The sequence below is a fragment of the Lissotriton vulgaris genome, chromosome 3_1 (genome assembly GCF_964263255.1).
Source record: "Lissotriton vulgaris chromosome 3_1, aLisVul1.2, whole genome shotgun sequence".
Lineage (NCBI taxonomy): Eukaryota > Metazoa > Chordata > Amphibia > Caudata > Salamandridae > Lissotriton > Lissotriton vulgaris.
This window is the reverse complement of record NC_141689.1, coordinates 1388362858-1388434946: the sequence shown is the minus strand read 5'-3', so window position 1 is coordinate 1388434946 and position 72089 is coordinate 1388362858.

The following is a 72089-nucleotide window of genomic DNA, read 5'->3' as shown; positions in this document are numbered from 1 at the left end:
TTCATCCAGCCATTGGCTCTCTTATTCACAAAGATCAATGTATCATCATCATCATCATCAATAAATCTTTATTCAGCTGTAAGTCAACCATAAAAGATTACATAATAAAACACATTTCGTACAATTAAAAAAATAAAGTTTATGTAAAAAATATCATGTTGAGCAATATAAAATAATTTACCAACCATGTTCCGAAGCCGAACCACAGTGGAGCTGTATTTATAAATGATTAAACAAATAAACTCATCTTTTAAGAGAAGCAAATATTGTAGCGCAGCCCTGCACTTTCTTAAATTAAAAAATCTTAACATTAGTTTTAAAAAGACGCATCTAAGAGTGGTATAGAGCCTACAAAAAAAAACATAACAAGTAAAGTGCTCTGTGCTGATTCTGAGTCACAGGGATACAAATCCAGTTTTGCATCACAATGTGCGTCACACAGATAGGAAAGCAATAAATGAGCGATACCCATTCTGAATCTTATAAGATAGAACATCTTACGGTGATTAAAATAAAAAGAAAGATATGGTTAAGTGCCTAAAGAACAAACCAACAGTGATCAATGTATCAATATGCCATGGACCTGGCAAGTTAATTCACTAAGCACTTCATTACCATTGGCAGTTTACACATTATATGTGGCTAAAACCTTTAACCCATATAAATTTGATCTTTTAAAATGTCACATCAGATTGCTTTGAGCATCGAAGTTAATTTATATTTGAAGTACAAGTAGTTTTTTGGCCCACAGTAGCCAGGGGTTTGAGTGATAAAAGATTAGTCTCAGGAGTTAATGTTGGGCATGATACTGATAGAGCGCGCAGGTCACCGACTATAAATTTACCATACCCACCTGGGCCAATAATCAATTACTCATAATTTAATCAGGTAACCTTTTCTAGGTTCTATACCATTGATTTACCAATACTTGTCTCTGGTACCTGTAAACCTATTTGATCAGGGTGTTAGATTGAAGATAGATAGAGACAAAATAACGTTTGCACTCATATAATAATCACAGACTCAGGAAGTTTTAAAATCTTTATCTAAGTTTCTTAAATGGTCAAGATCGAAAAATTAAACATCAAAAGACTCTCAATAATGAAAGTTAATACCAGAATATAACTATGCAAAAGATGTATTAAACAGATTTCAACCATTTAGCAATAGGGAGGGTAAGAAAAGAATCACAATATGCGATCAAATGATTTTGAGCGTTTATCAAAGGGAGGGTAAGAGAAGGGAACATAATATGAAATCGAAACTTTAACGGTAGGAAGGGTAAAGAGAAAAGGAACAAACAATGACGACCCCACACAAATTTATATTTACCTAGAATGGTGTGAAGACCAACCCTGGCCACAGATCAGTTTTAAAGGACAGAACCCCGAAAGCTGCAGTTGCCATTAGGCTAGCAGGTGCAGATTAGAAACAGGACAGGGAAAGCCAGTCAGTCAGTCAAACAAAACTTTATTTGATTTGTTAAAACCTTAAAAGTACATTCCACATTCCGTGATAAGAGAAAGGACAACAGCAAAACATGGTAATATTCAACAGGAAAAAGAGCAGCAGCATAACAAGATAATATTAAAACCACAATTACACCTCAAGATACTTAAAAATTAACTTCTCTTGTTCCTTTTAAAACGGAGTATTATAACATTTATTTGTTAAAATCGCTAAAATTTCCTATATATACCTTCTTCAAAATGCAGTTTTTACTACTATTATCCCTTAGTATCTCTACCTTTATTCAGGGATAAGGACTACACTATACATGTTCTTCTGCGCATTTGAGGAACCACCTAACTTTGTTCATATATTTCCCCAACGCGCAGGCTATATCTAAAGTCTCCATTTCCACCAAAAGAGTGGCAGCTTGCATTCTGTGCGTAATCTTATATTTTTTAAAAATCGGACATAAAAACTCCTTTCGAAAGTCTAAAAATCTCGTACAATCTAATAAAATATGTAACATATCACAGGTAGTTCCTAAAGTGCAAGTGCATTTCCCATTACTTCCTATCATTAAATTTCGAACCCCGTTATTTGCACTGGGAAAGCCAAAATGGATCACGAAAGGACCACCAAAGGTTAAGACCGGCACCCGCAGTTCAGTTGCAACGCCTGCAATGCTCCCTCTCTGCAACTAACAGCCAGAACCCCGATTGGGTTATAGAGTTCACCGACAAAGTGCTTCGCAAGCTTCAGCTTCCTGTGAACCCCGATTGAGTTATCGAATCTCCTGACAGAGTGCTGACAGAGTGCTCCGCAGCTCTCTGCTCTTGGTCACCTATTGAGTGCGTTGGGTCAATGACAGGTCAGCTATTCGGACAAGTCGGACAAATTAACTAACTAAGCCTAGCCTAGTTATACTATTTTCCATGTCAGTGTACCACCCCCCAATGTTGCAAGTGCAAGGATCCCAAATTTTGTTTGGGCAAGGATTGAGGAGAGGTCATCTCACCATACCAAAATATAACTTTTACCAAGGAATATTATAATATTGTTCCTGTCAATCAAATTATTTTACCACATATGTTTTATTCCACCCGACAATGAATGTTCTTTTAAAAAATACATTGTTATAACATATTAACAAGTTCTCTTCCGTTTAAGTTCAAAAGTTCGCTTTCTCATGCACATCTTCCAGTGCGCGGTAGCTTGGCATTCCTTCAAGGTTAGATGACTTCAGTTCTCTTTAGAGTCAGACACGCGCAATGTGAGTTTTCAAGATGGATTAATAGCACCTCTCAGGCCCAAAGATTACGATACATGAAAAGCAGAAAAGAAACAGTTTTAGAACACAGAATAAATGAATGCACTGTATACCACTTATCTTTACTCTATTCCCATTACTTTATTTATAACTATTGAGTTAAGGTTAAGCAGAACAAACAGCTTAGCAAAAGCAGCAGTGCAAGCTTCATGCATGCGGTTACACAGAGCAGCCATCTTAATTCTAGTGCGCAGAAGCGAAAGTTTCCCCCAAGCAACAGATATGTCATGTCACGTGAGTATGCCAGACGCATGCGCGGTAGGAAATCCCGCGTAGCAGCAGCCATTTCATTTGCAAGCGTATTAACATTAGTAAAAGCACATATGCAAGGTTCCCTCGGATGTCGTGTGATGTGATAATAATAAAACAAACATGTTGATTAGTATATTAACGTTATGTCGAGAGGACTGAGTACAAGCAAGTCGCGTTACGTGCGTTTCCTTGCTCCAACAATCCCCTCTTTGATGATATTTTATATCATCACAAATTTATGAAACAGATGCCAACTTTTCACAATTCACCCAACTCAATCTCTTCAAATTTTCTATTTTGTTTCTTTTCATTGTTTGTGTGAAAATGTTTCACTTTCTTGTATATATTTCCATTTAACTCTTCTAGTTCTAGTTCATCAATATTTCTCTTTTTCCCTCTCTTATTTACTGTATATGCCTTTTTGTGCTTCCGACATTTGCAACAAATTATTATCTCTAAAATCAGTAAACCTATTCCCGCCATTGGCAGTATTCTTCCTACAAAACTTTTCCCTACATTAGAAAGTCAACTACCTATTGAGGAGAGACCATCAGTAAGTCTCTTCCATGCACTTCATTGTTTCCAGTGATTTTACTTACATGATATATCTTTGGGAAAACTATTCCAAAATAACAGCTCCCATACCAGTGATCTGGCAATTTGTAATAAGCCTTGATTCCGCACATAAAATAGATTCCAGGAAACACAGGTTCAGTTCCATCTTTGAAATCCCAACCCCCAATTACTTTATAGTTGTGTTCACATTCACTGGAACCAATGAATACACTGTTATAATAATTTGTTCTTTCTCTATGGACACAGAGTTTCCCTTTCTTTTCGAAATCCAGCAACATAGCAGCATGAGTTTTGCCACTTGGGGTGAACCCTATATTTTCAGTCCATTTAGGAATTTAATGATTCTTATCATTTGCCTTTCTTTGGGAATTCTCTCTCCTTTTCTCAACCATATTCAAAAATATTTTCTCTTTTTCTTGTAATAAGCATGTTAGATTATTCTTGTGTGCTTCAGCTATATGTATTGTACCTATTGTTAGAAAATATTCACCCATATAACGTGTTACATCACTCTTAGTATGTACAGGATTCAGGTTACGGTATAGGGAGTTCAGAAAATATCACATCTAAATTAGAATAGTAATATTGCAAAGGTCCTTTCTTATAGAATAAACTGGCTAAAACACTACATGAAATACCATATGTTAGTGGTAAATGGTGGTAAGTCACACCTCAGCTACTGAAGCAGGTAACTTCATAGAAACATAGCAATCTTCTATTTCCATAGCTTCTACATAGTGTACTAATAGATTTGCAAATACATTTAAGTGAGTTCTATCTTTAATTCTAGTATAATGTAGTCCTTCCTCATCTGATGCTTCTAAATCTACCTTCTGTTGTTTAATACTAAGTGCCTTTTCTTGTATATCTATTTTTCTAGGTTTATCTGTTGTTTGTAGCTCATTAGTATCATTCTCCATGTCTCTACTCATTATGTAAGGAATAGCTATTGTCAGTCCTAACCATACTATGAGTACTATTGCTATACTACATGTGCATATCCTATAGCATGTTTTTAAACAATTTGTTTTCGGTCTTCCATTAACAGTATGATCAGCCATGTTTGACCCAGGAGATTTAACCCCTCTTTATAGCTTTTACAGAGTCTTTAACCCTGTGAAATTTCAAGTGGGTCTCACTTCTCCGTCAGTCTGATCAGCAATCAATTGGTCGTCACTTATTTCTAGGTTTTCGAAATCTTCAAGAACGATGTAAGTCCATTCAGGGCCTCTGAATTTATTATTCAGACTTTTCAGTCATCGACTTCTCCTTCTTGGTTGTATTACAGACTGTTCAGCTTGACTAGTTATTTCATTAACTTGTTCTGGTTCCTCACTTATTCTCTTTAGACAAAGTCTCAATCTTTTGACAAACCTAGGCCACTTATCTCCTTTTCTGAGCCTTGTAGCTGGCACTGTAATTTGGTCTTCTTCAAATGCTCTTTTATTTTCATTCAGTTGTGGCACATCTATTTCAATGCTGTCTTCTGTATCCCTCTCTATCTGACTAGGTCCAGGTCTTATTTCTGTTTCTTCTGCCTGGTTACTAATCTGGCCTTGTTCAGGTATTTGCTGAATTTGACTTTGATTTGATAAACCGTCTTCTTCCTGAACACATTTTCCTACCCCTATCTGGTCCTGCTTGAGCTCTTCGAACCCTTGATTTTCTTTTGCTCGAGCTTCAGCCCTTTTTCCTATCTTTCCCTCCTCAGACTCTGGAGCTGTGACAGGTATTTGGAATGTCTGAGTATTTTGATTTTCCCTTATCTGATCCTCCTAAAGATTACCATTGACTTGAATTTCTGTAATCCGAGTCTGTTCTTCTAGACCTATCTCATCCTCACTATCACTCTGACTGTCTAGATAGGTTTGACTTCTGGTTCTCATGTATTCTGCAGGTATCTCAACTACTGGAATCCACTCATCTTGACTGGTGCTTGGTTGTTCCTCTTCAGCTACTTCAGGATCGATATCTGCACAACTTTCAGCTTCAGTTTCATCAGGCTCAGTCACTCTTTTTGTATGACTGGCATGGATCCAGTGTGGAACTCCTTCGCACTTTACAGCTGTGGTGGTAACCAAAATTACTTGACGTGGTGTTCCCCACCTCGGTGCAAGGCAAGATTTTTGAATATGTTTCTTTAGCACTACCCAATCACTTGGGTTCAGATCATGTGCTGGTGTTGCTTGTCTGGCGACAGCGTCTTCCCCAACCTGGTGAGAGATAAAACGCACTTGGTCAGCCAGTTATTTGCAGTACTCCAGTACTAAATCATCAGATATATTTATTAATTTGTGTCCTGGCACCCATGCTTGCCTCATTGCTCTTCCCATCAACAACTCATGAGGACTCAAGCCTGTGTTCCGGTCTGGAATACTTCTGAGTCCCATCAGAACAAGAGGTAAAGCATCTGGCCACTCTAGTCGGGTAGACTCATACATCTTTCCCAATCTTGACTTGATCGTGCCATTCAGTTGTTCTACCACTCCTCCAGAAGCCTCTGGGTGGTATGCACAGTGCAGCTTTTGTTTAACATTGAATGCTTCACAGATTAGACTAATTATTTCACTCTTAAAGTGTTTTCCTCGGTCTGATTCAATTTTTACTGGAAAACCGAACCTCTAGATGAGGTATCTGAGTAGGAGTTTAGCTACAGTGATGCTGTCATTCCTACGTGTGGGGTAAGCTTCCACCCATTTTGAAAACAGGCAGACAATGACAAGAATGTATTTCAGTCCTCAACAGGGGGGTAACTGAATGAAATCAATCTGTAATCGTATGAAGGGGCCCTCTGCCTTCCCAATCTTTCCTGGTAAAACTACCGTTTTCATTACAGGATTCATTTGTTGACAAATTAAACATCTTTGGCAAAGTGCTTCTGCTATGTTCCTGAATTTCGCATTGAACCAACTCTGTATGAACAACCTAATCATGGCATCTCTTCCCAAGTGGGTATCTCCGTGGAATATCCTAGCCATAGGAGCAAGCAAACAGTGTGGTAATACAGGCCTACCATTGAGGTAAACAATGACACCATCCTCAACCCTTCTCTGACAGCCTATCTTTCTCCATTCTTCCTTTTCTTTTGGTTCTGCTTCATTTTGTAAATCTCTCACTTCTTCCCGCATTCTCACACCTTCAAGCAACATAAGTTGGCAGCTGTTTTCACCTACTTCAACTTTCTTGTTTAGAGCCATTCTGAATTTGGCACAATGTTGGGCTAACTGGTCAGCATATCGGTTACCAGCTGTCACTTTGTCATTTCCAGTACTTTTTCTAATGAAATCTCACGTACCACTTGTGGAATCAAAGGTGGTTTCAGAAACGGAGCATTCGGATTAACACTGCTCGGTTCTTCATTATAAGGCGGTGGATTTTTCAATAACAAATCCTCCAAATATTCATCATCTGACTCAGCACTAGTCATTAAATGTTTCGTTTTCTCATTCTTTTTCCTTTCAGTAGGCTCTTCTAAAGTTAATACAGGATATAGTCCTTCCACTAACATAGATTGTCTCCATTGTTTCATTTGTTTGACTCTTGTCTCTTTTGGAAATCTGGGATAACACTTACTCCAATTCCTGTTACTTCTGGGTCTATCTCTCTCAAAAGCCTCAGTTTTCCCTTCCTCTATTGCCTCATACTGCGTTAATCTAGGCCTGGGATCTAATTCATTCATGCAAATTCTCAAATTGTACAAAACTCTGCCATTAAAAGTACCATTTTCTGGAAATGCTAAAACACCATCATCTTTTGTATACTCCATCCAATTTTCTATCCACACACAAGTATTATAGCCCCTTTCGAGCATCATGAATGATGCAGGCATATTTGGTGTTGGAATAATAATTTCTTCTCTTGTTTTAATTACTTATTCTTTCTTGAAATAATTTTTAATTCTTTTAATGAATGACATTTTTCTTTTCTCTCCGTGCATTATATAAGGTCTTCCTCTTATAGACTGTTCTTGCGCAAACCCTAGATATTTCCTATCGGGTCTACCTCTTACAATCAGACCTATATGCCACATATAATTTAAACGCAAATCGTTGAGCTGACTCTCAATTTGTTTACAAAAGTACTCCAATACCAACGCGTCTTTTATTTGTCAGCGACCAAACAGATTTTAGAATTCAAATAATTCTGACCAATAGTTGCGCGACTTCTCTCGTGAGACCAGTTCCCACGCTCCTGTACTCACCCCTCCTTTACAATTATGACCTCAGCTACACACCCGCTGTCTCAACCAATACCAGCGCGGCTCCAAGTGACATCAGCCAAGCTCCGCGACTGACTCCCTCCTTTGCAAGGTAATACGAAACTTAATTTCTTTTCCTTCTAGAGCAGATTTTTATTATTTAACAACGTAAAAACATTCACCACTGTACCTGAGCGGCTAATTCAAAGGAAAGTTAAATTTCACTTACTACGAGTAAATCCCTTCTGCTTACTCTTCATATACTACGAGTAGATCCCTTCCGTCTACCCTTCACGCAAGCATTTGAGACCCTGCTACTCCTTCAGACTCATCCACTTAGATATACTAAGGACAAAGGATCACCAGCGAACCCCTTTGCGATCAATCAAGCTCGACGAACCTGCTAGTCCTTCCGTGTGACCCTTTCTAGGTGATGTCACACAAAAAAGTTTGTCTGCTATCATTTATTCACACATTCATACAGAAAAATCCCTAAATAGTGCTTCCGGTTTTACCTAACCATGCACATATTTCCTCTAGGTAAGTGACCTCACTGCAGTGTGGCTTCCATTTACCACCTGCTATTCTGCCCCCGGGGATTCCAGACAAATTACATAACAGGTACAAACAATTTTGGTTAATACATAAATTCAATACAGCATCAATATAATAACGCAAAATCAGATTTGATAGATCAATAATCAATAATCAATACATAACTATTACTACCTATCTTAACTAAACCCTAACCGTACCTCTGCTACCAAAAGAATATACTGATAGAGCGCGCAGGTCACCCGACTATAAATTTACCGACCTTACCTGGGCCCATAATTAATTACTCATAATTTAATCAGGTAACCTTTGCTCTACTCCCAGTTATTTCACTTTTCTAGGTTCTGTACCATTGACTTACCAATACTTATCTCTGGTACCTGTAAACCTATTGGATCAGGGTGTTAGACTGAAGATAGATAGAGACAAAATAACATTTGCACTCATATAACAATCACAGACTCAGAAAGTTTTAAAATCTTTATCTAAGTTTCTTAACTGGTCATGATCCAAAGATTAAACTTCAAAAGACTCTCAATAATGAAAATTAATACCAGAATATAACTATGCAAAAGATGTATTAAACAGATTTCAACCATTCAGCAATAGGGAGGGTAAGAAAAGGAACACAATATGCGATCAAATGATTTTGAGTGTTTATCAAAGGGAGGGTAAGAGAAGGGAACATAATATGCAATCAAAACTTTAACGGTAGGAAGGGTAAACAGAAAAGGAACAAACATTGACGCACCCACACAAATTTATATTTACCTAGAATGGTGTGAAGACCAACTCTGGCCACAGGTCAGTTTTAAAGGACAGAACCCCGAAAGTTGTATTTGCCAGTAGGCTAGCAGGTGCAGATCAGAATCAGGACAGGTAAAGCCAAAATGGATCAGGACAGGACCATCAAAGGTTAAGACCGGCACCTGCAGTTCAGTAGCAACGCCTCTGCTATTCCCTCTCTGCAGCTAACAGCCAGAACCCCGATTGCGTTATCGATTTCACCGACAAAGTGCTTCGCCAGCACTTCAGCTTCCCGTGAACCCCTATTGGGTTATCAAATCGTCTGACAGAGTGCTCCGCCCCCAATGTTGCAAGTGTAAGGATCCCCAATTTTGATTGGGCAAGGAATGAGGAGAGGTCATCACACCATACCAAAATGTAACTTTTACCAAGGAATATTATAATATTGTTCCCACCCATCAAAATATTTTCCCACGTATGTTTTATTCGACCCCACAATGAATGTTCCTCTAACAAATACATTGTTATAACATATTAACAAGTTCTCTTCCGTTTAAGTTCAAAAGTTCCCTTTCTCATGCACATCTTCCAGTGCGCGGTAGCTTGGCATTGCTTCAAGGTTAGATGACTTCAGTTCTCTTTAGAGTCAGACATGCACGATGTGAGTTTTCAAGATGGAGTAATAGCACCTCTCGGGCCCAAAGATTACGATACATGAAAAGCAGAAAATAAACAGTTTTAGAATACAGAACAAATGAATGCACAGTATACCACTTATCTCTACTCTATTCTCATTACTTTATTTTTAACTATTGCGTTAAGGTTAAGCAGAACGAACAGCTTAGCAAAAGCAGCAGTACAAGCTTCATGCATGCGGTTACACAGAGCAGCCATCTTAATTCTAGTGCGTAGAAGCAAAAGTTTACCCCAAGCAAAAGATACGTCATGTCACGTGAGTATGACAGATGCATGAGCAGTAGGAAATCCCGCGTAGCAGTAGCAATTTTATTTGCATGCGTATTAACATTAGTAAAAGCACATATGCAAGCTTCCCTCGGATGTCGTGTGATGTGATATTAATAAAACAAACATGTTGATTAGTATATTAACGTTATGTCGAGAGGACTGAGTACAAGCAAGTTGCGTTACGTGCGATACCTTGCTCCATCAATACCAAACAGTGTTACACACTATCTCAGATTCTTCCTGACTTCCGTATAGGATAGTTGGCACTGTGTCTGTGAAATATGAGGTGAATGTAATCTTTCTGCATAAGGTATATGGTACTAACATTTATTTGTATGCAGATGTCTGCATTATTTACATGACTGATTTTGAAATATCTATTCCTTTCGTTGAGGCTATCATTGAGAAATGTTGGGAAAATTCTAGATATGCAATTATCAAGTTATAATTGAAGATTATCGCTTGGTATACAGAGTATGATTCTCCCAGCTCCATACTAGTGGTGTTCCAATATAATATTCTTTCTAAAATAGCACAAAGCACAAATATTGTGTTGCAAATATCATGATGTGAAGAATATTGTGGTAAAAATATTGTTTTTCTAGTATTTTTTTATTTAATTTTACTTAATATTGTTGTGATGTATATAAATGGTTATATTTTTTTATGTGTCATTTTAAAAAATATTTTTTGCTGTTTAAAAAAAATGTATGTTAGTTTTGTAATATACTTTTAGGAGTGGGATGTTAGGTTTTTATGAGAACAGGGTGGGGATTACATTTTAAAATTCAGGTCCTTAATCACGAAGGACCATCGCACTCAAGGTGGAGGCCACTCAGTCATGGGGGAGAATCCGCACTCAGGGCGGAATCTCTACAATGAAAAAACTCATTGCTGAGATTCCACCCCATGTGCTGAGAATCCCCCATGACTGCGGCGCCTCCTCTATGAGTGTGGAGGCTTTTTGTGAATCAGGCACTATGTTTTTACATATTTGTTTTTTTAAAGTTTTTGTTGTGATATTCAAGTTTAATTTTTTTAATCTTTTTTCTTTTTCAAAACTGGTTAAAATAAAATATAATTTATTTTCCAATTTATTGAGAAAAACATATACATTTTATATTACAATGTTTTTCATTTTTTTATGGATTTGCGTTTTGTTTACATTTTTGTTATTCATTGACTTAAATTGATTGATAATTTATTTAAAATGCTGCCTAGTGCTTAAATGTTAAATAGTAGTGCTCTGTACATCTTTACATTAGCCAAACTTTATTTTTTGATTTTTTTCCTAAATTTAAATTATTTTTCATATTAAACTGCCTCCCAGTTCATATTGTTTTCACTAATTCATTGGCAGGTTTTTGTATCAAATCTTGGCATTGATTCAAATTTTGTTACTAAACTTTGTGTTACTTTTTTCATATTCAAGCTTTTATTTCTTTCACAAATATTTTTTTGTTATGATTTTTAATGTTGTTATTATTATATTATTAATTGTATTATTTCTAATTTGTTTTATTTTTTTAAGACCTTTTTTGATGATAGCCCACATAATAAAGCATTTCTTTAATGGGAATGACGTTGGAAGTATGAATAGTAAATTACATTCCTTCACAGTTCAACACTTGCCTAAATGTGGTTCAGTTTGGAGTGTGAATAATACATTTTACCTCCCCCCCAAAGTCCAACTCTTTCCCCAGTGTGGTAGAGGTGGGTGTGGTAATAGTCGGTCTGTTCCAAATCTTTACCCAATGTCGTTATGTTTGAAGGCTGAATAGTAAGTCAGCTCCCCTCAAGGTCCAATACTTTCCCCAGCATGGTTAAGTATGGAGTGGGAATAATAATTGTTACCCCTTCCCATGGCCATCAGTTTATCCAATTTGGTTAGGTTTGGAGTGAGAATAGTTAACCTACCCCCATTTACCTCCAACAAAGTCCAACATTTTTCCCATTGCGGGTAAGTTTTGAGTGAGAATATTAAACTGTACCTCATACCAAAGTCCAACATTTTGCCCAATGTTCCTATATTTGGAGTGGGAATAATAAATCTGATAGCCCAATATTTAACACTTTCTCCAATGCTGTTACGGTTGGAGTCAGAATATGAAATATGATGTCTCCAAAGTGCAAAACATTTTTAAGTCTTAAGTGTTGTTAAATTTGGAGTGGGAATAGTCAATCTAGCCCCCCCAAAGACTAACACTTTACTCAATGTGGATGTATTTGGATTAGAATAGTAAATGTGACCCTCTCCAAGTCTAAAACTTTCTCCAATGTGGTTAAGTTGGGAGCATGAATAGTAAACGTACTCTTCTCAAAGTCCAACAGTTCACCTAATGTGGTTAGATTTAGAATGAAAATAGTTATTTGGATTCCACCCAGAGTCCAACACCTTCACCAAATAATTAAAGTGGGAATAGTAAATCTGACCCTACCACTTCCAAAACATTCCCTAATGTGGTTACATTTAGAGCAGGAAAAATTGTGTTTATCCTCTCAATGTCTGATACCTTTCCCGATATTTTGAAATTAGGCGTGGAAATAGTGAAAGCTGACTCCCCCCTACACACACAAAGTCCTATACTTAAGTTTGAGGTATGAATATTAACTTTGCCCCCTCCTGAAAATCTAACACTTTTCCCAATTTTACATTTGGAATGGGGAGAGTATGTCTGATCCCTCTCACAGTATAGTACTTTCAACTATGTGATTAGGTTTGAAGTGGGCATAATAAATGTGATCTTCATAACGTGTTAGCACTTCTTTTTAGTTTAGTTTGGTAAATGAATTAGTCATAGTAATTTATAGCATAAAGTGTTTGTTTCTCAATACATTTTTTTCTTAAGTATATTTAAAACTGTTCTTTTGCTATAAACATGTCATTATTATACACAATTTTTGCATTACATAATTTTTGGTTAATTGCAAATTGTCTGTATTTTTGTTATTGAGACAAACTTCTTCAACAGTTTACATATGGCATAGTTGCAGTGTACATACATTTTTATTTATAGTTATGGATGTTTTGTAGTGTAGTCATTTTTTCACATTATTTTAGTTTTTATACATTATAATATGTTAGAAAGTACTCCAAAAAATTGTTAGAACTAATTATGTTTTTATTTTTTCAAGTATTTTGTATATATATTTAGCTATTTATTTTAACAATGTCAGTCCATGCTCATGGTTTCAGGGTGGCGGCACTGAAGATTAGAAGAATACACTTAGAATCTTTCAGATCATGACATATTTTTTATAAATTGTATTTCAAAGACAATTAAATATATACACTCATGTGGCCTATGTGTTTTTTTGCACAATGCCTCCACTGGGCAAACAAAATCACAACATGCAGAAATCTATATAAGCCTTTTCTTGCTTTTTAGTGAACAACCAGGCTATCATCTGCACTACTACAAGAGGAAGTCACAGTCATTTTTTACAGTTGGTGGCAATAGTAGTCCGTATTTGATCACATTTGATATTTCAGAAATATCGAGTCCAATTTCCTTTATGGCTGCACCTGTTACATTTCTTTAGTGATCACCAATAGTAAAGATGAAATATAGTCTCCTAAAGAGGAATTTATAGAATTAATAGATTTGCATGTTTCTGTGATATCCAACTGTATTGTACAAACATATTACATAATTTAGTTTATCAAAAACAATATTGACAATGTGTCTCCCAAGACATAAGAGATTAGAAAAATGCAAGCACTGAAATTAGTTTTTCAGAAGGATTGTTTCACTTAAAGTGCCAATGTGTCCAAGATCTTCTCTCTAGTGGAAATATTAAAGGGCCATGTGTCTTTTCAATATGTATTGAGAAATATCTTAGCTATAGCAATAAAAATACTGAACATGCCTAAGTGAGAGCTGTCCTGCATCTAGTTATCACAAAAAATGATCAATGAAGTTTCAATTTTTATAAGGTGTCCTTTCTAGTGCAATCAATAAGCCCACACATTGTATTGCATATACCCAACAAATAAGACCATGTATTCATATTTTGCATAGGGATAGAATGTAAAGTTGTTATGTATGTGCAAAATGCAAAACACCAGCACAAATATTAAAATGACATGCTCTATATCTTGTGAAAGTATGATTAAAAGCTGTAAACTTTGCAGAAGGCCATGGATATTAAACATACTCTGATAAAACAATGTCCTGACAAATCTTCACATACAGTTAATTGTTAATGTGTGTGAAATTTACCTTTTCAGTCTCAAATGTAACATGACTTCTGCTTTGTTTCCATGCAATATGAATACGGCAGCTGTTAATCGTAATCTTTATGTACTAGTTTACCAAAGGTAATTCTGTAAGGGTTGTGGGAATGCTCAAAATGTTTCATTTTCAAATCGGGAATGTGTGAAATGTCATCATTTACTTATTCATATAATCATCATCAGACAAAAAGCTAAAATTGCTATGTATAGGCCAACCTACTATCTTCAGGTGGGAGACCAGAGGTGTGCCAAGCTGACAAATATTATATATTTAACAAATACACAATATCATCTGTTTGTGTGGGAATATCATGATTTCAGTTCATAATATTCTAGACATTAATGAAATACCAGTGTGGTATTCATCCTTCTTGTTAAAGTGTTAAAACTTCAATTCAAGTAACAAATACAAGGGCATATCACTTCTTGGGGTACTATTATGATCTCATCAGGAAAGCAGTCCTACAGAATCGGTTCCAGAATACTTTCTGAACTACTCAACCCGAGATTCCCAAACAACGGATTAGGATGCATTGTATGTTAAACTCCTACCGAGTCGGTAGGAAAGCAATCCGAATGACTAAATTGTCCGAAAACAACCCTGATGCACCTGGCACGTATGGAAATGCTGAAGAATAGCATTCCTGTCACAAATCAGACTCGGTTCATATAGCGAACAGATGACGATTCATCTGGCGCCGTTTCTGAACCGTGTCAGGTGGTGTAACAAATGCCAAATGGAAACTAACAAAAACAGTGAAAACGAGCATTGGCACTGCCAAAATATCCCCCAAAAAGTTCAAATATTAGCCACACCCACCAATCCACCTATATAAAGGGCCAAAAACATAACCATCATCCTTTGCTCTAACGGAACTGCTGATAGGACACAGGACTTGCCACACATTCTATGCTCTCTGCCTCATACACTCACACTTCACCCACCACACAACTTGCACACATTTATTTAAACAATTCTTACAAAAAGCACTCTTTTTCATAATCACACTCACCCTAACCTTCACATTCACCCTCACCATGCCCCCAAGAAAGCAGCCACAGTTAACAGAGAAGGAATCGGAAGTGGTTGTAGATGAAATAGTTAGAGTAGAACCTAGTCCAACAGACCCCCCCTTTCCCAGAGAAATAGGATAGTCAACAGGGTGAATGCTGAACCACCTGTCCTGCGCACAATGGATGATATCAGGAACAGGTACTATGATGTGCGAAGGAGGGTCAAAAACTATTGACCAGAGAACACACACAGAGACAGCAGAGTGGTGGTGGCCATCCTGCACAACCTGTGCACTTCACTCCCTGGGAGAAGAAGGTGCGTGCCATCCTTCCGCTGGAAAGCGTCTGTGGACTACCAGAAGCACCAGAGTCTGGTAAGTATCTACTCCACAGTGAAGCAAAGTTACCAAATACACATCCATAGACATCACGGTAAAGGACACAGTGATACAAATGACTGTTTTGAAAAGAAAAACAAACAAGAGTAAATTAGCATGTGATGTGTTTGTCATAGTGATAAACAGCATACCTGCAATGAAAATTAAAAGGCATAACATCTCTACCATAAACATACTTCTTACAAACTCAGAGCAAGGCTTTGTGCTCCAAACACCAGTCATCAGTGTCAGTCATCTTGCCAGCACATTTTCCCTTACTCTCAGGAAAGCTGAGTCACAGGTAGGCAGTTTAGGATGGCTGGGAAAGTGGGTGTGAGCCTACACCTGATAGGAGTTGTAGTGACAGCACACACTCCTCCTCCCACACAGCCCAACAGCCCCACCTGGAACTATGTGATCCCTGATAGTGAGTGGAAATGTACTGGCAAGATGGATGACATTGGGCCATGATGGGAGTTGTGGTCAACTCAGACACCAGGCCCAAGTGTCAGACATCTTGAGAGTACACTACCTAGTGTGCTGTTTGAACTGTGTGAGAAGGTGTGTTTGGTCCCAGGCCTCATGGGAGTTGAAGTGACAGGAAAGACTCCTCCTCCCACCCAACTCAACTAGCTTATCTGGGCCTATGGGTAGCTGACAGTAGGGGGAAGTGTACTATCAAGATGTCTGACACTGGCGTCATGTCCTTTAGGCTAGTTCTGTCATGTATGCCCCCTTTTTACTAGGGGTTGGCAGAATTTGCGAAATTTCCTTTTGCAAAATATCGCGAAACGGCAAAAAATCTCCGTGAACAGGCAGAATTTGGCTTGCTCGTGGAGATTTCGGGAGTGGGGCTTCTTTGCGAGTTCACATGCCTCTCTTGTGTTTATAAAAGGTCAGAGACTGATCAGGGTAGCAGATGAGGAGAAAGAAGCTCCTGGTCACAGGAACTGCACAGGGATTGCGCTTGTGAAAGTCACGGATGCAAATGACTCCATCAAGCATCACAGCTAATTTTCGAGGGTATATATGGGGAAAAAGCACACCTGCCCAGCCTCGACAAAGCTCACAATTTTTTTGATCTGTTTAATAATGATTTACTGAATTTGAGCTTAAACTCCGGCACCTATTTACTTATATCTGTAAGTGCTTCCTGTTCAGGTTTAATTTTTGTGACAGGAGCATCGTTCCAGAATGAATCCTGCCCTGAAAATTTATCCACTATGATGCCACCGTTTGTGCAATACAATTCCGTTCCGTGGCAGATTGCGGAAGTTTTGACATTTTCGCGTTCCGCGCGGAACGTGAAAATGGAAAAAATTATGCAAGTTCCGCGAGCGGAAAGGAATTTTCCGCCCACTCCTAGTTTACTCCCAAGTGTCCTTAATCTTTAAAATTGTAACTTGCTTTTCCTCCATAGAAGTCAATGGTGATTCGCGGCTGTGTTTAGACACTGCACGCGTCCCCCGTGGGTCTCCTACATCCCTACCTTGGGTGGTTCCTGGTTGCCCCAGCAGTTCTACAGGCCCTAGGCCTCACTTCTATCCCTCACGTGGTTCTTATAACACTATTTTAGTATATGGTTTGTGAGGTCCCTAGGGCAAAACTTATTCTATGCTATTCACTGTGTGCTATTTAAAGTCCTTGTATTGTACTTTTTTCTCTAGCCTCATAAAGAGACTAGAAGGGTTGCGTTTAGAATAAATATATATATATATATATGTGATTGTTATCTTTTTTAGGACTAGTAATTCGATGGTGATAATTTAAATACCTTGACAATCAAAATGTTTACATATGGATTTTATGTTTACATTTTCGCTTTATATTGCACATATACAAAAATCTTTAGCAATTTATAGGGAAAAATATTGTAGATATTTATATATGTATGAATTAATTTTAACATATATTTATATCCCCGCTAAAGCCTTTATTTAATCGTCATGTTTTAAAGTATGTACTGCTTTTTTACGATGACATTATATGTATTTTACTAGTCTTTTGTCTATGTCCAACCCATGTGACGTATTTGAAATGTGGCACTAGCACTTTAAAAGGAAATTAGCACTACCTTCACGTTGTCATGTGATCAAGGCTCGTTGTGAGCAGAAACGTTATGGCGACAGCACTGAAATAAACCGGTATCTACTATCTTGTGGTCCGTGTCTGTTCTTGCCCCACGTCTGGGGAAGCTGCAGCGTGTGGGGAACGGAGTTCGCGCACATATATATATATATATATATTCACTGAAAAAACCATAGGTTATAGACCATATATAGTTAGGAATTTGCATTTACAAAACCTTGAAAATCCACTGAAAAAACCATTGGTTATAGACCATATATAGTTAGGGATTAGCATTTTCAAAACCTTAATTTACTCGCACAAAACCATAGAAATTTGCATATATAGTTAGTTGCAATAACTATATATCGCGCACCCGCAATCCACTGCTGATGATGTCACATATTACATCATTCATGACATGGTCAGTGACATCACTGATGACATCACTGATGACATCTCAAATGACATCACTGATGACATCTCAAATGACATCACTGATGACATCACTGATGACAACATCCAGTGACTGTATGTTTCTGTAAAGTTAAAATATGTCTTACATATTGAAGAATGAGTGGATGTATAAGTGTCTGGATGAAGGATTTAGTAGGTGCATGACTGACTGTATGAGAGAATGATTAAATGTGTCTCACTGAGTGCATGGGTTAGTGACTAAACTGTCTTAATTTGTGCATCATTATATCTGTTGTTCTGTAAACTGCTGCATGTGTTGATCAGTAGTTATATGAGTAACTATATGGGTTATTGATTGGTTGCCCAAGTATTTGTATGGGAGAGTGAGTGTGTGTGTGGGGGTGGCTGGGAGGTGTGTGACTCTGTGCATAGATGTGTGAGCAGTTGATTCACTAGATGTATGGGTTCAAAAGTGCATGTGGAAACAGCTGTATGGGCGGTTGACTGTCTCCATGAGTGTATTGGTGAGTGATTGGATTTCTCAGTGCTACATGTCAAAGTAAGTACATATGTAAAACACAGTACATGTAAGAGTTGACATATATAAATAACTGTGAATAAGAGCCAGTGAATGTGTGAGTGGCTGTATGGATCATTGTGAACTTGTATCAGTGATTGTATAAGAGAGTAAATATGTGTTAGTATATGTTTGATTAAGTAAGGTGTGTATAACTGTATAGTTGAGGAAATGGAGGTGTGATTGATTCTTTGCATGACTGACTAGGTGTGTGAGTAACTCCATGGATGAGTGACAGTCTGTGAGTGTCTGTTTACACTGATTGTATCTAAGGTTATATTAGAGTCTGAAGAGGTTTATCGTATTATCAAATGAATGATATCATCAGTGATGTGATCAGTAATGTCAAATGAGATGTTATCAGTGATTTCATCAGTGATGTCATTTGAGATGTCATCAGTGATGTCATCAGTGATGTCATTTGAGATGTCATCAGTGATGTCATTTGAGATGTCATCAGTGATGTCATCAGTGATGTCACTGACCATTTCATGAATGATGTAATATGTGACATCATCAGCAGTGGATTGCGGGTGCGCGATATATAGTTATTGCAACTAACTATATATGCGAATTTCTATGGTTTTGTGCGAGTAAATTAAGGTTTTGAAAATGCTAATCCCTAACTATATATGGTCTATAACCAATGGTTTTTTCAGTGAATTTTCAAGGTTTTGTAAATGCAAATTCCTAACTATATATGGTCTATAACCTATGGTTTTTTCAGTGAATTTCATTGGTTTTTTAAAAGCTAATATCTATAGCTGTAAAATATATTCTTTATTACGTGACGTTTCACGTAGCCACGTGAGACGCCTCATGACGCGTCACATAAACGGGACGTATCGTCTCTGCAGCGCAAACAAAACCCGTAACGTAAGCGCGCCAGAGCACGCTTACAGATATATATATATTTTTTTAACCTTAATTAGACAAAATCCACACGTGCACATATCTTGAGGCCTTGCAAAGGCACATCAAACAAACAGTCCCTACAATTTTGCCAAGTTTGGTGGAAATCTATTCCTTTAAATTTTATTTTACTGTTTCTCTTGGTTTTCCCCTTGTTACGCTTACCGGAACGCTACCCGGTACGCAAACCGGACGCTCCAAAAACACAAGATGTCGGACTCCCGTTACGCTACCGTTTAGCTGCCCGGTTGGCGTACCGGGAAGCGCCTCTACCGCGAAAAATCGCAATTTTTTTTCTTTTTTCCTTTTGCCCTGCGGGGCACTTTAATATCCCCCTCATCAATCCTAGGGGGTCAGGAGGGGTCTACCCTGCCCCCTTTCCTTCATTTCCCCCTTCGTTTTTCACCACCTCTTGTCTCTCGATCCTACCGAGAGACAAGATGGCGGCCGCTCCGGACTGTTTACAAAGTTGACAGCCAATCAGCTTCTCCTCAGACTCCCGTTACGCTTCCGGTTAGCTGCCCAGTTAGCTGCCCGGTTCGCGTACCGGGACGCGCCTCTACGGCAAAAAATCGCAATTTTTTTTTTTTTTTTTTGCCCCGCGGGGCACTTTAATATCCCCCTCATCAATCCTAGGGGGTCAGGAGGGGTCTACCTTGCCCCCTTTCCTTCATTTCCCCCTTCGTTTTGGCCTCCTCTTGTCTCTCGATCCTACCGAGAGACAAGATGGTGGCCGCTCCGGACTGCTTAGAATGTTGACAGACACCGGAGAGCCAATCAGCTTCGCTTCGCAAAGCTCCGTTACGCGAAAAGTACGCGAACCGGTTCGCTATCCGGGACGCTGTCACAGATATATCTGTTTTTTTAAACGTTAATTTCTCAAAATCCACTGGAGCACATATATTGAGACCCAGCAAAGGCACATCGGGCTGACAGTCCCTACAATTTTGCCAAGTTTCGTGCAAATCCATACAGCCGTTCGAGCTAAAAGTGAGGCCAAACGCCCTATGGAAAAATGAATGGGAAAAACGCGTTTTGGGACCCCCCTTTTTTCTCGGCCCCCCCTTGACGGAACCCCCCCAAATTTTCAGGGGCTGCTCAGAAACAAAATGTGCCATTTTTCCAAAAATTTCAGCCGATTCCGTCTACAAACGCCAAAGTTATTAGACATAGAATTTTCAAAAGTTCCATAGCGAAAAAATCCTAACTATATATACCTACTGGCGACCGCCAGTAGGTAATATATATATATATATATATATATATATATATCAGTTTCAGTTTCAGTTTTTAACGTCTTTATTTCGAAATTTCTTCATAAAAGACAAAATATTTACATGCAATTAAGGTAACATAGTCATAAATATTTATAATTAGACAAAAGAATAAAGAAAAAGAATAAAGAAAAAGAGTGAAAAAATTAGTTAAAAGCCACAATTAAATATGCAAATAAAGACGACTGAGAAAGAATATTTTTCTTACATTTGATTATAAACACAACGACAATACTGGTCAAGAGATGATAAATTAACATACTCTTTGGATTTTTCAGGTTGAAGTTAAAGTTAGAGTACTGCGAACTGACTTAATCCTTATTAACCAGGCCCATCCAAGGAATTTTGCTAGTCCAATGGATAGCCATTCGGAGGTGTTAGTTTTTAGGATAAATAAAGCTTCCTTGCTCACCCTGGTCTTTAATCTATTACAGATGGGCTTTAACCACTTATGGCGTGGTTCATAGTAAGCAGTACATACGAACAAAAAGTGACCTATTGTTTCTTTATGTCCAATACAGCAGGGACAGAAGGATGACTCCGATTTCAACCAGCCACTAGTGAAATCCCTTAGTGGCAGTGTACCTAGACGAAACTGGTGGTAGAGTTTCCTGTCTAAGGTTTTAGGAATTACATCCCAATAGGTCTCAGTATGAGGAACTGCTTTATAAAGCAGAAACAGGCCAGTCAGATTCGGTTTCTCCGAAAGAGCAACGTGTTCTTCTTTCACCATGGACCAAAAGAGTAGTTTAAAATCTTTCTTTGAGGGAAAGATATGGGAGCCCGGATCTGACCATAACAGGGGAAGGCCCATTCCGATGAGAGTGTTTCTGATTAACTTAAACCATGATATTTCAGCTGCCCCTGGTTGCTTTCTAACGTCCTGTAATTCTTGAGCAAACATGGCAAGATCCGGGGTAGACCAAATGCGTCTCCATAACGCCACCATCCTGTACTGAGCTTGGTGTTTTATAGAATAAAAGCCCATGTCCATCAGGAGTGGTAATGCAGGTGTTGAGGAAGGAAGATTAACTAAATTACGGAGAAATTTGTTCTGGATCCTGTCAAGGACAGCCAAGTCCACACATCCCCAGATATCAGCCCCATATAAAATTGCAGATCTGATTTTTGCACTGTAGATTTTAAGTGCGGGCAGAACTCTTTTAGTCAAAGAACACCGCTGCTCCTTCACTAAACAGCCGGACAAACGAGCAAATTTCAGACTAAGCGCCGCTATTTGCTCTTTCCAGCGTAGCCTGTAATCCATTGTTACACCAAGGTATGTCATTACTTCAACCTGGTCCAAACTAGACCCGTTCATCGTAACATGGCCCCTCAATGGTTTTTTCTTTGTCAACACCATGAACTTGGTCTTATTAATATTAATTTCTAAATCATTCTCGTTACAGAAGTCCACAAATTTATTTATTGCTGCCTGTAGTCCCTTCTGTGTTTTGGCCAGTATGAGTGTGTCGTCAGCGAAAATTAAAAGGGGAAATTTGGTCCCACCCAGTGATGGGGCGTCAGTAGGGATAGCTGACAGGAACTTAACCACCTGATTAATAAAGAGTATAAAAAGAGTGGGGGCCAGGACACAGCCCTGTCTCACTCCACGAGTTACGGGGAAGGATTCAGTAACCTGGCCCTGACGACCCCATCTCACTCTAGCGAAGTTCCCCTCGTGCAATCTGATAGTAAGTTCAAGTAGCGCAGGTGGAACACCCATCCTTCTCAGAGCAGCCCACATCTTCCCTCTGGGGACCAAATCAAACGCTGATTTGAGATCTACAAATGCAGCGAATATCGTGCCACCCCCCAGTAGCACAGTTTTCCAATAAATCATCACAAATCTTAATATTTGGTCTACAGTGCTAATGTTTGCCCTAAAGCCAGCCTGCATTGGAGACAAGATGTCAGCTCCTGTCATCCATGATTCAATTTTCCCTAGTAGCATTCTGGCCACTACCTTTTGTAAGGCGTCGATAAGACTGATGGGACGATAGTTTCCCGCATCAGTTTTATCCCCTTTTTTGTACACGGGCAAGATCTCTGCCCCTTTCCACGACTTTGGGATGCTGGTTCCTCTTGCTATTGCATTTGCTAGGGTAGTTATGTATAGGACCCAGTGCACTTGATCGTACTTAAAAAGGTCTGCTGGGACACAGTCCATGCCGGGGGCTTTGCCATTCTGAACTTGTTTTAAAGCGGCAACGGCTTCTATTTCAGTGAAGACAATGTGATCAGGCAAAAGCTCTGCAGTCTGCACACTGGCATCTTCCCTAGATAGGGAGATCCGTTCCGTGGTACTAAACTGCGTCGCATAGTGCTTGACCCATTGTTCGGCAGGCACGTGGTTAACAGGAACTTTCTGGTCCCCAGATCCTCCCCATCTCACAACCTCCCAGAATTTTTGTTGATTAGAAGAGGTGCTTGCTTGGTATAAATCCAACCAGCGCTGTTCGTCCCAGTTTATTTTGGCTTCTCTGAGAACTTTCTTATAATTAACCCTAGCTAATCTTATGTCCGTGACAGACTTAGATTTAATTGCATCTAACAAGGAACTATGGGCAGTGCGACAGGCTTTATTATACCATTTATTCCTTTGAGCTGGGCCATTATTTCTCCCCTTTACTGGTTTATTAAAAAAAGTTTTGATTTTATTAAAAAGGGAGTCATGAATCAACCCTATTTGTTCTAATGAAGTGCCATCATTAAGTATGGGTACCATCAAGTCAGTGGCAGCTAAGACCTCCGCTGCAACCTTGTCTATGGTGGTAGGGTTGTCTAAAAACCTAGCCCATCGTACCCTTCTGCAATCATTAGTAAGAATGGCCTCAGCTGTGGCAATAGATGTTGATGAGTCCGTATTTAATCCCTCATTCAAAAATAATTTTATTGCCAGTGGATTATGGTCACTTTCTGGTCTTGTAACTACTTCCATATCCTCTAGGTTTTTCCAGAACTCTATACTGATTAGAAAATAGTCGATACGGCTTGAGTGCAAAGAATTATCAAAAGTGACCTTGCCCATCAAGTCAGATTTAGTTCTGCCATTGGCAGCTCGCAGATCCCATTCAAGGCAAAGGCCTAACCACTGCATAGCGGCCTCTGTAACTTTTTTAATTGGGGGAATGGATAGATGTGGAATGTTCCAAATTGTATCAATTTCCCCATACCCATCATTGTCAAGACTGGGAAATGGTTCGAAAGAACAATTAAAATCGCCTGCCACCATGACACACTTTTCTCTGCTAATTTCGTTCAATAGGGAATCTAAGTCACTGACCGCTCTCATGGGCTTCCCACCAGGTTGCCCTCTTGCATATATATTAATCAGAAAAAGATCCGGGTTGTTTTTTCCAGAAAGTTTTAAGGCCAAGATATCGTTACTGGAAGTGGGAATAGTTGTAATTGTAATTGCCAAAGATTGTCTAATCCAGATGACAAGACCACCTGAAGGACGTCCTTTAGGACCTTTGCTTGCTGGTTTATAATAATTAAGGTAACCAGCCCGATGTATGGCTTCAGTGGTCCAACTTTCCTGCAAAATAATTACATCATAGGTATCCACAAATGAGCCCCAATCATCCCCAGACATTTTCCCTTTTAGTCCCGCTATATTCCATGACAAAACATCAAGAGAATGAGTGGGATCCATTAGCAGATTAATAGAAGATTTCACTGACTTCCCACAGGTCGGGAGTCTTGTAGTTAGATTTTGGGATATTTCCCTTCCTACCTCCCCATGAGAGTTTCTGCAGGTCCCTGAAGTTATCTCTACCCTGGGAGATAGAGAATAGTTAGTAGGGCAGTTCCCTACTTCCTCAGTCAACCCCAAAGCCGATGGTTCTTTATTGAGTCAGTCCACGCCCTCCAGACCGGACAGTGGAGCAAACCGATTTGTGAGACGTGGATGAAACAATGGGTAAATAGGAGTATCAAAAGGAAATCTCCCTCTTTGCCTGTCTCTTCTGGGATAATGAAACGGAGTTTGGGGTCTAGTTGAATATAGGGCAGGGTAGAAATAATTCAACAATAAGGTTTGCACATCCCCCACTCTTCCGAATCTTGGTTCCCTACTAATGAGTTCTGCCACCCATGGCTCTCTAAAACTTATTACCACACAATCCCCCTCAAGATCTTTCTTACTAAAGCCAACCCAGTCCACCCTCCTTACATTAAGGATTTCCGGCTTTACGTTGGGTGGGAGTGGGCGATTTTTATTAAGCCAAAAAATAACCTTGTTATATAGGTCCATGTGTGTTTGTCTCTTGCCATCGTCAAGAGGAGCCACGCCAGTTAAGATGATGGTGTAAGGCTGCGACTCTGGTGGAAGGTTCACACATTGTCTCCTAGGGATAGGTTTAGATTTTGGCCCGGAGCTTTGGTTTTGATTACTAGGGGGAATGGGGTTTTTTTTGGCCTGGGGTAGTTTAACAGCCTTACACTTGGGAACATCCTCAGTAGTAGCTATTTTCTTAGAAGCAGATACAGTAGTTTTCTGCTGAACTTTAGACACAGAGGGCCCCTCTTTTGTACTAATACCCCCTATTTTATTATTCACCAGATTAACCTTTGAAAGGGGCAGAGCAGGGGGAATCAATCCTTTAGAAGTTAAGCTAGCAAGGATTCTATTTGAGGTAGCTATATTGTCTTTCACCATCATTTCTAGGGAGTCCATTTTAGTATTTAAGAGTCTTGTTCTTTCAAATAGCGGTAAAAGTAGGGACTTAAGTAACAGCTCTATCTTAGCCAGAAATACTCCTTCTACTATGCTAATTACGGTATTGTGATCTTCTGGTTGGATAACCTCGTTTGCATTAACCAACTGTATAGGGGAATCAGGAACATTTCCTATACCCTCATTGTGTTCCTCTAGATCAGGAGAATCTATCCTTTTGCGTTTCCCGGGATTCTGCGAGGGTAAACATTGTAAACCAGAAGAGGGATCCAATGGCTCCTTACTTATATTGAGATTTGGAGAGTCCGAGAGGCCTGATTTCTCTTCGGACTGGTCTAGGGAAATAGTCCCACCATTTAGCAGATTATCATGTGCAGTATTAAATCGACTTTCTTGACCAGACTCTACTAACTCTACAGTTTGGATCTCAGGAATAGTTACAAATCCTAAATCAGCATTAACATCATCGCTATCTATATCTAACACAGAGAGTGGGACAGGAGAGACAGCCTCGTTAATTCTCCCAAGAGAGGATCGCTTGCCTGTAATTATGTCCAGCGAAAGCCGTTTTTCTGCTAAAGCGATCTCCTTCTCCAATATGGCTGTAGAACGTTTAAAAAACTGATCGATTGTCCCAGAGAAGGTACCATTAGAGGTGGAAACCTGAACTTGTCTTTCTTTACCTGATCTTAAAGTCATTTTTAAATCTAAAAGAGAGACAATTAACACCAACCTCAGTAATATACGGTCAATAATGTAAGAATATGCCAAATATGTTCTGGCTAATGCAAAAACACAACCCGTACTAAATTCAGGCACTTTAGTTAATTAAGAAGCAAAGAGATAAAATATCAGTTAAATAGTGCTATACAGTACAATAGTAAAAGGGAAGTAAATGTTGGGGGTATGGCCCAGCCCGGCCCCAGTCGGCCCCTGACGGCCACAGACGGTCCCGCCCTTGTCCCGGGCTTCTCCCGGCACCCTCCCGCGCGCTCCCGCGCCGCGGGAGAACTGGCCGCAAAATATAGTAATCACTGGGTAAGAGGGGGAGTGGTCGGGGAGAGCAGCCCAGGTGATCTCAATCCGGGCAGGCGGGTGCTCCTGGGAATCAGAGTCCCAGCACCCGCGCTCGCAGCCCCGCCTCACACAGTCCTCTCTGCTTGTCCCTCAGCAGTGGCCCCCAGCGATGGTCCGATTCCCCTCACGAAGCGGGACCCGCGGAGCGGGTACCGCGAGGAGTGGGAGTAGAAGTAAAAGGGTAAGAGGCAGCAAAATCCTCAATGCAGCGTCTGTTCTGCAAGGCGTCCCACTGATCTGTCCAGCAACAGAACTTTAAAATGGCTCAAGGGCGGGGGGGAGGGGTCGGGGAGAGCAGCCCAGGTGATCTCAATCCGGGCAGGCGGGTGCTCCTGGGAATCAGAGTACCAGCACCCGCGCTCGCAGCCCCGCCTCACACAGTCCTCTCTACTTGTCCCTCAGCAGTGGCCCCCAGCGATGGTCCGATTCCCCTCACGAAGCGGGACCCGCGGAGCGGGTACCGCGAGGAGTGGGAGTAGAAGTAAAAGGGTAAGAGGCAGCAAAATCCTCAATGCAGCGTCCGTTCTGCAAGGCGTCCAACTGATCTGTCCAGCAACAGAACTTTAAAATGGCTCAAGGGCGGGGGGGAGGGGTCGGGGAGAGCAGCCCAGGTGATCTCAATCCGGGCAGGCGGGTGCTCCTGGGAATCAGAGTCCCAGCACCCGCGCTCGCAGCCCCGCCTCACACAGTCCTCTCTGCTTGTCCCTCAGCAGTGGCCCCCAGCGATGGTCCGACTCCCCTCACGAAGCGGGACCCGCGGAGCGGGTACCGCGAGGAGTGGGAGTAGAAGTAAAAGGGTAAGAGGCAGCAAAATCCTCAATGCAGCGTCCGTTCTGCAAGGCGTCCCACTGATCTGTCCAGCAACAGAACTTTAAAATGGCTCAAGGGCGGGGGGGAGGGGTCGGGGAGAGCAGCCCAGGTGATCTCAATCCGGGCAGGCGGGTGCTCCTGGGAATCAGAGTCCCAGCACCCGCGCTCGCAGCCCCGCCTCAAACAGTCCTCTCTACTTGTCCCTCAGCAGTGGCCCCCAGCGATGGTCCGATTCCCCTCACGAAGCGGGACCCGCGGAGCGGGTACCGCGAGGAGTGGGAGTAGAAGTAAAAGGGTAAGAGGCAGCAAAATCCTCAATGCAGCGTCCGTTCTGCAAGGCGTCCCACTGATCTGTCCAGCAACAGAACTTTAAAATGGCTCAAGGGCGGGGGGGAGGGGTCGGGGAGAGTAGCCCAGGTGATCTCAATCCGGGCAGGCGGGTGCTCCTGGGAATCAGAGTCCCAGCACCCGCGCTCGCAGCCCCGCCTCACACAGTCCTCTCTACTTGTCCCTCAGCAGTGGCCCCCAGCGATGGTCCGATTCCCCTCACGAAGCGGGACCCGCAGAGCGGGTACCGCGAGGAGTGGGAGTAGAAGTAAAAGGGTAAGAGGCAGCAAAATCCTCAATGCAGCGTCCGTTCTGCAAGGCGTCCCACTGATCTGTCCAGCAACAGAACTTTAAAATGGCTCAAGGGCGGGGGGGAGGGGTCGGGGAGAGCAGCCCAGGTGATCTCAATCCGGGCAGGCGGGTGCTCCTGGGAATCAGAGTCCCAGCACCCGCGCTCGCAGCCCCGCCTCACACAGTCCTCTCTGCTTGTCCCTCAGCAGTGGCCCCCAGTGATGGTCCGATTCCCCTCACGAAGCGGGACCCGCGGAGCGGGTACCGCGAGGAGTGGGAGTAGAAGTAAAAGGGTAAGAGGCAGCAAAATCCTCAATGCAGCGTCCGTTCTGCAAGGCGTCCCTATATATATATATATTACCTACTGGCGGTCGCCAGTAGGTATATATAGTTAGGATTTTTTCTCTATGGGATTTTTGAAAATTCTATGTCTAATAACTTTGGCGTTTGTGGACGGAATTGGCTGAAATTTTCAGGAAAATTGAACATTTTGTTTCTGAGCAGCCCCTGACAATTTGGGGGGGGTTTCATCAAGGGGGGGACGAGAAAAAAGGGGGGTCCCAAAACGCGTTTTTCCCATGTTAATTTCCATAGGGCGGTTGGCCTCACTTTTAGCTCGAACGGCTGAATGGATTTGCACGAAACTTGGCAAAATTGTAGGGACTGTTAGCCCGATGTGCCTTTGCTAGGTCTCAATATATGTGCTCCAGTGGATTTTGAGTAATTTAGGTTCAAAAAAAGATATATATCTGGGCGGAGCCTAACCACACATCTGATCTGATTGGCTGTCAGCACTTCATCCAAGAAGTGTTGGCAGCCATCTTGGGACCAATATACATGATAGCACCTCATTAAAAAGCATTGTAGTTAATAGAGGGTTTTAGGACTTTAGTTACATTATAAATCATTTGTTGATGGTACCATACTCGTTTTAGGAATTGTGGTGGGTTCTAAGGTGATTTTACCATGTGAAAAAACCTTCTGCTGTGATATCATGAATATTGTTTGAAAGAAAACTAATATCTCATGATTTTCCCACAGTGGTTTGGAAGGGGATCTATAAGCTAAACTGAAAGCATATTTTCTGTAAATTCACATTATCTTTCTCAGTCATGTGAAAATGAAGTCTGACATTCTCAGTAAAACATGTACATCCAACAAGGACAGAGACTGTCAGTTGATTCCTTTGTGTTCTACTGCAGCCTCCTAGAGTGTTCTAAAGAACAACTAGAGCGCTAACAGTCCTACTTATTACAAAGGTATGGCACACCTGAAGCCATCTTGATTGGAATAAAGTGGTAACTCTTAAAACATTTAATTTAAAAAGAAACAACATGAGGGGGTATATTTTGCCATAGAAAGTATGATTAGTGCTGCAGAATGAAAAATTAGGGCACATTTTGAGTGACTTCTCAAATCCTTTTCTATTTCATTAAAACATTCTGACATGCAGTCTCCCAAAATGGCCACCAGAGACAAAAGAGCCCAAATGTAGCCCAAATATCACCCAGATGTAGCCCAAGTATAGCCCAATGACAGAATGTCCCAGAGTGTTCTAAAGAACAACTAGAGCGCTAACAGTCCTACTTATTACAAAGGTATAGCACACCTGGAGCCATCGTGATGGGAATAAAGTGGTAACTCTTAAAACATTTAATTTAAAAAGGAACAAAATGAGGGGGTATATTATGCAATAGAAGGTATTATTAGTGCTGCAGAAAGAAAAATTAGGGCACATTTTGAGTGACTTTTCAAATCCTATTCTATTTCATTAAAAAATTCTGACATGCAGTCTCCCAAAATGGCCACCAGAGACAAAAGAGCCCAAATGTAGCCTAAATATCACCCAGATGTAGCCCAAGTATAGCCCAATGACAGAATGTCCCAGAGTGTTCTAAAGAACAACTAGAGCGCTAACAGTCCGACTTATTACAAAGGTATGGCACACCTGAAGCCATCTTAATTGGAATAAAGTGGTAACTCTTAAAACATTTAATTTAAAAAGAAACAACATGAGGGGGTATATTTTGCCATAGAAAGTATGATTAGTGCTGCAGAATGAAAAATTAGGGCACATTTTGAGTGACTTCTCAAATCCTTTTCTATTTCATTAAAACATTCTGACATGCAGTCTCCCAAAATGGCCACCAGAGACAAAAGAGCCCAAATGTAGCCCAAATATCACCCAGATGTAGCCCAAGTATAGCCCAATGACAGAATGTCCCAGAGTGTTCTAAAGAACAACTAGAGCGCTAACAGTCCTACTTATTACAAAGGTATAGCACACCTGGAGCCATCGTGATGGGAATAAAGTGGTAACTCTTAAAACATTTAATTTAAAAAGGAACAAAATGAGGGGGTATATTATGCAATAGAAGGTATTATTAGTGCTGCAGAAAGAAAAATTAGGGCACATTTTGAGTGACTTTTCAAATCCTATTCTATTTCATTAAAAAATTCTGACATGCAGTCTCCCAAAATGGCCACCAGAGACAAAAGAGCCCAAATGTAGCCTAAATATCACCCAGATGTAGCCCAAGTATAGCCCAATGACAGAATGTCCCAGAGTGTTCTAAAGAACAACTAGAGCGCTAACAGTCCTACTTATTACAAAGGTATGGCACACCTGAAGCCATCTTGATTGGAATAAAGTGGTAACTCTTAAAACATTTAATTTAAAAAGGAACAAAATGAGGGGGTATATTTTGCCATATGAATTATGATTAGTGCTGCAGAAAAAAAAATTAGGGCACATTTTGAGTGACTTCTCAAACCCTCTTCAATTTCATTAAAAAATTCTGACATACAGTCTCCCAAGATGGCCACCAGAGACAAAAGAGCCTAAATGTAGCCCAAATATCACCCAGATGTACCCCAAGTATAGCCCAATGACAGAATGTCCCAGAGTGATCTAAAGAACAACTAGAGCGCTAACAGTCTTACTTATGACAAAAGTATGGCACACCAGAAGCCATCTTGATTGGAATGAAGTGGTAAGTCTGAAAACACTCAATTTAAAAAGGAACAACATGAGGGGGTTAATTTTGCCATAGAAAGTATGATTAGTGCTTCAGAAAGAAAAATTAGGGATCATTTTGAGTGACTTCTCAAATCCTCTTCTATTTCATTAAAAAAATTCTGACATGCAGACTGAAACATGCACTTTGAATACCAGCAGCAGACGTCCCTAGTGAGCAGTAGCTTTACTACAGTGATCTAATGTGCAACTAGAGTGCTAACATTCAGAATTTATGGCAAATGTGTGACACATCTGAATGCCTTCTTGATGGAACCAAAGTAAACAAGCATTGAAAATGCAATAGATCTCGCCCTCGTTTAAGTTAAAGCCATTCTGTTTGTAATGAGGTGGCTTTTTAGCTTTGCTTTTATTAGTGTTTTTTCAACTTTCATGTAAATAACATGCATCTGTATGCATATAAGTATATGTATGCATGCATTTATGTTTGTATTTATATAGATATACAGATGATATATGTTTATATATGTATGTATATATATATATTCACTGAAAAAACCATAGGCTATAGACCATATATAGTTAGGAATTAGCATTTACAAAACCTTGAAAATTCACTGAAAAAACCATAGGTTATAGACCATATATAGTTAGGAATTAGCATTTACAAAACCTTGAAAATTCACTGAAAAAACCATAGGATATAGACCATATATAGTTAGGAATTCGCATTTACAAAACCTTATTTTACTCACACAAAACCATTGAAATTCCATATATAGTTAGTTGCACTAACTATATATCGCGCACCCGCAATCCACTGCTGATGATGTCACATATTACATCATTCATGACATGGTCAGTGACATCACTGATGACATCACTGATGACATCTCAAATGACATCACTGATGACATCACTGATGACAACATCCAGTGACTGTATGTTTCTGTAAAGTTAAAATATGTCTTACATATTGAAGAATGAGTGGATGTATAAGTGTCTGGATGAAGGATTTAGTAGGTGCATGACTGACTGTATGAGTGAGTGATTAAATGTGTCTCACTGAGTGCATGGGTTAGTGACTAAACTGTCTTAATTTGTGCATCATTATGTCTGTTGTTCTGTAAACTGTTGCATGTGTTGATAAGTAGCTATATGAGTAACTATATGGGTTATTGATTGGTTGCCCAAGTATTTGTATGGGAGACTGAGTGTGTGTGTGGGTGGCTGGGAGGTGTATGACTCTGTGCATAGATGTGTGAGCAGTTGATTCACTAGATGTATGGTTTCAAAAGTGCATGTGGAAACAGCTGTATGGGCGGTTGACTGTGTGCATGAGTGTATTGGTGAGTGAATGGATATCTCAGTGCTACATGTCAAAGTAAGTACATATGTAAAACACAGTACATGTGAGAGTTGACATATATAAATAACTGTGCATAGGAGCCAGTGAATGTGTGAGTGGCTGTATGGATCATTGTGAACTTGTATCAGGGATTGTATAAGAGAGTAAATATGTGTTAGTATATGTTTGAATAAGTAAAGTTTGTATAACTGTATAGTTGAGGAAATGGAGGTGTGATTGATTCTTTGCATGACTGACTAGGTGTGTGAGTAACTCCATGGATGAGTGACAGTCTGTGAGTGTCTGTTTACACTGATTGTATCTAAGGTTATATTAGAGTCTGAAGAGGTTCATCGTATTATCACATGAATGATATCATCAGTGATGTGATCAGTAATGCCAAATGAGATGTCATCAGTGATGTCATCAGTGATGTCATTTGAGATGTCATCAGTGATGTCATTTGAGATGTCATCAGTGATGTCATCAGTGATGTCACTGACCATGTCATGAATGATGTAATATGTGACATCATCAGCAGTGGATTGCGGGTGCGCGATATATAGTTAGTGCAACTAACTATATAATGGAATTTCAATGGTTTTGTGTGAGTAAAATAAGGTTTTGTAAATGCGAATTCCTAACTATATATGGTCTATAACCTATGGTTTTTTCAGTGAATATATATATATATATATATATATATATATATATATATATATATATATATATATATATATATATACATATATATATATATTACCTACTGGCGGTCGCCAGTAGGTAGTTATAGTTAGGATAATTTTCAATGTTAAATCTCAACATTCTATTTTGAATAACTTTGGCGCCGGTTGACGAATCTGCCTGAAATTTTCAGGAAAATGGTCTCATGGCGGTCCGGTCCTTCCCTGAAAGTTTGGGGGGGATTCGTCAAGCGGGGGCCGAGATAAAAGGGGGGTCCCAAAACGCGTTTTCCCCATGTTAATTTCCATAGGGCGGTCGATTTCACTTTTAGCTCGAACGGCTGAATGGATTTCCACCAAACTTGGCAAAATTGTAGGGACTGGTAGCCCGATGTGCCTTTGCTATGTCTCAAGATATGTGCTCCAGTGGATTTTGAGTAATTTAGGTTCAAAAAAATATATATATCTATAGCCGCGCTCCGGTGCGCGCACCGGAGAGCGCTCGAGGCGCGACACGCGACTTGCGCGCAGGAAGCTGATTGGATCTCAGTTGTCTGTAAACATTCTAAACAGTCTGGAGCGGCCGCCATCTTGTGTCTCGGTAAAATCGAGACACAAGAGGTGGCTAAAAGAAAGGGGGAAATGACAATAAGGGGGAAGAGTACACCCCCTCTGACCCCCTAGTTTTGATGTGGGGGCCATTAAAGGGCCCCGCGGGGCCTCAAAAAAAAATTATTTTTTTTCGATTTCCGCGGGGGGCGCACCCGGTACGCGTACCGGGGAGCTTACTGAGGAGCGTACTAAGGAGAAAAAAAATGACAGATTTTTTTCACAAAAAAATGCATTTTTTTATAAATTAGAGGTAGTTCTGAAAAGAACTTTTTTTTTTCTTCTTTTTGTTGTTTTATATTTTTTTGTGTTTTTTGAACTTTTTGAACTTTTTTTGGCTTTTTAAAACAATTTTATAATTTTTTTGGATTTTTGTCAAGGGAAAAACAAAAAACAGGAATTCAAAAACGGCTCAACAGGAGCAAAAAAATGTGAAAATTTAGGGACTGTCAGGGCAGCGGTGTTGCTGTTTCTTTAGGGCAATAAGTTCAACACTCTGCTCCCCATAGCAGAGCAGTTCGTTACACTCCGTGCACAGAAATTTGATGCCTGCAAACTCTGGCTGTATGTTAGGGACCATTCTTCTACGGGATGGTCCCGAAGGTGTTGCTCCACCAGTGGAGGTGCTGCCGCCATCTGTGGGTAATTTCCGTGCCAGGTCTCTGACACTCTCCCTCGCAAAGTTGTTTGGGTGTCTTCTTTTGACATGCCTGATTAAATTGGCATTACCAAAACTATATTTTTTCAGAGGATTGCCTCTGGATAAAGTACTCCCACATATTTTGCAGGTTACTTTTGGAGCGTTGACTTTTTTTTCACCTTCAGGGATGTTATAAAATTTCCAGATGAAATGGATTTTTTTCTTCTCCGTAGGAGGGTCCTCATCTACAAATGCATCTGAATCACTGCTGGATGACTCTCTTGCAGCCATTGCTGTAGATCAGGAAAGTAGGAGATGAAGATAGTACACAGAACAGCTCTTGCTCTCTCCAAGTACAAAGCAATAGTGAAGGAAATGGGTGGGGATTTCATTCTTTGTAAAAAAAACTGTTAGCAACCAATGAAAAGTGTTATTTTAGGGTCACATGACCCGACGCGCTTACGCTGCGCGCTTCGGAGCACTTCCGGTGCGTTTACGCGGCGCGAGCGGAGGCGCTTCCGGGGCGCAAACGTGGCGCGATCGTAGGCGCTTCCGGGTGCGTTTACGCGGCGCGATTTGAGGCGCTTCCGGGGCGCACATATGACGCGACCGTAGGCGCTTCTGCGTGCGTTTACGAGGCGCGAGCGTAGGCGCTTCCGAGGGCACTTACGTTGCGCGCCGAAGTGATGTCATCAAACTTTTACAGAAATGCATAATCATTTTCCTTATTAAAAAAAACTGATTTTATTTGTATAGTACGAAAAGTTTTGCATTATTATTAACTTTTCATTCATATTTTTTTTCACGAACGACAATAGCGCTCCGGGTGCGCTTTCTGCTAAGCTCACCGGAAAGCTTACGGGAGCGCTTAGCTGAAAGCTTCTCGGAGCGCGCACCAAGAGCGCAAAAAAAAAAAAATATATAAAAAAAAGAATACTTACAAAAAAACAGCAAATTGTAAAAAAAAAAAGGATACAAACTCGATATAGAAAGGAATTAGCATTTAAAAAACCTATGAAATTCACTGAAAAAACCATAGGTTTCACACCAGTTATAGTTAGGAATTAGCATTTAAAAAACCTATTAAATTCACTGAAAAAACCATAGGTTTGACCCCAGTTATAGTTAGCTGGAAATTTTACTGATATAAAACCATTGAAATTCACACGTTATAGTTAGTCGGACTCACTATAACTTGCGCGTGCAATGCACTGCTGATGACATCACATATTACATCACTCATGACATGGTCAGTGACATCACTCATGACATCACTGATGACACCATCCAGTGAATATGTGCCTTTCTGAAAAAGTAAATATTAGTGAGTAATGTTTAAATATTTAAATATATATATTAGTGTTTTACTTTGTGTATAAGTGGCTACATGTGTTGGTAAGTAGCTACATGCGTATGTATATGGGTTATTAGATGTTTCTCTTAGTATCAGTATGAGTGTCTATATGGTTTGGTGGGGGTATTACTTAGCACATAGATGCATGAGTGACTGACTCTCTGTTTCTATGTGTTTTGAAGACAGCATATGTACAGGACTGTATGGGTGGATGAGTGTCTATATGTGTTTGTTAGTGAGTGAATGACTGTCTCACTAGTGTCTTTATCAGTAACTACATATGTTTTAATCTAGTATATATGAATATTGATGTATATAAGTGAGTATATGTGAGAGTAAGAGATTGTAAGAGTTCCTGTTTAAATAAGTATGTGTTTCTATAAGTGATTGTTTAAGAGAATAAATATGTGTAATTTTAAATAGAAGTAAGGTGGAAGTGTGTGTATAACTCTATATTCAAATAAATGGATGTCCAATAGTTTATTTGCACGTGTGAATATGTGTGTGAGTAACTTTTGGATGAATGTCGGTGTGTAACAGGATGTATAGGTGTATCACTTCATATGATGAGTGAGTATATGTATGAGTGACTATATAAAACTATTGGTGAATGAGTGGATGTGTATATAGATAGTGGAATTACTGAATTGCTTGTTGTAACTGATATAGGTATCTCCATTTTTTTAAAAATTTCAGTTTCTATTTTTGAATATGTGTCTCAAGGGTTACATTATAGTGAAAGGAGGTCTGTCACTATGTCACAAGGATGGTGTCATGAGTGATGTCACTGACCATGTCATGAGTGATGTAATATGTGATGTCATCAGCAGTGCATTGCACGCGCAAGTTATAGTGAGTCCGACTAACTATAACGTGTGAATTTCAATGGTTTTATATCAGTAAAATTTCCAGCTAACTATAACTGGGGTCAAACCTATGGTTTTTTCAGTGAATTTAATAGGTTTTTTAAATGCTAATTCCTAACTATAACTGGTGTGAAACCTATGGTTTTTTCAGTGAATATATATATATATATATATATATATATATATATATATATATACATATATATATATTTGATATACAAATTGTGTGGTGTACTTTCTTTTGATTATTCAAGAGATTATAGACTGGTAAAATAAGCTGCTTTACATTCCTTCAAGACTTAGCCTGAAGGCTGCTCTCCACAGCTACCACTAGGGTAGCTGACTGTCCCCTGAACTTTCTTAGGCATCCTCTTGGAAGTTAAGTCATTCAGGGGTGTCACAATGGATCCATAACTCTTGTCAAATCTTCTGTAGCACCCAGTCAGGCTCAAGAAAACTCTGACCTGAGTCTGGGTAGTTGGAGCAACCAAGTCCATGATTGTGAGAAGTTGGCCTGGCATTTGATGTTCACTATTCTAGTGGGTACCTTGCACCAGTCCAAATGACCCTTATTGACGGTAGGTTTAGACAACCTTTATAGAAAGCTATCCTAGTGGTAGCTGTGGAGAGCAGCCTTCAGGCTAAGTATTGAAGGAATGTAAAGTAGCATGTTTTACCAGTCTATAATCTCTTGAATAATCAAATGACAGTACACCACACGAGGTATATATCAAATATATATGTATTTATTCTGAACACAACCCCTCTAGCCTCTTTATGAGGCTAGAGGCAAAAGTACAATACAAGGACTTTAAATAGTAAACAGTAAATAGCACAGTATACGTTTTGCCCTAGGGGCCTGACACACCATATACTAAAATAGTGGTATAGAAGTGAACCACGTGAGGGATAGAAGTGAGGCCTAGGGCCTGTAGAACTGCTGGGGTAACCAGGAACTACCCAAGGTAGGGACGCAGGAGACCCACGGGGGAGGTATGCAGTGTCTAAACACAGCTGCAAATCACCATTGACTTCTATGGAGAAAAAGCAAGTTAAATTTTTAAAGATTATGGACACTTGGGAGTGAACTAGGAGTGGGAGGGCAAATTCCATTCCGCTCACGGAACTTACAAAATGTCGGTATTTTTGCATTCCATGCGGAACGCGAAAATGTCAAAACTTGCGGCGGAACGGAATTGTATTGCACAAACGGTGGCATCTTAGTGGATAAATATGCAGGGCAGGATTCATTCTGGCACGATGCTCCTGTCACAAAAATTAAACCTGAACAGGAAGCACTTACAGATATTAATAAAGCAGGTGCCGGAGTTTAAGCTCAAATTCAGTAAATCATTATTAATCAGCCCAAAAAAAACGTGAGCTTTGTTGAGGCTGGGCAGGTGTGCTTTCTCCTCACATCTACCCTCGAAAATTAGCTGTGATGCTTGATGGAGGCATTTGCATCCTTGACTTTCACGAGTGCAATCCCCGTGCAGTTCCTGTGACCAGGAGCTTCTTTCTCCTCATCTGCTGCACTGATCTGTCATTACCACAAATTTGATAATGTTCATTAGGGGTTGAAAATGCTGTCTTTGGCTTTGCATCACCAGCTGTTAGATCAAATGTACTCAGAAATTTGGCAGATGCCAACTTATCTATGAGCTCATCTGCTCTTGGAATTGGATGGGCATCTTTCCAAGTGACTTCATTGAGAACTCTGTGGTCAACCCCAAACCTCATCTCTCTTTTACCACCCTGGGTGTGAGGTTTGGGTACTAGGACTACTGGACTAGCCCAAGGGCTATCTGAAGGTTCAATTACTCCCAGCTCCAACATTTTCTGGACTTCTGTCCTGATACAGTCCTTGACATGATCAAGTTACCTGCAAATCTTATTTTTAACAGGCAGACTGTCCCCAGTGTCCACTTCATGAGTACACCAGGAAGTCTGACTTGGAGTCAGTGAAAACATGTTCCTATACTGATTGAGTACCTGTCTACAATCAGCTTGTTACTGAGCAGTGAGGCTGCCTGCCAAGGCTACACCATCAATTGAACCATCATCAGGGTTCTGAGAGAGCATGTCAGGGAGTGGATCACTCTCTTCCTCCTGTCCCTCATCAGTAGCCATAAGCAAGCCCGTGTCTGCCCTGTCAAAATAAGGTTTCAGTTTGTTGACATGACACGCCCTATGGGGGCTCCTGGGAGTACCAAGGTCTACCATATTGGTAACTTCTCCCTTCTGTTCAACAATTGTATGGGGGCTACTCCACTTGTCTCGGAGAGCTGCTGAGGCCACAGGCTCCAACACCCACACTTTCTGTCCTGGCTGGTAAACAGTCAGTACAGCCTTTTGGTCATGCTAGGCATTTTGCGATTCCTGGCTAGCCTCAAGGTTTTTGGTAGCCTTTTTCATGTATTCAGCCATCCTGGAGCGGAGACCAAGTATATAGTCCACTATGTCCGGTTTAGGGGGTTTGAGAGGTAACTCCCATCCCTCTTTCACCAGACACAATGGACCTCTGACAGGATGCCTAAACAGAAGTTCAAAAGGGCTGTAACCAAACCCCTTCTGAGGAACTTCCCTGTATGCAAATAAATGGCAGGGTAGTAGGATGTCCCATGTACGCCTAAGCTTTTCTGGGAGACCCTTGATCATACCCTTTAAGGTTTTGTTGAACCTTTCAACTAAACTATTGCAATTTTGGGTGATAGGGTGTGGTGAATTTGTAATTCACTCCACACTCCCTCCACATTGCAGTCAAGTAACTAGACATAAAGTTTGCATCTCTGTCTGAAACTACCACCTTAGGGAACCCCACCCTAGAGAACACTCCCAAGAGGGCCATTGCCACCACAGGTGCTGTAGTGATCCTAAGGGGAATTTCTTCTGGGTACCTAGTGACATGGTCCACCACCACAAGGACAAATCTGTGCCCAGATGCTGTCTGAGGATCCATGGGACCAACTATATCAATCCCCACCCTCTCAAAGGAAATCCCTACCACAGACAGTGGTATCAGGGGAGCCTTTGTGGTACCACCTGCCTTGCCACTGGTTTGACAGGTGACAAAGGAATGACAAAACTCCTTTGTGTCTTCAGACATGTGGGGCCAATGAAAGTGAGGGACACGCTTGTCCCAAGTCTTTTATTGACCCTGGTTACCTGCTAGGGGAATATCATGGGCTAGTGCCAATGGGAAGCCCCTGAACTTCAAAGGTATAACCAACCTCCTGGCTGCACCAGGCTTGGTGTCTCTACTCTCTGAGAATAGGAGTCCATCATCCCAATAAATCTTATGGGTGCCATTAGCATTCCCTGCAGCCTCAGCAGCAGCCTGCTGTCTGAGGGGTTGAAGAGAAGGGCAGCTCAGCTGGTCCTGACTCAGATCTGCCCCGGAAGGGCCCCCTGTCCCCAATAACTCAACCTGATCAGGCTCAAGTCCATCTGGCACAGTTCCTTCTTCAGGACTACAATCATCTCCCTCAAGGGACTGATCTGTATTCAGAGTCAGGGGGAGGCATTGCTTTAACCCCACTGCTCCTTTTCTTGGAAGGCACCTGGTCCATTATTACAGTATCCAAGGCATGTTCAGTGTTAGACATTTTGGCCTGTGACCTAGTCACAGCAAACACATGTGCAAAGATACCTAACATTTCTGCATTGGTCCTGAGCTCCACTTCAGCCCAGGCTGGAGCTTCCAAATCATTGCCAAGAAAGCATTCTACAGGGAGGTCTGCACTTACCACAACTTTCTTGAGGCCAGTTAGCCCTCCCCAGGAGAAATTAACAACTGTCAAGGGATGGTCTGTCCTGACATTGCTAGCATTGGTCACTTGGTAAAGTTCACCAAGTATGATCTGCTCAGGAGCCACAAGGTCTTGTGTCACCATTGTGACACTTGCCCCTGTGTCCCTGTAGGCCATGGCCTCTTTTCCATTCATCAAAGGCTGCTGTCTGTATTTGCCTAAGTTACTGGGACTCACAAAGGAGGACATATCCATGCCTACATCACAGATCAGAACAGTCTGAGTTGGAACTCTGACTAGGCCAGAGTCCATCTCAGAACCCAGGGTTAACCCTACTATACCCTTATTCTGAGTGCCACCACTTGGAGGTGAACTAGGGGGAACAGTTGCTTTAGGGGCAATGGTAGCTGGAGTTGAGTCTTTGGGCCTAATGCAATCACTAGTCCAGTGGATGTTCTGTTTACAGATTTTACACCATGTTTTTTTGGGCCTTTCTGCTTGCAACATTGGGATTCCCGACCAGTTGAACACTTTTGGGGACCTTGTAAAGACTTCTGGTCTTAACCCTTCTCCCCACCCTTATTAGGATTTTGCTTCTTCTGGTCGCCACCTTGGTTCTGTACCTTCTGCTTCACCCTGGTTCTGACTCATTTGTCTGCCTTCTTTCCCAATTCTTGGGGAGAGGTCAGATCAGAGTCTACCAGGTGCTGATGCAACAGCTGATTCTGACAGTTATTAAGGATCTGCTCCCTCATAATTAAGTTGTACAATGCTGTATAATCACACACCTTACTGCAAAGTAACCAGCCCTCCAGAGCGTTATGGTACAAAAGGGGGTGGTGATGGACGGAGCATCTGAACAATCAAACACTCACACCCAGTCAACAGATCTGGGTTTAATCCATCACCGTTCTTTAGCCTACTCTGCCACCCCAGTTCAGACATGGCCATATGCAAATCAGTCTGACCCTGTGCCTCATGGGAATAGTCCAGCCCGAACTGCCAAGCCATGCCTTCCCTGGACCAGAAACAAGCTTCCTAGCGCTAGTTTCTGGCATTACAGCCGTCTTCAGCCAGGCTTGCTTGAATCCAGTGGCACAGTCAGCAAGGGACTCACTTCTGAGCACACCCTGCCAACTTATGGCGAACAAAGCAGTACAAAAGGGGGTGGTGATGGACGGAGCATCTGAACAATCAAACACTCACACCCAGTCAACAGATGTGGGTTTAATCCATCACCGTTCTTTAGCCCACTCTGCCACCCCAGTTCAGACATGGCCATATGCAAATCAGTCTGACCCTGTGCCTCATGGGAACAGTCCAGCCTGAACTGCCAAGCCATGCCTTCCCTGGACCGAAACCAAGCTTCCTAGGACCGGTTTCTGGCATTACAGCCGTCTTCAGCCAGGCTTGCTTGAATCCAGTGGCAAAGTGAGCAAGGGACTCCCGTCTGAGCATACCCTGCCAACTTATGGCGAACAAAGCGGTACAAAAGGGGGTGTTATGCTCATACGTGAGTCCCTCGCGAATCACTATTATCTTCTATGGGGAAAGTCGCAGTTGGAATTTTAAAGATAAAAGACACTTAGGAGAGGACTTTGAGCAAACCCCTTTAGCCTTGAGGGGTTCTAGGGCCAACACCCATGGGATCACCAAAGTACTCAATTTACCTCACCCAGGGAAGCCTGATGCATAGGTGTCTTTTGGTGTTGTGTTTTGTCCTCGTTTTCAATGGCGATCTGCTGCAAAGTGCTGCTGCCGTCGTAGAGGAAAGTGTCCGGTGTGATCCAAGCCTGGATTGAAGATGAGAAGAACCTTAAAGCAGAGGGGACAGAGTCTGGGTCACTTGCCAGTGACCAGGGGCACGATAGTCGAATGCCCACCGATGTCGGGTGATTTCAGGTGAAGAAGGTGAACCTTGACTCTTCAGCCACGAGGACCAGGGGGCATCAACGGTGACAAGGTTCTGAATTTGACCTGTCCCGCAAAGGATGTTGAGTGCTGCAATGTCGGTTTTTGGATTGAACCAAACAAGCCTTGACAACAGCAACCCACACAGGAATCAAAGAAATGGTTTGCTGTGGACCAGCAAGGTCCAAGGGACTCACCACTTGGTAAGGATTCAGGGCACATCTGGAGCAACCAGAGAAGCCCAAGGAACATCAAAATGGCCTTCGCAGGGACCCACCAGTCGACAGACCAGGTATTGCAAAGGAGCCTCAAGCGGAAATGCAAGAAGCAGGCTCACAGAACACTCGTGGAGTGTAGACCCACAATCTTCAGTGCAGATGGTGCTCTGGGCTTGGGCTACAAGTAACCCAAAGCACAACTTCAGGAAAGATTGGGAAGTCAATGCCCTAGCAAATGTGCCCGGTGTCCAGGGGTTCCACGTTACTTGTGAGGGCTGCAGGTCTCAGCTTTGCTGGGTCTCGGGTCGGCCTCTGAGAAGTCTGGAAATCCTCTTCCTGGGCTGCAAAGACTTCGGGGTCCGGTGGGAGCTTTGGAGTTGCAGACCAGCAAATGCTGTGTTGGTGCCTGCTTGAGCATGGGAGTCACTCCTTGACCCCAAGGGAGATTCTTCCATCCTCTAGTCTTTAGTAGAGCATCGGAGTTCCAGGATTCAGTGTCAAAGTTTCATCCAGGTGTAATCTAAAATCCTGTGAGTTTGACTTCCTGAACAAATCAGAAAAAAAGGTCTCCTGTATTTATGGTCTACCCAAGATCCACAAGGACCAAAAAAAACCACCATATCGACCAATTGTCTCTACAATTGGTACCCCTTTGGAAGCCCTGTCAAAGTACCTGGATCAAATTTTGCGCCCATATATTTCACTATCAAAATCATACGTAAAAGACACTGGCGATATAATTGTAAAAGTTGAGAATTTAGCTTTTAATGAAGGTAATGATATCCTCGTTACTCTAGACGTGGAATCATTATATAGCAATATACCTCAAGCAGAAGCAATAGAGGCCACTATGTGGTTTATTGATCAGCACAGAATTCCCTGCTCCAAACCATTTGTCAGGGAATGCCTGACGTTAGTGTTAAAAGAAAACTTCTTCGAGTTCGGAGAAGAACTGTTTCTGCAAATCAAGGGTGTAAGCATGGGGGCTTCTATGGCCCCATCAATAGCTAACATCTACATGATTTTGTTTGAAAGTAAGTTCATCTATAACGAAATTGCACCATTTTTCGAGTCTGTCTCCCATTGGCATCGCTATATCGATGATATCTTTTTTGTGTGGACCGATGGGAGACAGACTCTAGATGAATTTCTTCTATGGTTGAATTTGACAGATGACAACCTCAAATTCACTGCACACACCAGTGAATCAAAAGTTGAGTTCCTTGACATAAACATCAAAAATAAAGAGGGGGTTCTTGAAGTAGACCTGTATACAAAACCAACCGCTCGTAACACCCTTTTACATTTCAGTAGTTACCACCCACGCTGTCAGAAAGACAGCATCCCCTTCTCTCAGTTTCTGAGAGTTAGGCGGAACTGTACCAGCATACAGGATTTTGACACCCAAGCAGAGATTATGAAACGCAAGTTTATTGACAGAGGATACCCGCACAGGTTAGTTAGAGGAGCATACAAGAGAGCCCGATTTTATGATCGGGACTCTCTTCTACACTCACAGAAGCAAAAGACAGACCCAAAATTGGTATGCATCACCAAACATTCAACTATGGACTCCACGATAAGACAAATAATCAACTCTAACTGGCACCTATTGAATGTGGATAACAACGAACAAAAGTTACAGAAACCTATGTTTGCCCACAAAAGAAATAAGAACCTAAAAGACCAAATAGTTCATTCCCGTCACAAAGCGAACATTAGGAATATCTCTTTTGTTCAAAAATCAATCAACGGAATGAATCCTATCAAAGGAACGTCCCGCTGTGGTTCCTGTCAGTCCTGTGAAACAATCATTGTGTGCGAAACAATGGAGTTTAATAAAATAAAAATTACAGCCAAGGAACTCTGGAACTGTAACACAAGGAATGTTGTGTATCTGCTTGTCTGCCCATGTAACCTTGGTTACGTAGGCGAGACATCCCGTGCGATAAAGACCAGATTAACAGAGCATAGGTCAGCCATCAAAACCAGAAAAACTTCTGCACCGCTAGTGAACCACTTTCTAGAATACAACCATAAACCAGAAGAATTAAAATGGCGCATTTTAGAAAGGATACAGCTGCAAAAGAACCAAGGCGGTGAAAAAAATCGTAAAAAGAGAGAGGTCTTTTGGATCTTCACTCTTGGTACTTTTAGTCATGGATTGAATCATGAATTACCTTGGGAGAACGCGATTATTTGATACTATTTTAACTCTAACATAATAGACAAGATCTAGGTGCATAGGCTGATATCTGTATGCTGAACTGTCACTCATAAGCAACTTATAGAATAAAAGAATATCTTGTTCGTGCTCCACCATACTTCTGTTTCTGCCCTTCTTCAATACATTATCAAACAGATTAAAATGGAAGAAACTAATACCCTTAGGCGGAACTCGTCACTAATGATAGACCGATAGGATGAAAAAGTATCCTGTTATATGGTGCCATCTAGAATCTGATTTCGTGACTTGGATGGTCCTTGCGCTACATGCACACAGTCGCCCAACTTTAACTCATCAAGCCAAAGCATAACAACACACGGTATCACTTTAAGAAAGGACGCACTCATTTACAGCACCTATACATAGAGTATGGCTTTAAGAGAGGGCGGTATGTATTCAGGATGTTCTTAGTAGGCGGAGCGAACTAAGGAAATAAAAGAGTGCCTTTAGTGCAGTAAAACCTAACCATTCCTGGCGGAAGGAGGCTTTGAGGAAGGTCGATACACTACAAATCCATAACTAAGGTAAGGGCTCAGGCTAACCACGCGGAAACCCCCTAGCAGTTTACACGTTATTCGGCAACTCGCACTTAAGTGATTAGACCGTATTGTTGTGCCTCGCTCAGCTCTCGGCTAAGACTCTGTTTATTCAGCTAAAACCCATCTCGGGACGTTTATTTTTAACTGTGTATACTGGTTATACAAAACCGTTTGAAACCTACTATATTTTGGTTTCTACCTCCCTCATTGGCATATGTTTCCATCTTTAGGAGCCACACTGTGTTCAAGTAAACAACAGAAAAGCGCTATTTGAAAGACACGGATTCCGTCGGCTGCATTACGTTTAGACCTACAATCAGGAGCCGTTTAGGATTGCGCTTTGTTTTTTGACAAATGACAAACGTAAGAGATATATATAAAAAAAAAATTTAAATACTATTTATTTATTCGGTAGCTAGTAAACTCTCATAGCACACTAACTTTTACAACCATTAAATTCATTTTTTCAGTTATAGACACCCTGATGTTTAAAATTGCTGCACGACGATCGTTATGGATTTGAAAGCCTGAAACTTCCCTCCCCTTCTGCCTTCCTTTTAAGAAATAGATGACGAAGAGTAGTAATAGGTAGTAGTAAGATGGAGGCAGTGAACACTGACTAATCAGGTGAGGTTAAGACTTGATATAATTAATAAATTTCGAAAGAGTGATTCATATGTATACACAGAGAACTGCAATAGTAATTTTAATATGTTTCCTCTATAGTTATCACATACCAATTCTGATCTTTATGAATGAAAGGTGCCTTACTCCCTGCGACTACTCTATATCCTTTTGGGTTTTCTATCGTTTTAGGTAAGAGGAGTTATTGATAAAAGTATACCATGATAAGGTGCAAACAGTATGTTTTGAGTTTGTCTCTGATCTGATATCAAGCTAAACCTTCAAAAACTGTAGTGAGTCATTGGTGCAACAATAATCCTTGTGATTCTGTTTCCTTACTCTCTTGTTTAACTCCTGAGAAAAATAGATGGAAATCCATCAGCTACCATTTACTTCATACTACCTGTTTAATTTAATTTAGTTAAACAACAAAAACTAGACAGAATCTTATAGAGGTCTCTTTTCGATACACAGATGAACAGAAATAACCTAGTAGATAAAATACATAAGGAATAGCAAATCAGGTTCGGAACCAAATAAATCCCAAATTTAGTTTAGGGTGACCTTCTGAGAATATTTGTGTGACACACCAATCTCTATAAAGTTATAGCATGTTTATGAACTAAATGTTAAAGACATAATTTTGGTTTTTTCACCTATGAAAAATGAAAGATGAAATATGTATGTGTTCTTTTTCCCCAACTACTTTCACGAATGTACTATGTATCATTACATGAGCTCGGCTGAGAAATTTGATCATGTTCGATAATAATTTTATTGTTTTAAAAAAAAGCAATGCACTGTGATTTTAAGATTAATTCAAATATCATCATTGTATATATCTTTTTATTTAGAAAAATTGGCTGATCACCCGTTTCTGTCCTGACGAAGACAACTGTGCTTGTCGAAACGCGTTGACACACGACATACAGCCTTATTCTCTACAATCAGAGAATATTATGAAAAAGAACTCCCTTTTTATATTATATGAAGTCTTTCTGAAAACACATATATGAACTTCATGAGATAACTTGTCTATCGTGTAACCTTTTTATTTTTATATATATGTTTGTTCTATATATTTATATTAAAGTATATCCTTTTGATATCATTTCAGTCCATTGCTTATATTATTTTTATTATATAAATTGTGTTTTTATGAATATTGTTGTTATAGTCAGCCAGCTTTTGTATTTCTAGCCTGCCTGGGTATTTACCCTCACAAAAAAAAAAAAAAAAATCTAAAATCCTGTTGCCAGGAGTTTCTTACTTATACTAAAGTAAGGGGTTGGACATACTCTGGGGACCTACCTATGGGAGGGTCTGGAAAAAGGGGAGGTTACACCCATTTCCTTTGTCCAGTTTCGTGCCATAGCAGCGGCTGGTAGCTCCTGCAACCGGTTTGAACTGGGCTATCTACAGGGACACCAAATGTGCCCCCAGTGCTGACTTCAAAGCACTCTCAGAGTGCACCCACCTAGCCCCAATACACAAAAGCTTGTCTGGGAGGTGGTTATACCTCCCTGTCACAGAAAACCTATTGTCCAGGCCTCCCCTGCCAGAGTTTCATCCAGTAGCAGGAGGCCAGATTCGTGTCTGTGACTGCAGCACCCATTTTGTGATGCCAGGGCTTTTCTAAACCATTACCGGCTAGACCAGTGTGTACATGTCTCTCCCTCTAGAAGGTTGGAATTCTCCGCCTGCCGCCAGGACTGGTGGGGGTAAGATTCCAAGGTGTTTGACACCCAACACAACATGTTTCCATGCAGCCATTCCAAAGTTAGCATTTACTGCGAGGTTATAATGCACTTAAGAGTATATAGTCTGGCTGCATCACAGAACATATAACAACAAAAATATATTGGAGGGTCTGACACACAATGAATCCTAACAGGGTGTCCTCTAGCTACTCCAAACTATGTGTATCCGAAATACGAAGGTCATCCCCTTGACGATCAGGGAGGGATGCATCACAGAACAGCCTCCCTTTACCCCTACAAACCCCACAACCTGCACTGAAAAGATAAACTAAAAAGCAAATTAATTACACAATTAACATAATTAATTATCAATTAATTAAATACAAATAATTTAAAATAAGAATTGATTAATTATAATCAATCTACTTGTCATCCTGTACCCTACAAACCCCACAATCCACACCTAAAAAATAACTTAAAAAATAAATAAATTACACAATTTACATAATTAATTATCTATTAAATAATTGAAATTAATTTTAAATTATTAATTACATAATTATAATTAATTTACTTTCCACCCCTTACCCCTAGAACCCCCAAAATCTGCTATGACATTAAAAACTACAATTAACAATAAATTTAAATTTAAAAAGAAGTAAAAATGTACAAACTTTTTTTAAAAACAGTATCAATACTTATACAAACAATTTCTACCATGTACAATAAAAACAAATATTAAAATACTTAAAGATAATAAAAAAATATTCTTCACAACAGTATTTTGCAAATGATAACAACATAGGGCCCTATTATGATGCTGGTCAGACAAGCATCCGACTGGCATTGTTTCGAAAATGGGACCACCCACCAAGGAGTCTGAGGTCCCGCATTACGAATTACGTTGTGAAGGCCTTCACAGCAGTCGTAGAGTGTATGCTTACTACTGTGTCTTGTGCTGTGGGTTGCAGCACAAGCAGCAATAGTAAACAGTCACTTTTTAAACATCTCAGCACTGCATGGCAGGCACCATGCAGTGCCTGCCACATACGGCCAGGATGATTAGGGGGGCAATGATCCTTCAAGCATTTAATAGTTGTCTATAATGGATGCTCCACGTCAATGCCTTGCGATGGCATGCATACATGCTAAATATTCTTACTTGCTGTTGCTTTTTTTATATACTTTTGTACCCATATTTCCTTCATTAACTTATAGAGTTGCTTCCAAGCAATCCATCCTGATTTTACTCCAGCTATATGTAAATTCTGTTGAATTTTTCCAACACTGATTCTTCCCATATCCCATATAAGGAAAAATACATCGCTAGAGCATGTCCACAGAACCACATGTTTCATGTACCTCTCATTATTTTCTACACAGGTGACCTCCTTCTTCCATCACACCATAAACTGGTTTGCATATTTGGGGGTGAAGGAGGTCCTCATGGCTGTTTCTTTCTCCTGCAAATAGATCTTTTCGTAAAAAATAAAAACATTATGGGTTAGACAGTAGTTTAACATTTCGCAGATCATGCGTGTGTGCAATAGATAATCAATTAATCTAGCCCTGAGGAAATACCTACAGATTCAATTTCATGACCATGATTTAAGGACATCAGGAGTTACCATGATATATGACTCATTCTGGAGAATTGCTTGCTTTCTTTTTTTGGAAGTCCGTGGCATCCCTTGTAACTGCACATTTTTACTTACCTTTTGGATGCTTTCTTAACTGCAGTTTGTTTGTAGATTTTTTTTGTAGAGCTGTTAGCTGTAAATTTGGCCAATTTTTGTTTGCTGATGTCTGTTGAGAGGAAGAGATATGTTTGTTGTGTCTGTTTATTTTTTTATTTAATTTTTTATTTTGGAGTTTGTTATTTTATGTTTATTTTATATTATTTGTATATATTATTTATACTTTAAATATTAGTTTTGTGCTATGGATATAAATATGACTTTCTAGTTGGTGTTTCTTGTATTTTGAATTAAATGTATGTGTCTTGATTTTCTTTTCCTTTTTAGCAAAATAGAGATATAGCATGCCTTTAGTTATTTGTATATTAAATTATTGCACATTATTTGATTTATTTTTAATTTTAATGTTATGTAAAATATGCGTTTTTTCATTTTAGTTAGGTTACATTTGTTTTTCTAACGTACTTTGTTGTATTTAGTGGTTTTTTGCAGTGTAGATTTCTTGAGATGTTGAGTTTCAATCTGGCTGAGTGAAGCTGTCTTACAATGCATTTAGTTGTAGGTTTTTGTATAATGTTATTTTAATTGGAAAAGCAATTATAATAGCTAACTGTTTATACGTTTAAGTTGATCAGTTGTTTGGGCAGTAATTATATTTGTTGGACAATTTATGGTAAAAAGAACATTAGTGTTCTCTTTCTCTCTCTCTCTCTCACGTTAATATATATATATGTATATATATATATATATATATATATATATATATATATATATACATATATAGTATATATAGTATATATATATATATATATATATATATATATATATATATATATATATATATATATATATATATATATATATATATATATATATATATATATATATATATTCACTGAAAAACCCATAGGTTTTAGGGGTGTTATAGTTAGCTGGGCATTTCACTCGTACAAAACCATTGAAATTCCTCTGTTACAGTTAGTTGTACTAAGTATAACTCACGCGCCCGCAATTCACTGCTGATGATGTCACATATTACATCATTCATGACATGGTCAGTGACATCACTGATGACATCTCAAATGACATCACTGATGATTTCACTGATGACATCATCCAGTGAATGTGGATTGGTTCGATATTTAAATAAGTATTATATATATAGAAAATTGGTGTGGGAGCACACTGCTTCCCCTCCCAGCAGGGTCGCCCCTAAGCATCATGGCAGATGCAGTCCGACAAGCGAGTACACTTGCAAAGTCTTCAGAGTGTTCACCAGGTGGGTGCAGATTAGTGCTGGCCATCTCTGGACATGTGTTTCTAGATTATTATCTGTCATCAGCAGAGATTAGGCATTATTTGGGGTTGCTGAGCAGGCTGCCGTATCCTTGGAACGTAGTATCTCTCCAGGCGCGCAGGTGCGACACCGCCGGTGTGTGAGTAGTGTGCGACCCCACCCCCATAAGTATTATATATATATATAGCAATCTGCATTGAAGACTGAGTGGATGTATACTTGTCTGAATGGAGGATTTAGTAGCAATGTGATTGACTGTCTTAGTGACTAATTTAAAGTGTATCACTAAATATATGGGATAGTTATTAAACTGTGTGAATACCTGTAGCACTCTATCTCTTGTTGTGTAAACTACTACATAAGTTGGTTACTAGCTATTTGAAAGTCTATATTAGTTATTAATTAGTTAAGTGAGTATTTGTAGGGGATAGTGTATGTGTGTGTGGTTAGGTGGGAGGTGTGTGACTATCCAAAGATGTGTAAATAGTTGATTTAGTAGGTATATGAGGTTAAGATTGTATGTGGAAACAGTTGTTTGGGTGAGTGATGAGTAAATATATTTCTCAATGACACATGTCCAACAAACTAGAAACATAAAAGGCAGTGTATGTGACAGTTGTTGTATATAAATTAAGTATGGGCGCAAAATCCGTTCCGCTTGCGGAATTTGCAAATTTTCGGCAATTTCGCGATCCGCGAATCTCGCGAAATTGCCGAAAAATTAGCACATTCGCTCGCGGGTGGATTTTTTTGCACATGCCCGAGTTGAAGCTCAAATAACCAGCCCAAACAACTAGTAAGCAGGGTCTAGGCTAGGCAGGTGTGCTTCCTCCCTATATCTACTGCCTACAATTAGATGTAATCCTTGATAGAGGTCTTTGCATCCACAAGTTTCTCGAGTGCAATCCCTGTGTACTTCCTGTGACCAGGAGGCTGCTTTCTTCTCATCTGCTGCTCTGATCGGTCGCTGACCCTTTATAAACAAGAAGCATGTTGTGAACTCACATAGAAACCCCGTCCATTTGGCCCCGCCACACACACACTAGGGTATGCAATGTCTTTCCGCCCTTTCCTCACTGTGATGGACAGCTCACTCGAGGTACCTCGGCACCTTTTGGCGCGGTGGCAAATTTACAGGCACACAGGGTCACATTATTTTTGCAAATTGCAAAAAAATCCGCAAGTTTGCTGGAAAATCCGCGAACTCAGGGATTTTTTTGCCATTTCGCGCGAATTCGTGGACCGCAAATCTGCAAAATTCACCTATACTTACTGAAAACATGTTCAGAAGAGTCACTTGCGACAGACCAAGCCAGATACTTTATCGCCAGCCTGCTGAGCACTGGCCATTGGTTCCTTTTCACATACCAATACCGCAATTTGTTTTGCTCAATGTAGACCTCTGTTGGGTCATCCAGATAGGCCTGGACCATCCGCTCAATGTTCAGGGGTGCTACACTTTGTTTGGCCTCTTTTGTCTTTGCATAAACACGGGACCCAGCAAGCCCTTGCTGTAAATACCAATCCTGTGCCGATTTTAATGGGGTTGAACATCCGGTTCTTGCTGTTGTTTTTGATAGTGTTGGTGACCGCTCTGAGCCAAACGCACTGCCCTTAGGCTCTGAAGTGGAAATTGACGCCGGATGCCCTGCTGCAGCACTTGTTGTGGGTTTGAGTAGCTGGCCTTTAATTGCCAGCCGGTCATTTTAAAAATGATTGGCTTCCTCAGCTATCCAATTTTTTTACGGGCAACTTCCACTTCTGTAAAAGGAATTGATGTCTTACCGTTCAGTGCCGATTTGTACCATGGATCCAGAATTGTGGCACAAATATAATATTTTTCTGACACAATCTTTGTTTACACCCTTGTATTTTCAGTTAAGCGACAGGACTAAGCTCTCCACCAACTCATATGCTTCACTTTTTTCATCCGCACCTATGTACGCTTCAGCTGTTGCTGTAGCAAGTTCAACAATGGGATAGCTTGGCCCATAGTACAGTCCTCCTTGCTGACTTCATGTGTGAAGACCTCGAAAGGAAGAAGCATCTCTGTCAGGCATTTAACTAGGCACCATTGGTCCATCTGAAGGGTCATGTCTTTCACAGGAGCATCCCCTCTTTGCATGACATATTTATTGTAAAATTGTAAATTATTTTATTGTGATGATTATTTAAAATCTTACAACATAGCACATATAAAAGAAACTTTTAGAATATATATTACAGCATAAAATTGCATAAAATTATCATTGGAGGACCTTTACAGACAATTAAGTTTTACATTAGTTACGTCTTTGAGTTTCTTTTTAACCAGCAGCAGGAACTTTACGAAGGATGCGTTTAGAGCAATATCGTTTGAGTCCATACACTTAATCACTGCCTGCCTGCATGTCTTTATGCCACGTGATTTTAGAGGAAACTTGAGCATTGATTTTCTCTCTTTCAGGAGTGCAGGGCAGATACACAGAAGATGTTGAATGTCTTCTTCGCCCATATTACATAGTCTACATTTCGTTTGAGTTTCTTGAAATTCCCATGGCGGAAGATGACATAGGCCTGGCAGGGATCCAAATTTCGCTTTAATGAGCACCTGCTTATTTTTTTCCGTCCACGGGGTTTTCAGATATTGTTGTGTCTCCTTCTTTTTATAGCCATTTAGCACCGTCCAGGCATGTTTTCTGTTGGTAAGGGTAGCCTTGTCCTTTAGAATGGATAGGTGGTCTGCAGCTTTATTAATGATTTTCTTAAATGAAGACTTAGTTATGTTCATTTCCCATATCGTCATAACCCCAAATTCATTAATCGCATCTCTAAGGTAAAGAGCTGCACTAGAGTTAGTGTCCTCCTTTATTTCTCTCCATAGGAGCAATAGCAATGATATCTCATTTTGATGGTCACTTTTTATTTGGTTCCAAACTTTAATAAAGTGGCCTTGCCTTGCAACGTGTTGATTTGTTAGGCCAAACTCCATCCTTACTTGTGCTGGGGAAGCGTTCACTGGGAGATGGAAAAGCGTTCGGTATACTCTAGTTATAATTTTATTCAAATTATCACTATCTTTACCCATTAGTGCTTCACTCCCATATGTTATAGTGGGTAAGAGTTTTGCACCAACAATGCTCAGAAGAGGACCAAAGGTCAGGCTAGGGAGAGACTTTTGCACAGTTCTAAATGCAGCAATTACTGGGGTTCATCATCCGGTTCTTGCTGTTGCTTTTTATAGTGTTGGTGACCGCTCTGAGCCAAACGCACTGCCCTTAGGCTCTGAAGTGGAAATTGACGCCGGATGCCCTGCTGCAGCACTTGTTGTGGGTTTGAGTAGCTGGCCTTTAATTGCCAGCCGGTCATTTTCAAAGTGATTGGCTTCCTCAGCTATCCAACTTTTTTATGGGCAACTTCCACTTCTGTAAAAGGAATTAATGTCTTACCGTTCAGTGCCGATTTGTACCATGGATCCAGAATTGTGGCACAAATATAATATTTTTCTGACACAATCTTAGTTTACACCCTTGTATTTTCAGTTAAGCGACAGGACTAAGCTCTCCAACAACTCATATGCTTCATTTTTTTCATCCGCACCTATGTACGCTTCAGCTGTTGCTGTAGCAAGTGCAACAATGGGATAGCTTGGCCCATAGTACAGTCCTCCTTGCTGACTTCATGTGTGAAGACCTCAAAAGGTAGAAGCATCTCTGTCAGGCATTTAACTAGGCACCATTGGTCCATCTGAAGGGTCCTGTCTTTCACAGGAGCATCCCCTCTTTGCATGACATATTTCTTGATTGGTCTGCACTGCTCAAACAGATGGTCAAGCATGTAATAAATTGAGTTATAACATATTGCCACCTCCTGGATGAGTGCTTTGACTGGCATTCTATATTCACGTTGAATGATCCTCAGCTTCTTTGGGGCTCTAAAAGAATGGCTGAAATGTGTGCATATTCTTAGGCATGTGGTCAGTAAGTTGTTGGCTATGGCTTCTTTTTTCAGAAAGTCTTGAATAATAATGTTAACGCAGTGCGCCAAACACGAGACCCTGAAATAGGCACCATCCTCCATGGCCTTAAGAAAATTCATGCCATTATCCATGGCAATAAAACCAACGTTAAGCCCTCTCGGGTGCAGCCATTCAAATACCTTGCTGTTAAACTCTTTAAAAATGTTTGCAGCAGTATGAGATTTCTCCATGGCCAACATAGTTGCATGTTTTGCAGTTGCATGTTTCCAAGTAGCATTAAAAATCTCAGCAGTGTCAACAGCACCTGTTTCAGATATCTTTTCTCTAACCCCCACAAAAGAGATCCAGTGTGCAGTGATGCACATGTAATCAGTGGCTTGGCAACTGGTCCACATGTTTATTGTCAGTTGGATATTGTGAACAGCACTCTGCTGCAAAGCTTGTCCAAGCAATTCCAGCACATCGTGATGTAGTGCTGGAACAGCAACTCTGGCAAAATAGGACCAACTGGGAACCTTCCATTTAGGGCAGATGGGTGACACAAATTCAAGGAAACCCACCCCTTCTTTAAAAGAAAAAGAGAAGGGTCCAGCACCAACATTTTCGCCAGCTTCGCATAGTACAAACATATTGTTGGGTGGTTGCGTTCGTACTACCCCTCCAACCTCCAACCTAAGCATGCTGTCAATGGTAGGCTGGATTATTTTCCTTTGTGGTGCAGCTGTCGTCTTGAAACCAATTAGGCTCAACAACGACACACTTTTTCATTGCAGTACTTGGTTGCCTTGGTGTCTCAGTCTGACTCTGAGTATCACTCTTCTTACTACGGTGCCACTGAGATGTTGCTGAGGATATGGGCAGTACCACTACACTGCTGGGGACAGGGCTAGAAATGTCTGTGTCCGCGATCATATCTTCTTCTACTTCTTCATCTGCACCAAAAGTAATTGGTGCAGTTTTACTTTTTTGTAAGCAAAGTAGGTGAGCCTCCCACTGGATCATGTGGTGTTTTTTTAGATGACTTGTTTGACCTCTGATAACATAGAATGTACCAAGCTTACCCCGTCTAACAGCGTCTCAGCAAATTGAGCATATAGCAATGTTCTCCTCCATACTACTAACCAAAAAGAAGTCCCAAACTGGGGAGGTGTACTTTCTGGTGCTGCTGGAGGTGCCACTTTCAATGCCACATGGACTGGAGGGTGGGCGTGGGATTTGACTCTGTGCACTTACAGTACCACTACCTACTGCGGTGGTGGTTGAGCTTGATGTAGGTCCCTGCCAGGCCTTAGCAAATGAAAATATGGAAGCTGGAAGTGGTGTTACCTGTCTTGGTGGTATCCGTGCTACATCCATCGCAACGATTTTGGATAGGGTATTAATGTTGGTCTCCATCTGTTCTGGGCCAGGAGTGATGTTCATGATGACTGGCTCATCATCATCATCCCCCTCTTCTACTTCTACCTCCATAACTCTAAGGTTTTCTGGAACCTTCCTTTTCACTACCTTATCTTGTGGTCTGCATCACTCTCAGACTGAGCTGGTGAATTCCAAGTGACATCTAGATCATCAGAAGCGGGGTTTGAAGAAGAAGTTGATGGACTAACCCTCCTTTTCCTTGCTGGGGATCTGGAAGACAATGCATATTCTGAAAGAGTGGCTTGCTCCTCTTGGTCTGCAGGAAGCCCGATTTCCTGAAATGCTCCGACTTCAAGAGGAACCACTACTATTGTGGGCTGTTGTTGCGAATGTTGTTGCTTACTTATCTGTTGAGTTTCCGCGTGTGTTGATTGGGAACTACTTTGCGATAATGACATTTCAACATCACTGCTTGTTAGCAGACTGGCTACCTCTGCGACACTCATGGGCTTGGGCCTAGGTTGGTGGGGTGGGCCCGCTGTTGCGGAGGTTTGCTCCCAGCTTGGTCCCCGGACACCGCTGCTGCAGGTGTAATTTTTTGTTTACCAAAAAACATCGAGGGCGGCACACCAGTCTTGGCAAGTGCCACTTCCTTCTTCTGGTCCTTCTTCTCACTGGCAACTTTCTTGGCACTGGAGGACCTGGTAACTTTCTTTGGGGCCATCTTCTTCAGATGTCAGCAGGACGCTGTTGCACAAATTGCAGAAATGTCTGTGGCCACAGGTCACGTGACGTTGTGCGCAGCAGGACTTCTGTCTGGCAGTAAAATGGGTGGTGATGATACCTCCTCCTTTGTCTTTTTTTGCACCTAAAAGCAAAGAAACCAGGAGAAGAACATCAGTGAAATGTTGCGTTTGTTGTTGTGGTTCAATTACTACTAGTACAAACAAACAAATATATTATATAACTTAGTGTTTGGTGGTCACACTTGTTAGTGTTATATTATTAAATTTAATTAACTCCATTTAAGTTATAAAAAAAAGATAACAGTGTAGCCATTTGTGAGACTTTGACAACAAGGGCTTTCATGGTATACTGTGTACACTCAGGAAGGATAGGAAAGAAGAAGAACAAAAACAAAAATATAAATGTAATGGAAGTGGAACCTGTTTGACATTAAATTATTTACTCATCACGTCATTCAGGGAGCTGCAGCTGGCAAAGGGGATGGATGGAAACACTGAGAGAAGAGGAACATAGAAAAGATATGCAGGCCTATGGCAAAAGCACACTGCCTCGCTTCAAAATGGCCACCAGCCACATGTTCAGGTCCACAACAACAACAAGAAAGCGAAGACAGACAATACAGGCCTATGGCAAAAGCACGCTGCCTGGCTTCAAAATGGCCACCAGCCACATGGCCAGGCCCACCACAATAAGAAGCCTAGGCCAAAAAGGAACAAAGGAAACACATGCAGGCCTACATGGCAAAAGCTACATATAAAGGGGGTCCCAGTCGCTTGACAATCAATTATAATGGAACGGTTTGCTGAATTTTACAAAAGAATGAACATTTATTTTAAGAGGAATGTTGTTTATTCACACCCTCTTCATGAGTTGAATATGCATACATTTAGTCATATTTTTATCACAATTTTTAATGCCCAAAGAGAGGCGTGGGTGAAAGGAGAGGAAAGGGGGGAAAAGGTATGTGGTTGGTGAGGTTCACGATACTGAGAGAAAGCTTAGCGTAGGTCACATGTGGTCACCATTACATATTATACAGTTGGACAACACATGTGCATGTAATATCGCCAAACAACAATTCTATACAAATGACATCCTATCCCAATAATTGGTGCACATTCACAAATGTTCTGTTGAACTTGGGTAGGATATGGAAAGCAGAGTAAGTCGACGTTTCGACCCCTGGTGGTGTAGGTTCACTTGCACCTTACTGTGGGGTCTTCATCAGCACAGGTGAGGTAGTGGGTCTGGGGGTGGGTGGGGACCAGGGTAGGGCACCCAAAAATAAAAAACATAAAGTAAGCTAGTGAGAAAACACCTAGCGTCAAATTAATTGTATAAGGGAAGTCATGTTTACCAAATTCGCCACTACACTGGGTGTGGCAACGTGAGGAAGAAGAATCTAAAAAGGCCTGTGGGCTCCAGTCAGCCGAGCGAGCAGCAACCTAACGATATGGGATAAATAAACAAACAGTAATGGGCTCACATGTAACAGTCCCACATCCAAAAGTTGCCAATGACTCGTAATGTGCAACATAGTCCAAATACAGTAATACCCAGCCGGGTAAAAAACAATAGTACTATCATACTTGCTGAGGAAAATACAACCAGTCGTGTTGAGGAATAAACCTAAACAAAACTATCCGTAAACAGTAATACCCCGCCAGGTTAAAATCGCCAGTTCTGGTATGGGTACACAGGAACTAACAGGTGACTTGCGAGCTGTCCTCATGATTATACAGTGTAGAGGTGAGATCAAAGGACAATACTAAGATGGAGAGAATGGTTTGTGTCACCACATTTTGCACCCAAAGCATCACTAGTCGTAAAATCATAAACAAACATTGGACATTAATTGCTGAAGACATTAATCAACGGGACCCACCCATGCACTCCTTTAAGAAGTCTAAAAGTATAAGGGATCTTGTGGTATCATCCTTTCTCGACACCTCAGAACCAACTACCCTTCTAACTATGTGGAATTTGCCATCAGTGATTGTTCACTTTAGATGCGGAAACTGTAAGGCCTGCCCTACATGTAATCATACTAAAAAATTCACCTACAAACATCACAATGTTGACCCAAAGACGCTCACTAACTGTAATACTAATTTTGTCATTTTCTGCATTACGTGTCCGTGTGGTTTGGCTTATGTTGGCCAGACCCAACAAAAAAATCAAGGCCCGCATTTTCTAACACCAGAGCAGAATACGTTGTGAAGTACAGGGGCACCCCTAGTGGGCCATTGGAAGACAGCCAACCATGCAATAGATGCCCTTAGTTGGGTGGTCCTAGAGAAAGTGTCCTTAGGCCCCAGGATTGGCAATATTGGCTTTATTTTAAATCTATAAGAGAGCAAATGGATGACACGCTTTGATACGATCATCAATAGGTTGAATGAACAAGATGCTAGTTATGCCCAATTACCATGTCTTAACTAAGAAGTGGTCCTACTAGGAAGAACTCTGTACATGCCAGTATTTTTCTATGTTTCTCTCTCCCTTCTACAGATCAACCACAGATGAACGGTCATTCATATCATGTTTTGTCTTTCATTGATTGGTAATTTTGTAATGCTTTTTCATTTATGTCTGACCTATCATTTACATGTAGTTACGTGATTGTTCCACACAGACATGGGCACATTTCTCTTGAGCACCACGATGCTATACTACAGTGGCAATATGGCTTTTTCTCCCTAACACCAGAGGAAGTGTTCTTTTTACCAGCACGCGCCATGCACCAGGGTCCTAGGTGTCTATTTATTTATTTATTTATTTAGTTTCTTGTATAGCGCAGGAATTCGACCCCCGAAGGGGTATCTCCGCGCTTACGTTCTTACCCTAAGCTGAACTAAACAAGGATACACAGGCAGAAATACTGGAAAGGCTACCAGGTCAGAAACAAATGAGTCTTTAGGCATTTTCTAAATGCAGTCAAACTAGAATTTAGCCTAAGGGTGAGAGGCAAGGAGTTCCAGAGATTAGGGCCTTTATAAGATAGAGCTCGGCCTCCCTGTCTCTCCTTTTTGATCCTAGGTACTTGGAGCAGAGCTTGACTCTTAGAGCACAAAGAACGACCTGGCTCATAGGGTCTGAATATTTCTGATAAGTATCTGGGACCAACTCCAAACAAATCTTAAATTTCACCCTCTGGCGAATGGGTAGCCAGTGTAACTTGTTTAGCAAAGGGCGGGATGAAGATCTGGCTGGGACATTTAGAATCAGCCTGGCAGCTATATTCTGAGCTACTTGCAGCCTGCCTAACTGTTCTTCATTGGCGGAAATGAGCAGCCCATTGCAATAATCAAGCCTACTAATTACCAATGTCTGTACTAAAGTTTTTCTGTGGCTATCTGCTAAATAGGGAAATACCCTCCTTAATAGTCCAATGACCCTCAGACAGGATCCTGTTACCTGGGTAGCATGATCTTTAAGTACCAAAGACTGATCGAGCTTGACCCCAAGATTTTTCACTGTCTCCTTTGGACATGGGGCAGGGCCTAAGTCAGGAGGCCACCACTCAGGTGACCAGAGGAGCGGGGCATCTCCGAAGAGCATGACCTCTGTCTTGCCCACATTGCACTGTAGGCAATTGGAGGTCATCCAGCTGGATATGGCTCTCATTCCTGCAGCAAAGGAGCTTTTAACTACTGGTATCATGGTCTTGAAAGGTAACAAAAGCTGAGTGTCATCAGCGTAGGATATTGGTGTAAACCCATACTCTCTCACAATTTCAGCCAAGGGGGCCACATACACATTAAACAATGTGGGGCTTAGGCATGAGCCCTGTGGAACCCCCTTGGTGAGCTCCCTAGAGATGGAAAAGTGGGAGCCTAATCGAACACTTTGTGAGCAGCCAGTGATGAAACTCTCTAACCATGATAAGGTCACTCCGTCGATCCCTACCCTCTTCAGACGACTGATAAGAATGTCATGTGACACCGTGTCGAAGGCAGTGGACAAATTTAACAGCACCAGAATCATGGAGCCTCCTCTATCCTGTGCCATCCGGATGGTATCGGTCACGGAGTGGAGAGCTGACTCTGTGCTGTGATTTGGTCTGAACCCAGATTGAGAAGGGTCCAGACCGTCCGCTGCCTCGATGAATTTAGACACGTGTGTGTTGACATGCCTCTCAGTCATCTAACTCAGATGGGGTAGTAGGGAAATCGGACGGAGGTTGTTAAGGTCTGACCATGGTAGCGCTGTATTTTTACAAATAGGGTTCACAACTGCCCTTTTCCAGACACTGGGAACCTTCCCCTCCTTAAGGGAAAGGTTAATCAGGGGTTGAAAGCTCGGAGCTAGTAAGCTATCCAGAGGGGCTATCATCTTTGCAGGCAGGAGGTCTGTCGGTGATCCTGATTTAATTTGGCTATATAAGGCAGTGACTTCGGACAGGCTAACCTCTGGAATCGAGGTAAACCGGCAGCTTTCATTCGTTGGTAGTCGGGGACAGGAAGAATTAACATTGTTTTTGATATTTGATGCCTTGGTGATTTTGTCATAAATAAGTTCAATCTTATTCTCAAAGAATGCGGAAATATCATCGCATAGAGTTTGAGTAAAATCATCAGGGCTTTCACACGCTGTGGGCTTGACAAATGATTGAAGAATTTTTTTAAGTTCTCTTGCTGAATTCCCTGCTTCTGTTATTTGTAACGCAAGACTATTTTTCCTAGCTTGTTTTATATGTTTGTGATAATTTGATTGGGCCTCCAAATATAGCTTTTTACTGGCAGGTGTATGCGTTTTTTTCCATGTCTTCTCCAGTCTTCTACATTGCTGCTTCTCTACCTTCAGATCTTCAGTATACCAAACTTCCGGCTTAGAATTGGGATACTGTTTATGCAGTTTCAGCGGTGCAAGTAGGTCCACTGCCTCTAAGAGTGCTTTGTTAAACTTAATCAGACCTAATTCGATATCGTCGTCTTCAGAGAGGGATGGTTCATTCCAGACTTTCTGAAGTTCTCCTACAGTAATTTTGTGCCATTGTCTTCTCCATACTGCAGGGAGTGGCTTTTGATGTGGTGGATGAGAACCTAATAATATCACATAATGATCCGACCAACTAACAGGAATTGGGGGACAACATGTTATTTTAGGACAATTAGTTAGAATTAGGTCAAGTGTATGTCCACCCGAGTGCGTTGGACCCTTGTTCTGGATTATGAGTCCTAAACTTGAGAGGTCAGCGACCAGGGCCATAGTGTCTGGATGATTAGGTAAATCAATATGAATGTTAAAATCTCCAAGGAGAATACAATCTTCCTTGGCTTTGAAATAAGGTGCTAAAAGCCCCATAAGAGTAAGTGAGAAATCTGAGCATTGGCCAGGTGGGCGATATACTAATGCTCCCTTCCAGTGAGTTTTGGAGGAGAAAGAGATTTTAAAAATCATTATTTCCATTTGAGCATTGCATCTTTGTTCAAGTATAGAGACTTTCAATCTCTCTTTATATACCACAGGTACACCCCCGCCTACCTTAGTAGGACGGTCTAAGTTGAGAATCTTATATCCGGCAGGGATTCCTAGCATAATGGCAGGGACTGTATGAGGCTTGAGCCAGGTCTCTGTGAGGAAATAAATATCTGGCATATCTGTATTAATAAGGTCCCATAGCTCCTGGAAATGTTTGGGCAGGGAGCGAATGTTCAACATAAAGCTTTTTAGCCCGAATGACCCCTTTTCAGTGGGGTAGCTACCACGGTGTCTACAGGTTGTTTGAGACAAGAGGGGTATCTGAGGGTGCTGCCCTACCGAGGCTGTAGTAAAGGCGGTTATATAGTTACCACTATCTGAATATAAGGGAGATGCCTGGAAGCGGCAATTTATACATGAAAAAGGACCCTCAAGGCTCGGCCAAGTCTCACGAGTACAAGCTACAGGAAAAACTGGTTCTAGACTACGTAGTAACTGACTTGAGTAAGAGATTGAAGTGCTAACCAGTAGATCAGAAATCCTAGGTATGAAGGCCATGGCCCCTTGCCCCGTCCTGTCGCGGACGGGCACAGACGGACTTTTCTTCGGTGCTTCTTAGGCGCCCCCCTGCGCGCAACCGCTGGCCGCTTATTGTGAGGGCGTGGCTAAATAGCCCTGAGTAAGGTAGCCACTAGAGCGCTAACCTCTGCTCTAGCGGAAGTGCCTGGCTCTTACGTGTCCACCCTCCGCTCTACGGCACTAATTGCTGAGTCGGACCTGGGTGGGCAGGCTGCAATATCGAGCCCAGGCAATGCGGGGAGAGTGTCAGGAGTATTTGCAACAATTGGGCAAGTTGAATTTTTAAAATCAATCAAAATCAATAATACGGCAACATTTTTTAAAAGAGCTTTTCCTAACTCCTCGCAGCCCACGCATCAATGCCTGATAATCCTGATGTCTTTTTATGCTAGCGGGTGAACAGCCGGTCGGGGAGACACTGCCACCGTCTCCCTTCCTGGCCTTGAACACTGTTTTTATGGCACTAATTTACTTTCAATTTATTTTTTCCCTCATTATTATTTTTTCCCTCATTTTTTACACACAGCATTTTTCCCCTGAACCCCAACAGACGGTCTGCCATTTCACCTCCACGCACCATGCACTAAGCTCTGTGGGATCCTTTTCTACTATTGCCCTCAATACTGTATTCTCTGCATATTTCCTAGTATGGCATAGAATACTGCACCTTTGGCATGATTACTGTTGATTTATGGGCTTGATGATTATTTAGCAATAGTTAGTCTTTTTACAGTGACCATGACTCCCTGCCGGTTGACACTGGTACGGGAACATGCAGGCATCTAGCTGCTGCCCATACACGCGCCGGTGACGCCCGATGCATCACTCTAGAAATACCGTTCTGGATACTGCGCTCACTTCTCTAGCACAGACGAAGATGTGAGCTACAGAAATCCGACACGTATGCGGTGAGTGCCACGGTCCGCCCCAATTCTTTAGAATCTTTGAATCTCCCAGTTTGTCCGCTTAGGTTATTTATTTAATCCATTGTTCCTTCTACTTAGACAAATGCACAAGATGCTTAAGCCCCGCAGCCTGTCAGTAATTGATTCATATCCAGCCACGATTGGGGAGGCCGCCACTGACCCCCAGGTATTTGTTTGCATAAAGCGGGTTGTAGTTTGGCCACAGGGCCCCAATTCATTTGTTTAATTAAAATTTGTTTATTTTGTGTAATTCTACATTTAATCAGGTTTTTTGTTTGAGAGTTCGCACTGAAACGACCGTTTGTTGTTCTTAGCTTCACATTGTATGTGCAATTATGCCAATCACGGTTTCAAAAAATAGGCTGGATGATAGGTTCCAAGTTAGTGTCTTTAATGGTTCAAACCATTACGGTTTTATACTGTTTTTGTATTCCTCCAACAATGGCTTGTTTAGAGATCTCACCTCTACACTGTATACTCATGATGACCGCTCGAAAGTCACCTGTTAGTTCCTGTGTACCCATACCAGAACTGGCGATTTTAACCCGGCGGGGTATTACTGTTTACAGAGAGTTTGTTTAGGTTGATTCCTCGACACAACTGGATGTATTTTCCTCAGCAAGTATGATAGTACTATTGTTTTTTACCCGGCTGAGTATTACTGTATTTGGACTATGTTGCACATTACGAGTCATTGGCAACTTATGGATGTGGGACTGTTACATGTAAGCCCATTACTGTTTGTTTATTTATTCCATATCGTTAGGTTGCTGCTCGCTCGGCTGACTGGAGCCCACGGGCCTTTTTAGATTCTTCTTTCTCACGTTGCCACACCCAGTGTAGTGGCGATTTTGGTAAACATGCTTTCCCTTATACAACTAATTTGACGCTAGGTGTTTGCTCACTAGCTTACTTTATGTTTTTAATTTTAGGTGCCCTACCCTGGTCCCCACCCACCCCCAGACCCACTACCTCACCTGTCCTGATGAAGACCCCACAGTAAGGTGCAAGTGAACCTACCCCACCAGGGGTCGAAACGTCGACCTACTCTCCTTTCCATATCCTACCCAAGTTCAACAGAACATTTGTGACTGTGCACCAAATATTGGGATAGGATGTCATTTGTATAGAATTGTTGTTTTGCGATATTAACATACCCATGTGTTGTCCAGCTGTATAATATGTCATGGTGACCACATGTGACCTACGCTAAGCTTTCTCTCACTATCCTGAACCTCACCAACCACGTACCTTTACCCCCCTTTCATCTCCTTTCACCCACGCCTCTCTTTGGGAATTAAAAATTGTGATAAAAATATGACTAAATGTATGCATATTCAACTTATGAAGAGGGTGTGAATAAACAACATTCCTCTTAAAAAAAAATTCATTCTTTTGTAAAATTCAGCAAACCGTTCCATTGTAATTAATTGTCAAGCGACAGGGACCCCCTTTATATGTAACATTGAACTACCCAGGTCCCAGTACCATTGGGTTAACCCTATATCTGTAATGTACATGGCAAAAACAGCACACTTATAACTACCACCACAAAATGGCCACAAGCCATATGAACACTCACAGTCACAAGCAACAAGCAGGAGGCCTGGAAAACAATGAATTGAAACAGGCTTATAATAGCCAGGCAAAGGAGGCATGCTACACAACACTGTTTAATGCAGTAAAATGCAAAAAAATAAATCCACAGAGCTAAACAAGGTGTGCAAGGAAGGTACACAACACACCACACACACACAAAAAAAGGTATTTATTTAACACACACCCAAAAACTGAAATTCCCCAAATAATACACATTTTTCAATTCAATCTAATGTCATCCATGCCTTAAATGATGTTTAAAATAAATTCAACACATACCAAAGGAACAGTTGTTTCATAATGCACCCATGACTAGCTCTGGGCCAACTGGCTACCCACAATAAAGAAAATTAAAAATGATGAAAAGTACCAAAATTGTAGTTGCAGCAACTGCAATGCCCCAATCAAACAAACAACAACACCAACTTACTTGTAAAATCTCAAATCCAAAAGTCCTCAGATCCAATGAGATATGATGCAGCAGACCAAAGAGTGATCCTTCCAGTTCCAAATCCAAATGAAAAATTAACAGGAGATGGAGAAAGCACTGGGAGAAGCCTGCTGGACAGGAAGTTGGAGAATCTGTGGCACTTCCTTCCTCTCCTCTTTTTTTTTAAAGGGACTCATTGCACAAAAAAGTACAGCCAAATGTCAATCTGAGGAGTGTTTTTCATCCAAATCATCATTTTAGAGATGGTTTATGCTGCTTGAGATATTATTATTCTCCAGATTGCAAATATTGCCTGTTCGGCATCGTGAGCCTCACCAAACTTCCGCTGGTTGTCCGATGGAACGTCTGAATGATGTGTTCGTGATCGCACACTCTCGCTGGATCATGTGGCCGGCTACCAAAATCTTATGTCGCATGCGAACGGATAGGAAAACTCGTCGGCGAACGCAGGGATCCCAGTAAGTCACTTTTTTCGGGAGTAAAAACGCATTTTTAAAGAGCAAACAAGGAAATAATTCCGCTATGCCACGGATCTCAGAATTTCCGGTAATCCTGCGTTCTGCACAGAACGCGGAATTGCCGAAATTCCGTAAATTCCGCAAGCGGATTTTACCACCCAGGGTTAGTAGGAAGTGGAAAATGATCTTTCTCTTATAATGTGGCTAAACACGCTGTCCTCTCACCTTCGCTCGGAATTCCGCCATCTCCCCTTTAAAAAAATTCTTAAACCATGGTTAATTCAACATTCAACCTTATAATTTTCTCAGACTCCCACCTGTTCGCCCGCTAGCTCTGGGATTCCTTAGGGTAGCTTTGCGCTTAATAAATGCTGAATGATAATAATAATAAAGCGCCTGAAGTGTAAAAATGAAAAAGCAATTATGCAGCTATCTTTAACTTTGGCTTACACTTACACCGGGATGAAAACCTAAAAAAAAAAAAACTACAGTAGTGAAAAAAAAATACCAAAGGATTATTTTCTCTATACAGTGCTTGTCTCGGATAAAGATTTGAATACGTTGTGATTGAGTGAATTTTTCACAAAATATTCACTCAATCATTGCAATGATAACCCACTATGATAGGGAATCATGCACCAAGCAGTCAATAATGTGCGGCGAGAGCCGTATTTATAAGAATAAGTAATCAAATGTATGACTGAAAAAATAAACCTACCATGAATCATTTTAGTGAAACGTCTCATACTGATCAAATCTCCTTATTTTTCTTTCATTTGCTTTTTCTCTAAAAGTATCATACCGCCATATTCATGAAAATCGGCATTTGCGATTCTGAAATAGCGAAAAATAGCGAATCGCTATTCAGAAATTGCAAATCCGAATTCATGAAGAATTGCGATAAAAAAAAGCGATTCGCACGCGATCGCAAAATCCGATAGCGATCCGATCGAAATTGCGATTAATCGCAGATTAATCGCTATTTCGGCCTACCCGCGGCTGGACTGCGATCTCGCAAATAGCGATATCGCTATTAGCGATATCGCTATTTGCGAGATTGCAAACTCGCGAGATCGGGAAAACGGGAAGTCGCATTTCGAGCCCAGTGATGACATCACAACCAGGAAGCTGCCGGTTCCCAGCACCATTTTGCACATTGAGGCAGAGAGACAGGGAGCAGATAGAAGAGCTGCTGCACATCTTGGCTTGTAGAGTGATCCACATAGCCACAACCCATACCATGGCTGAGGAAGCTGCACCAGGGACCAGCAGCTCGGCTGGGAGGAAGCGAAAGCTCAAATTCAGCGAGCAGGAGCTGGAGCACCTTATCGAGGGAGTTGTGGCTAACCACGACCAACTGTTCGGTGCCAATTCCAGGAGGGTCCCAGAAATGGAGAAGAGGCGCATTTGGCAGGGGATAGCCTCTGCAGTAAACTCGGTGGGAGTGGCGGCCAGGTCCCTGGAAGAACTTAAAAAGAGGTGGTACGACCTCCGAGGCCGTGCCAAGGAGAAGGCGGCGGCGCGCCTTGGGGAGTCCTCGGGCACAGGAGGAGGAGGTCCGATGGTACCACCGAACACCGCCCTAGAGGACCAGGTGGAAAACACCCTCGAGATGGAGGCCGTTGTGGGTTTCACTGCACTGGACTCATCCGCCCCCACACAAGACACCCAAGGTAAGTGGCATGCGACTGCGACCCTGCCCCCTATGGATGTCCATGACCAAATAGGCCCCCCCAATGTCCCATAGGCATGTAATTGTTGCACATCAAGGATTGTCCTGAAGCATTGTGGGAGATGTAGTCTGGCCACAATGTAGTAGTACCACAATGCAGCCATTGTGGGAGATGTAGTCAGGTCCCAATGCACACAAAGCCACTGCCATTCAGGGAATGTCACCCAGCATGCATGTAGCAACTGCACGTCTGCCAGATGCATACAACTAATGGTCCTCCACTTACCCCCACAGGTGGAGATACCAGTGACAGTGACAGGCTGGTGATCGACGACAGCGTCCTGGAGGTGCCAACACCTACCCAGGCACCAGCCCCTACCGCTGCAACTGTACCACCAGCAACTACCACCAGCAGCGTCCCACCTGCAACTGCTGCAGCGCCCTCATCTGCTGCCATCGCAGCCCCCATTGTGCTCCCTGCCACCGCTGCTCCTCCCAGAGCTGCAGCCAGGTCAGTCACTCCTGTGGCCCCCGCAGCGACTGCCACAGCCACACCAGCAGGCACACCCCCAGCGACGAGCACACCTGCAACACCGGTGGCCTCACCCCCAGCAGCTGGCACCTCAACATCCGGGGCTTCGCCACTGTCCAGTCAGCCCCCAGCCTCACAATCCGGCCAGCAGGGCAGGCGTGGCAGGTCACGCCAGCGCTCCGCAGCTGCTACCAGGCGGGCCGATGGTGATGGACAGGCGCGGCTCAGCATCGAGCGACGGATGCTGCACATACACCAGCGCCAGGCACGGCAGCAGGGGGCAATTCACCTCCAACTATGCAACATTGGCCGCAACGTGGCATGTGTTGCTACCCAGATTGAAGGCATGAGGGCCGACCTGGCCGGTGTGGGCAATGGAATGGCCCGCATTGCTGCAGCCGTGGAGGCCAACACCCGTGCCATGAATAGAATGTACGGTGGCCAACGCCGGCACCACCGCCAACTGTTGACCCAGCTTGGCACCTACAGCAGGGCAAGCTATGTGTCGGCAAATGCCACATCCCTATTGGCGCGGCGCTGTCTGACACAGCAGCACACTGTCATCCAGTGCAGTGTGGACATGACGAGGGTGCTGGAGACCCTCACCACGGCTGTCGTGGCTCTTCACCCTCCACCTATTCCATCTGTTGTGGGGGGTGATGATGCGAGTGAGGGGGCGTCCAGCCTGAGCTCGCAATCAGCCTCACAGGCCCCACTACCCACCCGCAGCACCAGGACCCCCCCATTGCCTGACGCCCCGGAGGAGGAAGGCCCTCAGAGGCGTTGTGGAGGGACACGCTCTAGGCACACCTAGAGAACTGTAATCACCACTGGCACAGGCTGAGGTCAAGCCTGGCAAGCACAGCAGTATGCGTAATACTGTTTGTGGGACTAATTTGGCACAGACCCTTATATTTACTTTTGTGAATTGAACAGGTACTTTTATTTTGACCTTTGGCACAGACCCTTATATTTACTTTTGTGAATTGAACAGGTACTTTTATTTTGACCTTTGGCACAGACCCTTATATTTACTTTTGTGAATTGAACAGGTACTTTTATTTTGACCTTTGGCACAGACCCTTATATTGACATTTGTGAATTGAACAAATACATTTATTTTCCTACACACATTAGCGTTGTGTCATCATTACATTTTGCATGCATTGTTGATTATTGGGGTGATGGCAGTGGTTGTACTAGAAACTGTTCACTGTGATGTGGTTGCGACGTCTGTGCCCTTCTGCTGGGGTCTCCCCTTGTGCATGGCGCGCATGTGCAGGTGGCCGGTTGTCCCCCTCAGATTCACTGCCAGAGATGTCAACAGGTATCCGGCGCTTGGTTGCAATGTTATGTAGTATTGCGCAGACAGCCACTATGCGGCAGCACTTTGCAGGACTGTAATACATGGCCCCACCTGTCTTGTGCAGTATGCGGAACCTGCTCTTGAGCAGGCCAAATGTCCTTTCTATGCAATTTCTTGTCCGTATGTGAGCAATATTGTAGCGCCGTTGCTGGGGTGTAGCAGGGTTGAGGTATGGGGTCAGGAGGTATTCACGGAGGGCGTAGCCACTGTCACCTGAATGAGAGGAGCAGATGGTGATTGCCTGTGCTGCGCTGTTACATCTTTGCAATGTGACATTTCAATCAAAGTGTACTTACCAAGTAGGTGTCCTTCCCCAAACTCTCCCCTGACCAGCCGTGTGTGGAGTGCGCTGTGCCGGAAGATGAAGGAGTCATGGGTACTCCCTGGGTACCGTGAGACAATGTCAGTGATGTATGTCTTGGCATTGCAGACCATCTGGATGTTGAGGGAGTGGTAGCACTTTCTGTTGCGGAACATATACTCCATGCCAGCTGGTGGGCAGACGGCGACGTGGGTACAGTCTATACATCCGAGCACATGTGGAAAATGGGCTACATTGTAGAATTGTAGCTTTGTCATGTCCAATTCCTGTTGGCTGGCGGGGAATTTGATGTGACGGTGTAGCTGGGTGAGCATGGCGTCTACAAAACTGTTGAGGCAGCGTGACATGGTGGGCTGGGATATTCCCCCAGCAGCCGCTACTACCCCCTGGAAGCTTCCGGAGGCCAGGAGGTGCAGGCTACACAATACCTGCACATGTGTAGGCACCGCATTGGTATGGTTTGTTGGGTGCTGCATCAGGGGGTCAAGGTCCTGTATTAGCTGCATTATCATTTCCCCATTCAGCCTGTATTTAGCATATATCTGCTCTCTGGTTTGGCCCAGCAAGGTGACCCGCTGGCGGAATATCCTGTCCTGGATCCTGCGTCTCCTCCGTGCTAATCGCTGTAGCCTGCGACGCCTCACCACCATGTACATTCCTGGCATTGTGGGACTCCTAATGCTGCTGCTGATGGTCCTTATGTGTGATTGGTCAGGCCAGTACCTGTTGGTGATAGGACAACGGTTTTTTGAAAAAAAATTTCTATGGCTTTCATGGTTACCACCTGCTTTGAGTTGTCCTTATTTTGCGCCGTGCAAATAGCGATTTTTGGGTTTTTCGCTAATTGCGAATTTTCTTGAATGCCGATAGCGATTTATTTTGCGAATTCGCTATTATTTTCGCAGATTCCGTGGTGTGTCGCTATTTCCGATTCGCTAATGCTCTGCGGCAGGGATTCTGCGATTATATTTGCGAATTCGCTAATTTGTGTTTGCGAATTCGCTATTTTGTTGTTGAATGCCGATTACGGAAATTGCGCCCGCATTTGCGTTTTCGCAGCGATTGCGGGCGCAATTTCACTTCATGAATCAGGCTGATAGTTCTGAAATCCTTCCTTAAGCGACTGGCACTTTTGAAGCTGCAAGTGCCAGTTGCTAGCAGGTGTCTCAATGCGAGTGCCTGCTTAACAGATAAAAACATGTTCCTGATGAAAGGATGGCCCTGGTGAAGGTCTCGTACTGTGTTTCTTTGAACAAAGACTGTATCCATTTGCTGAGATGTCGCATTGAGGCTACCCTCGCTGTATCCGGAGAGCCTCTTAATGATGACACCAGTAGCCTGCTTATGATATTTTGGCCTTGTTTTCCTAGAGTTAGTGATTTTGTACATTGAAAACAAACTGATTTGCTCCTGGATTTGCAATGGTTCCCTGGGTTTCTTGAAATCTTTTCTTTAATTCCGCCTACAGTATTTGCGCCCTCGTTGGTTGAAGCAGAACATGATAGATACGCTGTAAACTTTCTCCCAGGCCATTTCTGGGAAATAATAGACCCTTCAATCTGAAGGCTCCTAACTGATGAGCAAGACCGACAAACCACCCTCGGGTTCAGTCACCCTGAAGTCTAGCAATAAATCAAGCCTTGGCGCGCATCCCTTTCCTAATTAAAGCGGACAACTCAATTTGACTCGGAATAGATCGTAAAGTAATTCAAAATGCAAATCTCTCAAGGATCAGAAGTGTCCTCCCATCACTTGTTGTAGTTAAGGATCCTCTCACAGCCTATAATGTCCATCTTATACTTTGGTTATGTTAAAGGCTAAGACTGGTTAGTTACGTGGGAAAATGTGCTTTCTCATGAGTATATTCTCATATTTGCAGTGCTAATATTTAAAAGTAAGATTTAACGTACGAAACATGACCATAAGAACTACATAAGAAATGCATCGTCGAGGTTATTTTCTCGGTAAACCTAGTGAAAGCGATGTTCTCTTTGAAACCTACAGTTTCTGCTTAACAAACCCTCGCAACCACCATTAATACAGAAAGAAAGGGTAATGAGAGGCCATATACATTTCTATGGTGCGTAACAATGTTTACCCCATAGCAACACGACTTGCCACAT